General features: G+C 32.8%; 6 protein-coding genes across 12 annotated transcripts in view; 4 read left to right on the top strand and 2 right to left on the bottom strand.

The window, feature by feature from the left end:
* The window catches only part of LOC133316929 (K(+) efflux antiporter 6), a 12,022-nt gene extending 9,083 nt beyond the window's left edge, over positions 1-2,939 (top strand). For 2 of the 6 annotated variants that reach the window (XM_061518726.1, XM_061518725.1), the window contains exons 16-20: positions 400-588; positions 676-753; positions 1,389-1,433; positions 2,099-2,188; positions 2,326-2,939. In XM_061518726.1, coding sequence (XP_061374710.1) covers positions 400-588; positions 676-753; positions 1,389-1,433; positions 2,099-2,188; positions 2,326-2,409 — 486 coding nt within the window. In that variant the 3' untranslated portion in view covers positions 2,410-2,939. Of the gene's footprint in view, positions 1-399; positions 589-675; positions 754-1,388; positions 2,189-2,325 lie in introns of all 6 variants that reach the window. The other 4 variants (XR_009752269.1, XR_009752267.1, XR_009752270.1 and 1 more) reach the window with 4 other exon arrangements.
* A 17,460-nt stretch (positions 2,940-20,399) lies between these two features.
* Positions 20,400-21,213, top strand: LOC133316949 (abscisic acid receptor PYL2). Its single transcript, XM_061518750.1, has one exon. The coding sequence runs from the start codon at positions 20,506-20,508 to the stop codon at positions 21,070-21,072; it is 567 nt and encodes a 188-aa protein (XP_061374734.1). The 5' UTR covers positions 20,400-20,505; the 3' UTR covers positions 21,073-21,213.
* Positions 21,214-28,154: 6,941 nt separating this feature from the next.
* Positions 28,155-31,537, top strand: LOC133316975 (homeobox protein ATH1-like). The gene is made up of 4 exons (XM_061518769.1): positions 28,155-29,307; positions 29,838-30,193; positions 31,154-31,214; positions 31,373-31,537. Exons 1-4 carry the CDS (start codon positions 28,225-28,227, stop codon positions 31,535-31,537), a joined length of 1,665 nt encoding a protein of 554 aa, XP_061374753.1. The 5' UTR covers positions 28,155-28,224.
* Positions 31,538-35,516: 3,979 nt separating this feature from the next.
* On the bottom strand, positions 35,517-39,622 carry LOC133316926 (protein NDL2). Its single transcript, XM_061518721.1, has 11 exons — positions 39,549-39,622; positions 38,260-38,359; positions 37,527-37,624; positions 37,290-37,378; positions 37,037-37,097; positions 36,875-36,961; positions 36,719-36,796; positions 36,580-36,636; positions 36,416-36,471; positions 36,043-36,178; positions 35,517-35,955 (listed from the first exon to the last, which is right to left on the bottom strand). Exons 1-11 carry the CDS (start codon positions 39,612-39,614, stop codon positions 35,734-35,736), a joined length of 1,050 nt encoding a protein of 349 aa, XP_061374705.1. The 5' UTR covers positions 39,615-39,622; the 3' UTR covers positions 35,517-35,733.
* A 5,017-nt stretch (positions 39,623-44,639) lies between these two features.
* On the bottom strand, positions 44,640-45,829 carry LOC133316959 (uncharacterized). The gene is made up of 3 exons (XM_061518758.1): positions 45,534-45,829; positions 45,294-45,445; positions 44,640-45,031 (listed from the first exon to the last, which is right to left on the bottom strand). Exons 1-3 carry the CDS (start codon positions 45,650-45,652, stop codon positions 44,640-44,642), a joined length of 663 nt encoding a protein of 220 aa, XP_061374742.1. The 5' UTR covers positions 45,653-45,829.
* A 23,926-nt stretch (positions 45,830-69,755) lies between these two features.
* The window catches only part of LOC133316973 (serine/threonine protein phosphatase 2A 55 kDa regulatory subunit B beta isoform-like), a 7,774-nt gene continuing 6,735 nt past the window's right edge, over positions 69,756-70,794 (top strand). For both annotated transcript variants that reach the window (XM_061518768.1, XM_061518767.1), the window contains exon 1: positions 69,756-70,191. In XM_061518768.1, coding sequence (XP_061374752.1) covers positions 70,071-70,191 — 121 coding nt within the window. In that variant the 5' untranslated portion in view covers positions 69,756-70,070. The remainder of the gene's footprint in view (positions 70,192-70,794) is intronic.

Below are 70,794 nucleotides of genomic sequence, written 5' to 3'. Positions count from 1 at the left end.
GGTGCAACACGTCGAAACAAATATCAATTGACTGTTGACATGCATTGATGTAACTTTGTGTTCAAATAGATGCATGTAGATTCTAAATATTGGTATTATAAAATACATTAAATTGTATATTTCTATCATCCACCTAGTGATGAGTGAAAATGCAATATATTTGTGCACATTCATTGGTCATTTTGATCTGTATTGTTCGTATGTGGCAACTAATTTTTTCCTCTATTAGCTAAAGATTGTTCAGGGCATATTTGTATACTTTCCTTCTGTACAATCTGGTTCCCATTTGTTATGTACATTGATAAATTTGCTGATTATTTCATGTACCTAGACTCTTAACTTCAATGCTTGTAAGATAAGTTATGGAAGAAATTTGACACTAGTTCACTTTCTTTGCAGATTGAACCTATCCGCAATCTTTTCGCTGCTCTTTTCCTTGCCAGCATTGGAATGCTGATTCATGTTCATTTTCTCTGGAACCATGTTGATATTTTGGTAGCATCTGTAATTTTGGTGATCGTTATAAAAACAATCATAATTGCTTCTGTTGTGAAAGGATTTGGTTACAATAACAAGACTTCAATACTTGTAAGCTTAATTTCATAATTTGAAGGTTATGATGCTGTCTTCTTATCTTTTCAATGGTTGAGGAACCTGAATTCATGCATTATACAGGTTGGAATGTCACTGGCACAAATAGGAGAATTTGCATTTGTTCTTCTCAGTCGTGCTTCTAATCTTCATCTAGTTGAGGTTAGTGACAAAATGGATTTATGTAATGTTGGTAATTAAGTATTCAATAATTGCTTAAAGGTTTCTAAAGGAAACCATGCAGAATTTTCTTATTGTATCAAAATGACATTGATATTGCTATATCTGTTCAAAATTGGTGATAGGGCTAGAAGTTAGTGAAGCCAACTCGTTAGCTTGGTTCATTAACAAGTCAATGAGTTGAAAATTTTGGCAAATGTGCCAAGCTTGATCTTTAACATTTTTGACTCATTAGCTTGGGAGCTGTCTCCATATATAAAATATATGGACACTTTGAAATAGTAATATTAATACTTCAATTTAATATATATTAGCATTTAATTTTTTTTTTGGTTTGAAATACTGAAAATATCAACAACAAAAATTACAAATGCGAACCTATTCTATTGAGCCTAAAATATTCAATTAAAACAAGACTGATATTGGCTCATTAAGCTCGAGTAGCATGTGAGCTTTAGGTGAATCAAGAAAATTGGCTCAACTTCTTATTGAGCCAAGCTTTAGTTATGTGTATCTCAGCTCAGCTCGACCTACTTGGTGATATAGCTTGAAAGTTGAAACTTAAATTTGAAATTATTATCAACCATTATGGAATTTAACATTTGATTTAATTTCAGGGTAAACTATATCTGCTGCTTCTTGGGACCACGGCTCTTAGTCTGGTATGAAATGATTTTCATTTGTTTGAATTAACAGTTATTAGGTTCCATAACCGACCCATGTTTTTCTAGCTTTCTTTTGTCTTTGATCTAATGGATGTTCAAGAACCGAATCTATGCAAACTTCATTCTGAATGGAAGTTCTTACTTTTCCTTCATTATGTATTTTTAGCACATTAGGATTTCTACGATTCTCTATCTTGTGCATTTCTATCTTCTTGCTGAAAGATAAGTTGGTGGACAAAGAACCAGTTTCTGTAATAATTTTTTGTTGTCTCATACTTGCATATGACTGTGCAGGCAACGGATATGTAAAATGCTGAAGGTTATTCAAGTTGCATGGATACTATTGGGGGTTATGGATCTTGAAATGCAGTAAACTTGCTCACACACAAATTTAGCTGATAACCTTAAAGTGCAAAGAAATGGCTGGAGGCCAATTATAACTTATTATAATGTTTCATCTTTCAAAATGAATGCTCTTTTATCCCAAAAAATAAATAAATAAATAAAAATGAGTGTTAGCAAACTCTGATGTGGGGCTAACTTCTCTAAACTGTACTAGGTTACTTCATCTACAAGTTCACCAAACATCTAACTGTAAACAACTATTATTATGAAGTAGTAATAAATGATCCCGTTAATAATATCTTAGCTCATTTCTGCAGGTGACAACTCCTTTACTTTTCAAGCTAATTCCTGCTGTAGTGCATCTTGGTGTGCTATTGAGGTGGTTCTCTCCTGACAGTATAGTGGAGGTAATCGCCTGTCATAAAGTTAATTTTCTGTGAATTGTTTGAATTCTGTATGTCTGAAAGTCAGTGTATGCATATGTGATTTCATTTTCCTTAATCTTTTGTTATTGATTCTCAAGATCTTTGTTGTCTGAACGTAGATTGGATATAAGGTGGATAACCTCCGCTCAGACAGTGGTAAGCAGCGGATAATTTTGATGGACCAAGAATCTCACGATTCTTAATCACTTCTCTGGACAAAGGGAATTCCATTTTTGCACGACGTTAGTTTTGACAGGGTTTTCCAAGGTCTTGTTGAAAAGAATTTGATCTAACTGCAATTTTTCTTGAATCAGCCAAACGTATTCCGTGATGGATACTTGCTTACCGAACTGACCAAATACTAACCAAGGCAACTAATCCGAACCCCATAAATGGAAAGAACGGGGAAAGAGGAAGGACAAAATACTGAAAGAAAACTGACAAGAAGACGTACAGATGAAGTTATGTTGAAGATATTCATTCCACAACTCCACTTGACATTCATTTTTTTTCTTCTTTTTGGCTGGGGATGCTCATAAATGTATGATATGGTTTCTACTATGTAATCTGAATTGCCATTGTCCTTATTTTGGCAAGCTTAGTTTGACTGTATCAAACGTTTCCTTTCTAGCATCTGCGCCATCAGTTGTGTGGCTGGGCTTTGTATATCTAAGGCAATTTGCATTTGTGCTTTTGGACAGAGCAACTGATACGTATGTGTGTATAAATTATAATGATATCTCACGTATTTACGTTTCTAAAGGTCTTGGAAGAACGCTGAGTAAACTGCTACCTTAATGTTTACTCTCTACACCATTTTGTGCATCTGCCAACAACCACGAAAATTTTCTGTCTAATCCCTCTCATTTAATCAACCCCCCACCCTTTCCCTCTCGGAACTTTCCATAAAACGAGTAAAAATTTGCAAGTTGAATTCTTCGTTCAAAGCAAGCCATATACAGAAAAGTGAAATCGAAGATTGTATTCTTTGCTGAAGATATGAGTAAGATTATATCTTTTATAAAATGAATGGTGTAGATTAACTTCAACGTGAATAAACAGTTGAACACCCTGTTAGGAATTTGTGGTTGAGCCATTATAAAATGACTGGTTAAAATGACTATGGACAGGTGCTGGATACGAGTGCCTCAAGTTATTAGACTCTGGAGAGCACGGTGCCTGTGCATTGTGCCATGAACAGTAATTCGTACATATTTACATAATTTTTATTATTTAATCATATATGATTTTATCTTATTTATAATATTTATATTTTCCTAGCGGAATTCAGAATATGAATAATGACAGAAATTTATTAGTTTTGTTTATTTTAGAGTAAAAGACTGTAAATATATATTTATTTAAAGGATTTTTTTATTAAAAAAAATTTAATATAGCGACAAAATAATGACATTAACCGATATCATGTTCATGCAGTGACGTGAATAGCATTATTCTGACGACGGGTGTTGTGTTGTTTACGCTTGAATCAGCCCATCACAGGAAATTTGTACTTGTACTTCTTCTTCTTTCCCGTCAAACTCAAAGTATCAAATTACCATCAAGTTTATGCGTGGTCTATTTTTAATATTTTTGTGTAAATTTTTTTGAGAAATACTACTCTCATTTTACATGAGATAATTATTTCGTTTTCTCTCACTTCAAAAATCACACCCGTTCTTTTTTCTTTTTAATGGTGAGCTCCACTTAAACTCTCTTTATAACATGAGAGAACTATTTCCATGTAACATAAGAGTAATATTCTCCAAAAACTTTTACCTTTATTGAAAGCATTACTGATGATTATGATATCTCATCATTTGGCAGTTGAAAGTGTGATGATATGTCCCTCCGGGAGGGAGTGCCTCTCTAGAAGAAAAAAAAAAAAAGTTTCCTGAAGTTGTGTTGTGCTTAACCTTTTCCCTCGCCACACAAAACATTATTTTCCCTCAAGCTTTCACTGTATTGTTCTTTTTGTCGTATGTGATTACAAAAGTCTCGTGCCCGAATTCATGTATTGTTGATATATCCTAATGCAGATACTAAAGCTGACGCTGACGTGGATGCCAAAGCTAATGTGGAGTAAAGAAGCTCAGCTGTTAGATTTGTTGTTATAATTTGTAACTACTTTTGGCGCTCAAAGTTTGTTAGTAGTTAGAATTTGTTATTCTTTCCTTCAGCTTTCCACTGTCATATATAAGGTGGAAATGCTTTGATGTAAACTCAGATTTTGCAATACAATGAATTTCAAGAAAACTAAGATGGTATCAGAGCTCTAATGCTCTGGGCCATCTACCACGTTCCGCAATATTCTCTAGTTTCTTGTTCATCTTCCTTCTTCTTCTTCGATCAATTTCTTCCTTTTGATTTTGCTGTCAACCATGGCAGAACAGAACCAGAACCAGTTATCATCAGATCCATACTATCTTCATCCCAATGAATCACCATCTTTGATTCTTGTTTCTCCATTGATGAATGGAAAGAACTACCATGCCTGGTCAAGAGCCATGAAAGTGGCATTGATCTCGAAAAACAAACTCGTGTTCGTTAATGGCACGATTACTGCTCCTGCAGAAGACGCTGCGATCTTTCCTGCCTGGGAAAGGTGCAACACAATGGTTCTCTCCTGGCTCCACAAGTCCATTGCTGAGTCCGTTGTGCAATCCATCCTCTGGATTGATAAAGCATATGATGTATGGAACGATCTGAGGGATCGTTTTTCCCAATCTGACACCTTTCGTATTGCAGACTTGCAAGAAGATCTTTTCCACACTAACCAAGGTGATAAATCAGTCTCTGACTATTTTACAATTCTGAAAGGACTTTGGGATGAATTTGGTAACCTCAGGCCATTTCCACCATGCACATGTGGAACTTTGGCTCAAACACGAGAACACAGGGAAACAGATCAAGTCATAAGGTTTTTAAGAGGTCTCAATGAAAATTTTGCACAAGTCCGTTCACAAATTATGCTTATGTCTCCACTTCCAAGCATAAACAGAGCATTTTCTCTCGTTCAACAACAAGAGAGGCAATTGCGAGCAGATACACAAGAGACAAAGGTTTTTGCTAGCTCATCAGAAGGTCCACGTGGTCATGCTTTTTCATATAGAGGAAGAGGAGGGAGATTCACTGGTGGACGAGGCTCCAATACCAGTAACAAATACTGCACCAATTGCAAAAAGACAAATCACACGATAGATACATGCTATTTCAAGCATGGCTTTCCTCAAGGTTACAGATCAAAGAATTTTCAAAGTTCAAGCAATGCCACTCAAACTGACCACAACACAGACACTGTAATTGGAGATCATAATGCAGCAACTCCACAAGTGTCCATTTCACAGGAGAAATATGAAGAATTTATGGCATATATGCAGCACAACAATTCCATTCATTCGACCAATATGGCACATACAGTCCAACTCAATGAGAACCTTCCTATGACAGGTAAATTTTCAATACAATGGCTCTTAGATACAGGAGCCACAGACCACATATCTCATATGCGATCCATGTTTAAATCCATACGCAAGATCACACCAGTTTCTGTTTTCTTGCCTGATGGATCTTCTGTCATTACTTCACATGCTTGTATTGTGGATATCTCATGTATTACAACGGCGATTACAAAGTTTAAGAGAGAAGGAGTCATTCTTGTGATAAAGCATATATGTTATAAGTTTATGCAAAAATTTACAACATTATATATTTAGGAATTGTGTATCAAAAAGACTATTATATATTTAAAATTAAACCTTTCAATCTATTAAGCGGGCATTTTTATCACACAATAACTATAAATAACCAAACCCGAAATAAATTACAATTTCAAAACCAAAGAGCACCGAACCAAAACAAAAAACCCAAAAAACTGAACTGAAGAGAATTATGAAATAAGCTACATCCTTTTTTACATTGATTATCGTTTAAAATTTGTATGAAGATTAAAAAATTATCAAATACATTTTAGTTTTAAGAAAATATAATTACCCATGACTAAATTACCATTTCACTATGTTAATGCTTTCTTTTATTTTATTAGTGGAGATATCAAGTGATAAAAATGAAATTGAAAAAAATATAATATCCTCTTGTTATTTTCAAATAATATTAATTGGACACAAAATTTTAAAATCAGAATTATTTTGAAATGAATGAAATGCATTCTTATAATTCTATATATGTTGCTACATATATTATAATGAAAAGGGGGTTAAAGCACATATCACGCATTATATAATTCAAATTTTCTTTGTAAGATAAAATTTAGTCACTAATGCACCAAGCACTTAGGGCCATTTGCCGAATATGATAGAAAGGATTTTATAGATAAGTTATCGTATCTTATTTTTATCCATTGTTTAATGAGCTAAAAGCATATGAAAAACTTAGCGTTATAAATTCTCCTAAAGGAAGACTTGAGTTTTGCTCACCTCCTTTAAGCTTCAATGGGAACATCAGAGTTATCTCTTCTTCTTTTTTGGAAATTGTTCCAAGAATATATATCTCCTAGCCGATAACCAATGACTAATTCTCTCGAGACGAAAAGATCATGTGATCATAGATATAGCTTTTCCCAACAAAACATTTTCTATACACATGACCAGGAATCGAACCCCTGTCAACGTGCTTACTAACTGTATTGGGCTTTGTTGGTCATTAGAGTAATCTCTAGCACCACCCACCATTGTCATTGAATGCTAGAAAAAAAATTCATTAACTTTTATCCAGTAATAAATCTCTAACGCTATACAAATATTGCATAAAATGTGTTCGGCATGATTAATAATTATTTCTATCCATAAAATAAATTATCTTGAGTTATAATCCAAATTGAATTATTTTGTGTTGCATGTGAATGTGAATTATTATTTTTGTATTAATGTTATTCAAATTGTTTTTCACGTTTTACATACATAAATATGAACAATAAATTTAACTTTATTTTGAATAATTTTATAACTTAATTTATGTATTTTAATATATCATATTTAATATTGTGAATTTTAGAAGAAGAAAAATTAAGTTTAAAATAGGAAATTAATATATATATATATATATATATATATATATATATATATTAGCAAAAAAATGTTCAAAGATCAATTTTTAAAAAATTATATGAAATTATTTTATAATGCTTATTAAATGCGCAGTAAGTAAAAGATAGGATATACATTTATCAGGCTATACTATTTTTGACTCTTTTATTATATTAATATATATGTCCTTACGATATCATGTCCAACAAATAAGTTTTTATATTTTTTAAAATAAAATATTTTTTATTTTAATTTGGTTTGGTAGTCATTCATATTCGAGTTTCACATTTTTTTGTATAATCCCTCAAAATTAAAAGAATTTTGAGAAAACTCGAATCAGAATGAGTATCAAACCAAATTAAAATAAATAACAAAAATGCTATTTTTCAACCGAAAAAATATGTTGAAAATAAAGTTTTCGACGAAATTATCAATGAAAATGAAGTCATCGAATATCTCTTCGTGGATAACAATTTTTTCGATGGAAATAATTTTCGTTGAAAATTTTCAATGGAAAAATTTCCGTGGAAAGTTTCGAAGGAAAACAAATTTAGTCTAAAATTTTCGACAAAAAAAGAATGAAATTCAGTTTAAAAATCTTGTAATAATTTTCAACGAAAAATGAATGAAATTCCGTCAAAAAATCTTGTAATAATTTTTATAGAAACCAAATTCCATCGAAAATTTTCGACGGAAAATAGATGAAATTTCATAGAAAAATCTTGTAATATTTTACAAATATAATATTTATTTATTTTTTTTTATAAGATTTTTGAAGAAATTCATTTTTTGTCAAAATTTTTATAAATATAATTTATTTATTTTTATAAGGTTTTCTACAAAATTCATTTTCCGTCAAAAAATTCATAAATATAATTTTTTTATTTATTTTTTATAACATTTTCCACAGAATTCGTTTTCGGTTATAAAATTTCGACGGAATATTATTTCTGTTGAAAACGTCGATGGAATACGTTTTTCGTCAAAATTTTCATCTTTAATTTTGACTGAAAAATTCTGTCAAAAATTTAAATTTTTCTAATAGTGGTTATTCACTTTCATTTTAATTCTTGTGAGTTATTTTCTTTTATTAAATGCATTTCTTATTTTAATCATTTACATAACATATTTACGCAGGTAAAATCTGCATAAGTTGAATAAAGTAAACCAATCATAATCAATATGTGATTATCGAATATAAAATAATAATGAATTAGCTATTGATTAATTTAACCCACTTAATTTTTATAAAGATGATAAACGTCATATCATAATAATTTATAATTGAGCAAGACTAAAGCCCAAAAACCTTTTTACTTTTTTTTTTTTGAAGTTTCAACATAAATCCTTTCGTTTCGGTCGAGTTTTCGTCCACTATAGTTCGCTTAACCTACCGATTTGAGGTGACGATCTTAATTCCAATCATGACGACAGGTTGAAAAATCATTTTAAGCCATTAAAGTTTTTTCCCCTTCTTTACGAACATAGTCCGAGTTGAATGAATAAAATGATTGAACTTTAGGGGGAAAAACACAAAAAAGAAAAAGTCGCTCACCAAACCCAAACTCCACTCTTTTATATATATATATATATATATATATATATATATATATATATATATATATATATATATATATATATATAAATTGAATTACATGTTAAGTTTTGTAAGAAATTATATCAACATTGATTTATATTCATTCACATGTATGATTTTACATATTTTTTTTATATCTAACGATGGTATCCCTATAGTATTATTCAATCTAAGTAGCATGCAAATTACAAAAAATTATTATATAAATATAATATAAAATTATTGATAGCTCTTCATTTAATAATTTAATTTTTTTGGTCGAAATAATTTTTACATGCTATTAGAGATTTTGTGGCTAATAGTCACGAGTTTGATCTCATTGTCACTTATTCTATTATGAATTTTCATAGCATGTAGAAAAATATGTGTATCGTCATTACTTTAACTCCAATAAATTCTTGTGTGAAAGGACATATTAAAGAAATATAATATAAAATAATTAATAGATCTTTACATAATAATTTATGTATGTGTATCGTCATTACTTTAACTCCAATAAATTCTTGTGTGAAAGGATATATTAAAGAAATATAATATAAAATAATTAATAGATCTTTACATAATAATTTATGCTTTTAGGTTAAAATAATTCTTAAATATATATATATATATATATATATGCGGGTAAGAATTTATGTTATCTTTTGAATAATTCTTATATATATACATATATATATATATATATATATATATATATGTATATATGGGGGTAAGAATTTATGTTATCTTTTGAACATAACAATTAAAAAATTAAAATAAAAAAAGTCAATTGGGCCAGAGTACAATCAATAGGACACACTCCCGAAAGATTCTAGTACATTTGGCGAGTAAGACTCCTTGGAGCATCAAATTCCAATTTTCGAGGCAATTTTGATAAATAAATGATGAAAAAAATGTGTGTTATTTTAAAAGCGGTAAAGTTGTGTTATTTTAAAAAAGATAAAATTGTGTCATTTTAAAAAAGAAAAAGAGATAGATAAAGTTGACAAAAAAAAGTCATTTATATATAGTTGACTTATTATTAAAATTTAAATTTATATATCAGACATGCTCTTTTGTGTAAAAGTCATTTGAGCGTAAAATTTAGACAATGTATAAGTTGACTTATTATTAAAATTTAAATTTTATTTAAAGGAATTATATATAGCCAGATATTATACCAAAAAAAAATTCTTAAAGTTTAAATGGATAGATGAAGGTAAATAAATATTTTTATATTTAACACAATTGTATAGGGACATAATCATTTTATATCCTTATAAATTATACTTTGAGGGATTGATTTCATTTATATTTAACTATTCAAAATTATTTATTACGAAAATCATTAAATACAGTTAAATCAGTGATAATATATATATATATATATATATACATATATATATATATATAATTTTATGAAAAATATTTATCCTTTTAAAGAATATAATTTTCTGTTATTTTAGATTCTAACAGTTGATTTTCGTCAATCAAATCAATGATGATGATTTATTAGATTTTATTATGAATTAATAATTAATTAATAAGTATGACCCAATAAATCTCAACTGTTGATTAACGAAAAATTAACAGTTAAGATTTAAAATGACACAAAGTTATATCCTTTAAAAAGATAAATATTTTTTGTTAGAAAATTATATTTTCTAATAATTATTGTGGGTCACATATTATATTATTAATTATATTGTGCTATTTATATATATTGGGTATATTAAAGTGATCAGTTAAATATTCCCAAATAGATTCCTAAGTGAGTATGGGTTGAATGAGTGGATACCGGTGTTGGGCCAACTAGGTATAATGGGAGCTTATTGGCCCAACAATAAAGATAAAAACAATATATAAGGGTTATGGTCCCCAATACGTCAAACGAACAACCCTAGTTTCTCTTCCCCATCAAGAGAGAGACGGCACACTAAGGAATTCGGTTTTAGGGTGATTTGACTGAGGAAGACTACAAACCCCAAAAGACAAGATCAAAGTTATTCCGCTGCAATGGAGACAGGTATGCCTCCACCTTTATGTTGTTCTTATTTCTTTATGATTTGGTATGATGGATCTTGGCTTGTAGGTACTTTGATCTTGTCTTTTGGGGTTTGTAGTCTTCCTCAGTCAAATCACCCTAAAACCGAATTCCTTAGTGTGCCGTCTCTCTCTTGATGGGGATTGATGGGGAAGAGAAACTAGGGTTGTTCGTTTGACGTATTGGGGACCATAACCCTTATATAGTGTTTTTATCTTTATTGTTGGGCCAATAAGCTCCCATTATACCTAGTTGACCCAACACCGGTATCCACTCATTCAGCCCATACTCACTTAGGAATCTATTTGGGAATATTTAACTGATCACTTTAATATACCTAATATATATAAATAGCACAATATAATTATTAATATAAGATGTGATCCATAATAATTATTAGAAAATATAATTTTCTAACATTTTTTCCAATTTTTTATTATTACACTGAAATAAGTTAGGTTATCGTGTCATGATTTTATTTTTATCGGTGTCTAGAATTCATCCTGGAGTTTAACTACACCAATTAATGTATGTTTTTATAGGGGGTAAATTATTCTACTTTATTTTTTTATTTTTTTTATCTTTGTCTATTATTCTTCAATACTATTAGGTTAGAATGTTAACTATCTTTATTATTTATCTCTTCTATTAAAATTTTGATCCAATGATATTAAAAAGTAATAAACAAAAATAAATTGAAAAAGATAGATGAAATAACCGGTTTCTATAGATTCCTTTTTGGGCAAACCAAGTTTGTATTTTAAGGAGGGCCCGATCAAACAAACTTCTAATAACATGGCGACATGCCTCGAGGCAAGGGAGCCGATCTATATTCACCCACAGAACCAATTACAATCTATTCATTCAAAAAAAACACTTTATCGCATGGAGACTGAAGAATGATAAACAATTCACAAATTTATTATTATTATTATTATTTTTGGTAATCAATTTATTATTTATTTAATCTCGAATCAAGTTTATACTTTATAGTATAATGGCTTTCACGTGGTTCCTTTGGTACCATCATTTGCACGCTTATCTCAGAAGAATTGTTACGTTAACAAGTTTTCGGAGAAATATTACAAATAATTTGTGTGTAGAATATTTGTGAATCAGCTTTGTAGGTTTATTATAGATACTTCAAAATGATTTAATGTAAAAAATAAATAAATTATTATATATATTGTTAATTTTATTTTTTTAATAGATATCAATGAGTATTTGAAATCTTAACTAGTCCAATTAATTCGGTTTGGAATTTGAATATCTCCATCTTCTTCAAGAGTTACAATTTTCAAAAATCAAACCGAGCAAATTAAATCTTAAGTTTATTTGGGATACCACTTAACCAATAATATTTAAATATATAGCGTTAATAATGCACTTGCCCTTAAATTTTCTCTTCGGTCAACTAAAAATTTAATCTTAAGAGTCTAAAAATTGCATGTGAAAGCAATAATAATTAAGGGTGTAAACCAATCCAAATCCCTATGATCGAATTGAAAAATCGATAATCGAATTAATCGAAAATTAAAAACTACAAAATCAAAAACTGAAAAAAAAAACCCGCATATTTTAATTAGATTAGATCGATTTTTGATTTGGTTGGCGAAAAATCGATTCAATCCAAATCGATCCAAATTATATATTTATTATTTTCGAAAGATGGTGACTTGGAATCTTATTATTTTGTGGACTTGAAATCTTTGATGTTATTGATAGCAAACTATCTCGTTTTAGTTTTTTTATTATTTATTAATTTATTTTAACTCTTCATGAGTTTTAAAATTTATTTTAATTCAAAGACTTAAATTTTTCAATGGTTTATAACTTTGAATAACTTTATTTTGATATAGCTAATGACATGTATTATTGAACTTTTAGACTTTTCAAAAAATTAAAATTAATTCAATCCAAATTGAATAAAATTGAATTGGATTGGATAGAATTTTATAAGAAAATCAAAATCAAATGAATGATTAAATGATCAGAGCAAAGGAATTGGATCACATAACTTTTACTTCAAAAGGAATCGAATCTAGGCCGCCAACACTCTAATAATAATTAGTAAGATTAAATAAAATAATGTTTCTCCCCAAAAACAATTCAATTATTTAATTTGAGAAGTGGTAAACCCAAAGGAGGCGATAATAAATAATCCATGTGAAAACATGAATGACAAAACGTGCACCAGCTTGGATTGGAAGCAGCAAGGTTGGCATTTATAACTTCAAGGACTATACGTGTCCCTCTCCCATTTGCTTTACTTAGCTGTGAGGAAATTCCTCCAATACCAAATCGGTAACGTTGAAGCTTTTGCTATCTTAGCACTGGCTAGTTTTGTCTATATCAGGAAAGATATTTTGTTTCCATAGAAATTTAATATATTAAAATAATAAATCATCACATGTTATTGCCCAATATAGAGCTTGGTGTGAAGTGCTTACGTTTAAAAAACTCGTAGAATATGGGAAGAAGTGCACAATTTTATTTTATTTTTATAGAAAAAAGTGATGAAGTGGTTCAGTCGACTTTAGAGCTTGCAGTGTTTAAAAACTCGGCTCGACCATCGACTCAGTCGAGGTCAGGGGTCATGGGGTCACGGGTTCAACCGGGGGTCACGGGGTCACTATGCTGACCCGATTTTATATATTAAAAAAATATAAATATATACATTTTATATGAAAATATTAAAAAACAAACCACCAATCATCAAAGATTCAAAATATACTTGACATAATTCACCAATTACAACCACAAGTCAATATTACACAACCTAATTAAAGTATCAAGATACCAAAATACAAAACTTATATTCTAATGGGGTCACTACGCTGACCCGGTTCTGCCTCTTTTGAGAAGGTCCATGACAAAGGAAAATTTAAAAGAAGTAAGAATGAGTTTTTTCTTTCCATTGACGACCGTAAGGATTTCACTTGAATGGGTAAAATTCTTACCTTTTCTAGAAGATTCACGGCAGCGAGGTGAAGATTGAAGACGTCTAGGACACTGGGAGAGAAGAGAACGATTAGATTTAGGTTTGTAAGCATTTTTATTTTATTTAATTTTAATAAAATGATGTTGTTTCAAGGAATTTTTTTAAAAAAAAAAACATGCAGTGACTCCCTTTGGCCCCTTTGATCCGGGAGTCACTGAAACCCGACCGGGTTTTGGGAGTCGGAGGGGTCGATAAGCATATAGGGTCCAACTTGTGACTCCAACCCTCAGAGAAGAGGGGTCAGGGTTGACCCGGGTCAACCCGGGGGCAGGGTGGAATTTTAAAACACTGCTATAGAGGAGAAGAGACAAACACAAAAACACCAGTCCAATGAGCCTCTTGCTCACGAAGGAGGGTCTGTCAGTGTCCGCTTTAAAGAGGAAACCATCATATATCATATAGCTAGCTTTTCTTGGATTTCTGAGCACTCCCTCTTATCTTCTCAAGACAACCCCAACATGGACAAGACTCAACTTGTTTATTAAACACAATCAATCAAAAAGTTAAAATATAAGAATAAATATCATTTTTTGTCTTCAATAAATTTTATGATACCTGCTTTATGTGGTTTCTAAAAAATTTAAAATGGATTCATTTTAGTCCTTTTTAGGGACTAATATGGACCTTTTTTGAATTTATGAGAAATCACGATTTCAACTAAATGAGTCCATTTTGAATTTTTTAGAGACCACGAATAACCTTTTTATTTGTTAGGGACTAAAGCGGACATCGTGAAATTTGTTGAGGACCAAAAAGAATATTTACTCTAAAATATATATTGAAAAACAACAAAAACTTAATTAAAAAAGTTATTTAATGTTATCTTAAATTTTTATTGATTTTATTATATAAGTTCTTTGATGTAAGTGGAAATAGTGATTTACTTTTTATTCAAACAAATTTGTTCTTTCACACACACACACACACACATATATATATAGAGTAAATACCATTTTTAGTCCTCAATAAATTTTACGATGCCCACTTTAGTACCTAGCAAATAAAAAGGCTATTCGTAGTCCTTAAAAAATTCAAAGCGAACCCATTTTAGTCCTTTTGGGGAATTAATATGGGTCTTTTTTGAATGTGTGAGAGACCATAATTTCACCTAAATTGGTCCATTTTGAATTTCTTATGATCTATGAATAGCATTTTTATTTGCTAGGGACTAAAGCAGGCATTGTGAAATTTGCTGAGGACAAAAAATGATATTTACTAATATATATATATATATATATATATATATATATATACACGATTAAAATTAGAATTTTAATATTTACTGTATAAATTCATGTGACTAATAAATTAAATATATTGGATGCAATTAAGTTAACAATTAAGATTAAGAGTTTTACATAAATCATCTTATATTTTGTTTTAACATGATCATATCGTATGTAAGATCTAAATCTTCATTCACAAATTAACAATGGTGACAATTTTTAATATCTCATTTTGGTAATTCTTTTATTAAAATTATGACACTCGATCTATGAATAAATATTTGACATTGATCATTCTGATAAGCTCATGGTTTATCATGTTTTAAAGACTAAAATCAATCTCATATCTAGTCAAAAACATAAAAACTTAGAGTTATTTGACTAAAAAACATGGAGTTTGAATTATTGACTTATGTGAATGATTTTTTCTTGTTTTGTAGGAAAATTGAGTCGAATTGGAGCATTTGAGCAAATGTTAAGCTTGAAGGACTTAAAGCGATAAATGAGCAGCAGATATTTGGTAAAAATATCCCTAAAGCTGTCTTTCGGCCAATTTTTTGTATCCAATATGATGGATTTGGATCTCATATTTTTCATATAAGTTGTAAATCTCTCTTTTATCTTTTCAACGAGACCAAGATCATATCAATTGGACGAGTATAGCTCTAGTTATGGTCAAAATACAAAACCACATTTTGTTGTCAAAATAGCACATTTAAGTGCTATTAACGCGCTCCAACTCGTTTAACACCCAGTTGCGACCCAATTAAGACTCATTACATGGTTTTCATCTATAACAATGATCCTTCCTACACCTATTTAAGATATTCTTCATGAGTCTTTGACATAACTTGATACCGGAGGCGTAGTTTTCATTGGAGGAGTGAGTCTTTCATGCTTTTGAGCTATGTAGCACCGATACGACACGACACGACACGACACTCCGACACGTTAATCCTAAAAAATTATGAGTTTCGACACATTGGGACACGTTTTAATATTAAATAATATTTTTAATTTATATAGTGTATATTTCATTTAATATTTAATAATTTAACAAAAAAATAAAACTAAATTAATAATACCCATCAACACGTTATAAAGATGGAAGTTTTAATAAAAAAAAAATAAGAACTGAGATGAGAGAGATATAATATCAGATAGAGAGATCAAATCATATGAGAGAGAGAGATCAGAGAGAAGGAGATATAACAAGAGCGTGATAGAAATTGACAACAATGATGCTGAGATGATCTCTTATCTACTTAAAGGAAAAAAAAGACAAAAAAAATAAAATTGATATGATCAGGTGGAAGCTTTATTAATATATTTTAATTTTTTTAAAAAATAATTTTATTTTAAAAAAATTACGAAAATGTCATTTGACCGTGTCGGACACGGTCAAATTCGCGTGTCGAAAAAAGTCGACCGCGTGTCCGACACCGTGTCGGAGCGTGTCGAACACGACTCTCCCTGTTTTTACAAGTGTCCATGCTTCCTTGCTTTTGAGAGCCGGAGACGGGCTGGAGTCGGGATTATGCTAGAAACCTTGAAGATTCACCACTTCATCATATCAATAGAGTTTGGGGAAGCTTTCTTGTTTTCTTGATTTCATCAAGTTAGGCTAGATTTTTTCTTTAGTTATGGCTAGATGAAACCCAATTAAATCTTTATGTTTCCGAATTAATCTTTAATGTAATTTTTCCATTTTATATTGAATGAATGTGTCTTTGCTAAATGCCTTCTATGAGTTATCCTTGTAGATTGAATTAGGATTCATATATGACAATAAGGATGTTCGTATATGAATTTGGTTTGAGTCATTGATCATTAATTTGTATAACTATAGGAATAGACATATGAATTGTGTCATTTTTTATGATTCTTGATATTAACGCTTAATTCCTTTTGAGAAACACCAAGGAATTATGATTCTCTTAAGGGGGAGTAAAGGGTTAGAATGCTAAAGGATTGAGTTTTAATTAATTTAGGAGAATTGATAGGCAATATAAAAAGGACGATTAATTAAGGTTTTAATTCAGAACATAAAAGGAGAATTGGGAGAAGTCGAATCCCTAACTACGTTTCTTAATTGACAAGTAATCCAAATTTTACCATCTTACTTTGTTATTTAGTTTGGTTTTCATACCATATTTGTGATCAGATTTCATTCAACTCTCTTGATTGATTGTCCAATTTAAGCATAAATAGCGAATTAGTGATTGAAATTCGAATCCCCATGAGAACGATCCCATACTCAGTATGCTTTGTTACTTTTAGAATCAATGCACTGATAGACACTGTTGTAAAACCCGGCCCGACCCGGAACCCGGCGAACCGGTCATCAGACTGATTCGGGTCAAGTATTGGACTGGTCATGTATCGATCCAGTCAAACTCGATCAAAACTCAGTCAAAATCGATGACCCGGTGACCTGGTCGGGTCATGTATTTAAAAATCAAAAAATCAAAAAATCAAAACTGTTTCATTTTCTCAAAAAAAATGTATAACTCATTTAAAAAAAAAAAATTGTAATTTTATTTGCTAGTATACTTTTATACAATGACCTCAAATTTTAGTTTCCAATACTGAAACAATTTGGAATAATAAATTAGAGAATGTGACATATGTCATTTTAATGTAGTTGAATTTGAGAAATATAAGTTCAACGTTATTGAGAGGTATGTTTATGGGGATACTTAGTTACAATTTAAATTGACATAGTAATAATGTGCATTTTTATTTATTTATGCTTCATGTTTTTGAGCTTATTTAGCGAACCTTGTTTGATTCATTTTAGATACGGAGAATATAATTGAATTTATATGTTCATATTTATATATATTTTTACATATCTATATATATCCGGGTCAACCGATATGGCCAGTGACCAATGTTGTCAAACTCGAGTTTCTACGTAGAAATGGAAATGAGAGGTAGAAATGTAAAACGTGAAAACGACACGAAACGTAAAGTTTCTACTTTCTACCACTTAAGATCAAGATACAAAATTATATATATGCAAGTAAAAAAAATATCACATAATGAACATGTGTGTTGAGTCACTTATCTATCTAAAAAGGAAAATTATTTTTCATAACCAGTGATAATTAACAAGTAATGGATAACCAATATGTTCTAACTGCTTTATACACTCTGCAGATTTTGGATCATTTCTTATCCACTTATTTCAATACACACAATGATCCAAAAACACAAAACGATTCTTATAGCATAACTTATAATAGAATTGCAGCTCTATAAGACATAATTATAAGAAATATATATCCAAACAAAAAGATATTAAGATATTGTGAATATGATTTGGGGAAAATGAAAAATAGTTTTTTTTTTAAAAAAAATTTGTTAATCTTTTTTTTTATTAAACTTTTAAGTTTTAAGTAAAAACATAAGTTTTTATCGTTTTTACGCGTCGTTTCTATCAGTTTTTACCGAGGACCGTTTTTACTTGAGTTTTAACACGGATCACTCTAGTAAAAATGTAAAACACTAGTTTTTAACAACAATATCAATGACCCTCTGATCCGATCAGTGATCCAATATTCCAATCAAATCGATGCCGGATTCAGATTTAATAACACTGTTGTAGAAGTCGCAATACTCGCAGCAAATTCCATGTCGAGCAATGCTTTCCAAACTCCTGCCTATAGATTAGGAAAATATTAATATTTTAACTCCACTTGGTCAAATTGATTTGGAACTACAAGGGATTTTACTAATTTTATATTCGTATGTAAATGATAATAATGGGCAAAGCCAATGTACATTGATAGATTCTGTGGCTTAGAAGCAATTTAATTATACTCATTTTACCGCTGCTCACATTTCCACATACAGCTAGCCCCACATCCACATGTAAAAGCTGTGCCCGTGGTGGCCTCTTCCCATTCCTCAAACTTTGTATGGAAGAAAGAACTCTCCCAATAAACATGATGATATGATGATGATAATGGTGATGTAAACACTTGAGAACAATGATAAGCAACCCCTAATGACACACACACCCCTCTGCGGCTCTGTCTCTTTTCCTCTGAACCAAAATAAGGGATAAATAAATGGAAACAGTTTTGTGAAGGGAATGGTGGGTCCACGACAAGTGGGGTATCCTGCAAAGTGAAGTTTTTTTTTTTTTTTTTAGTACAAGCAAAGTGAAGTTTGGATCACGCGGACAAGGGTTTGTTAGAGTTCTCACATGATTCGCGAATCTCAAGCTTGCCCTTTTCAACGATTGCGACTACTCCTACTCCTACTTTTCCACCTTTTTTCCAATCTTACCCTTAACTCACTCTTCCTTTTAAAGTCACTTCTCTTTCCCTTCTCAAAAGCCACCATTTTTTCTTTATATATGCCTCCGCAGCAACCCAAAAAACATTATATTAATAATTATGATAGTATGATAGTGATATACTACTACAAAATTTAAATCTACCACTATTTATCTAGGCAGTTAGCACAAAGGTATGGGCATGCATGCCATGATGTAATCCATATTTTTTACATATCTTATATCTATGATCCAACTTCTACGAAAAGAAATAAAAGATCAATATGACGCACAATTAGGTATAAGGATGTCGTTTTGTATGAATTTTTGAAAAAAGAAAAGAAAAGCAAAAGCACCACCGAATCGGCTTCAAATCACCACAAGACAAAGCTGCCCATACAATTAAACAAAAAAAAAAAAAAAACTGTGTTAAGAGACAACGCCTTTCCTCATATAGCAAAGTTATGGTCCAGCCGTCCAGCCTTCAAATTCTCCCTTACTTAATTAAGAAGCAAATCAAATATATATTATATGGGTTATAATAATTTTACACCTATGTAAATATTCTCAATTTTATTTGTTGATTCTATTTATATTTAATGACTCTAATTTATCAAATATGTGATTAGTTAGATGCGAACAAATTAATGGACAGAACTTGGTATAAGACTTCTTATTATTATAGGATTTGTAAGAATAACATGCACATATTATATATAAGGGAGGATTATATTTATAAACTATACTTTATATTCTCGGAAGTATACTATATTATACTATGTATTTCTGAACATACATAACATAATTTGTAAAAATTTATAATTTTTTTTTTGTAAGTGGATGGTTCCCTTATATATAAACTTTTGATCAAAAAGTATTGTGGTGTTATAAAACTGAATTGTCCAGGGCATATCTGTCCAAAACAAAAATAAAAAAGACAACCCCAGAGATAAATAAGCTTACACATCCTCATGTGTTGTTTTTTCATATGATTGTTTTGTCCACTATTCATCTCTCATCTCCATTTACCAATATCATATGATATTGAACCTCATTCCATTAACCTCCTCTCCTTCAAATTAACACACATATCTAGCTAGTTCCCCAAATACACACACAAGAATGGCCTCAGAAACACACCCTCTGCAGGGTCTTACACCAGAAGAATTCGCTGAGCTCGAGCCTATAATGAACAAATACCACAAGTTCGAACCTTCCCCAAACACGTGCACTTCCATTATAACATACCGAATCGATGCTCCAGCGAGCACGGTGTGGCCCTTCGTTCGAAGCTTCGAGAATCCTCACAAGTATAAGCACTTCATAAAGGGTTGCAACATGAGAGGGGACGGAGGCGTTGGAAGCATAAGAGAGGTGAGCGTGGTTTCAGGGCTTCCAGCATCAACAAGCACCGAGAGGCTCGAGATTTTGGATGATGACAAGCATATTCTGAGCTTTAGGGTTGTTGGCGGCGAGCACCGCCTCCAAAACTATCGTTCTGTTACATCGGTGAATGAGTTTAACAAAGACGGTAAGGTGTATACTATTGTGTTGGAGTCTTATATCGTTGATATACCAGAAGGGAATACTCAAGAGGACACAAAGATGTTTGTTGACACTGTCGTAAAGCTTAACCTTCAGAAACTTGGGGTCGTGGCTATGGCTACATTAATGCATGGACAACAATAATAATGAATGAATGTTTTTGAAGCTGGGGTTAATTGTAGTTGATATCTGTTATTCAGACTTTGAGTTTGAGTTCATTGCTGGTGGTTAACGCATGCTTCTTTCAATTTTCATTGTTTCCTTCCTTCTAATTAATATATTCTTCATCATGAAAAAAAATAATATTTTTATTTTCTTATTAGTAGCGTTTGGTTATTAGATAGTTGAAATTTAATTAGAATATGTTTAAATAATTAGAGGGCAAGCTTTAGAACAGCGATCAGAATATTCGAATTAATGTCACATATTTATTATGTCTATAAAATATCTTTTTATAAAAATATTATGCAATCGTAACCCTATTCTGGCAAGTCGGGAGCCTTGAATACCCGGGATTTGTATATGTTCAAATAATTAGTTCTATATACCAATAATAATAATTATAATAAGTTCAACCAATTATATGGTGGTCATACCCTTCGTGTTAATTTATTCAATAGCTAGGAGGGGATGTAGAAGATTGGTTGGAATCTAACACCAATATATATATATATATATATATATATATATATATATATATATATATATATATATATATAGATGGGAAAGTATCTAACACCAATATTTGAATACAGATTTCAAGCTTTCTTAATGTGAAATGAGTTTAAAATATTTAGATTTGGCATTTTCGTCTTTGGAAAGTAATCGACTGAGTCTGAGACGAAAAATAAGAAGAAGAAGAAGAATAGTGTTATTCATATTCAAGTTGAGACATTTGACGTCACTTGTAAATATGAAATGCGATCTGCTTGCATATTATTTAAAGAGGCTTCTAGGTATGCTTTCGTGTACTTTTATTATGAAAATTAAAGTTCAAATAGGCAATTAATGGATGTTCCTGTTTTTTTTTTTTTTATAAAAAAAACTATTTTTTGTCAACCTTATACATATATAGCTATATATATATAATCGTAGTTAGTATTGATTCAAGAGGGAAAAAGGGGAGGATAGTAGTTGAGTTAAACGCCTTTTTGTGAAACTTAAATGTCAAACCCCAAATTCAACGGCAAGGACAACAAAGCGAGAAAATCTCGTGATAACTTGTGGAGTTGTGGCCAAACTTCAGGAACATGTGACTATGGACAAAGAACTACGAGTGCTATTTCCCAATAAAAAAAAAAAGAACTATGAGTGCGAAGGCTCATGTCTCTTTCTCTGAGACTGGGGTGCAGAACACGAGCATTTTGTTCATTTTTTTGCAAGCAAGATTAAAGTTTTTATTTTTTTAAAGTGGCTAGAAATATAAAAGTTAGTTGACAATGATTGGGATATTGTACTTACATATGATGTAATTGTTTTTTTACTTAAAAAGAGATGCAAATATGTAATAGTAACATTGTGTATAAAAATTACCTTATCATTGTACTCACTAGTCGGAGTCTAACGATGAAGTGATTTTAATAGTATAGCTCTTAACTTTATCGTTTGCGAGGAAATTTGTAAGGAAAAGTAGTAGCAAGGATGAAATTAGTGACGAAATTTTTATAGTAATTCTCTCGCTATACATAATTTTTCTAGTAGTGTTATTTTCTGCTTTGGCATATAAGGGTCTGTTTGATTTGTATTCTCAATTTTTTGTTTTTAAAATTATTTTATAGAACAACATTTTGTAGAAAAAAGGAGAAAGAAAACTTATAATTATCATATTGTAATTAATGAGATGTTGTTCTCCGTGTTTTTATATGTTTGAGAGTTAAACTCAGGAAAGAGAACAAAAAGAGGTAAGAGTTGTTCTCTATTTTTTGTTTTAAAAATTAAACAACAGAGGTTTTTTAGAATGATTAATACAGAAAACTCATACCAAAAACAAATTTTTTAATTTTTTTTGTTTTTAAAATTACAAATCTGTTTTTGTATAACAGAAATCAAATAAACCTTAACTTTCTGACTCTGTTTTTGAAACTAGACAAAAAATTTAGTGCCACATTTATTCAAATTTTTTTCACATTGTCTTTAAATATTTTTTTGAAGTGAGTCAGTCCCTAATATTTCTATAAGTTTCAATTTTTTGAGTTAGTTATGAGACTAATTTCGAGTCGGAACATAGTTACAGTTATAGCTTATCGCTCCTCTCCAAATATATATTTGGTGAGAATCGAACTAGGTTCTCTTTCCACTCTAATCAGGCTGTGTTGTCAACTGAGAGCCTATCATCTATGAGAGAGGTTTAAAGTCTTAATCTTAAATCCGCACTGAATAAGATTGCTTCCATTGAAGATATTTATCAAAAACAAAAAAAATCTTTTTTCTTTATTATTTAAGAGGTCTTGAATCCTTCAGAAGAGGGAAAGTTTATAACAGAAACATAACAGACAAACCTATGACATTAAGCACGTTACAATAAAATATGAACAACAATAAATTAAGCACTTACTTTGCACAATTCGCTTTCATGACATGTATAACTTGATTATAATTTGTTAATTTGATTCGTCTTGTTTAAACAAGTTTTTATTGAACTTAAGGGAGAAGTTATAGCTACTACCTTTTTTTCTTACTATTTATTACTACTAAATCGTAACCGTTGATTTCCGTCAATCTAACGATTATAATTTATTGAAAATTAATAATTAATTAATAAATATAACTCAATAAATTATAACCGTTAGATTGACAAAAATCAACGATTATGATTTAATAATAATAAGTAAAAGAGATATTAAGTGTAACATTTTACTAAAGTTAAAACAAATCATTACTACCAGACGCAAGCAAAGTTAAGGTTTGTAGTCGGGGTCGAAATAGTTTGAACAATGCCAGAAAATGGACTTTAACTGTCCATTGGGCTATTGTTCCTCGTGTCCCATCAGCATTGGACGTGTGCAGATATGTGTCTTTATGTTAATGTAAAATATGACACAAAATATGTAAAATCTTCGGTTGGGAGATTAGTCTTGTCCTTTCTCCGGTTGCGAAGCTTAGTGTACCCACTGTTACAATGAGGGGCTAGCCCAAACGGGCCGTACCCCGAGGGCATGGTGCCCGGAGAAGGTTGAATGGGGATACCTCCTGGCAATGTACCAAAAAAAAAAAAAAATGACACAAAAGATAAAAGCTTGCTTTCTGAGGCTATGTTAAGCTTGATTAAGGCTTAATAATGGGTACAACTATCAAATTATGGTAGCTCAGTTAGTATTAGAAAATTGAACAAGTGAGAATAAGATTATGTGTTCGATCCTCTCTAATACCATTTTTGAGAAGTCACAAAATGATTAATCAATTGAAATATTTTCAAAATAAAATAAAATAATGGGTACAACTATAGCCTAACACCAACATAACATTTATTTGGCTTTGTCGTTTATGAGGAACGGACACTAGTCAGACACACTGGTCCAGTTCATGCCCTATCATCTAAAAGGTTTATGTACTTAAAAAAAAAGTTTTAAAACGGCCCATATATGGGAGGCGAGTCTTGTATCTGTTACTGAACCCAAAAGAGAGAGGGAGAGGGAAAACAAAAACCAAACCTCCCACTATTCTGCTACAAAATTTATGAAATACTATACTAATGAGTAGTTTAGAAGATAAACCTTTTTTTCTTTTTGTACAATTTCTAGAAATATGATGGGAAAGTACTTTTTCGAGAATATTGTCAAAAAATTATTTGATAGGTTAAGATATTATTGAAATTTTATCCAAAAAATAATGTAAAATTTTCACATGAGATTCCAAGAATATCACCAAATGGGTGGTATTTTTGGATGACATTTAGGAAGAAAAATTATACACAAAATAAATTTTCAGAAATCTTATATCAAACATGGATAAATAAAATTATCACTATCACTTTTTTTGAAATCTCAAAAAATTCCTCTTATCAAATACCCCCTTATTCTATTATAAATTCTTCTACTATAACTTTTATATTTCTTTAGTTACTGTTTCTTTTCTTTTTTCTTTTTTGAATATGTTACTGTTTCTTTCAGTGATGCTTGAATGATAGCAGTTTTACGACGGTAGTTGTCACTAGGGTGTAAATGGACTAGACCGGCTTACAGGGGCTTATGGCCTAGCCTATATTAGGTCAGATTTGGTCTATTATAAATAGTAAAATAGAACAAACCTAAATTTTTAAAAATACCTATTTCGAAAATAGGTCATAAACTTTTTGTACATGTCTGACCTATAAGCCTACAGGCAAGCCTATATCATATTATTTATTTAAATTATAATAAATAAAATTTTATTTTAATAATTTTGAATAATAAAATAATATTATTTTAGTTATTCTTTTAATTGTTGAATGTTTAATAGGCTTAAACAGGCTAACATGCCTATGCTTTTATTTTTTAAATATAAATCAGGTCAGACTTGTAATTTGGGGCCTACACAGGCTAATAGGCCAGGTCATACCCAATATTTTTTACACAAGCTTGACCTATTTAAGGCAAAGCCTAGCCTAGCCCAGCCCAGCTCATTTACACCCTAGTTGTCACGGAGATATGATATAAAATAATGGAATTCTCTATGCAACTTAAAATTTTAAGTGAGATAATTATTTAACATTTATCATTCCCCAAATTATGAGATCATAAATTCGATTTTTCTAGTCTTCTTTTTCAGTGAAATTAAGCTAGTATAAGAATATAAAAAAATACAATATTCATGCTTTAAGCTCATATTTTTTGTATGTGAGATATGTGTTAAAATAATATAATATAAAATCATTAAATAACTTAATACATATATATATATATATATATATATATATATATATATATATGGGATTTACATTTCATTTAACATGACAAGAAAAAGTTTTTTCATAAAAAAAAATTACGGCACGCAAAACGAATCTCTATAACATAACACAATAACTTTTTCTACCATATAACTTTTATAAAATCCTATATATATATATATATATATATCCTTTAAAAACACACTTCAATCATGGTAGAGGGAGATTTTTTTCTGTACATCCATCGAATGTATCTAAGTGGATTTTTTTTTTTCAAAAAGAAAAAAATTCTTATTTGATCCATATCTCTTTAAATATTTTCCATTGAATCTCAAATTTTTACTCTTTTTAAACAGAGGAATGATGAATTAATGCACAAAAAAGCACTACATTATAGAGATGAAGAGGATAGAATATCTCTATTCTTTTTATTTAGATTTTGGTTAAATAAAAATTAAAAGATTTAATGCTGACAAATCAAAATTATGAATCTATGGATCTATGGTCCATGACCCACAAATCAAAATCCCAGAATATATGCAAATAAGGACGAGCTACCCTATTAGTGACACTATTTCCACTTTCCACATTGAATATAAGAGGTGGTGCTTTCTAGTTATCATAATTATCCGCTATGGCTCATAGCTATATAGCCTATAGGAATGGCCATGCAAACACACTTGTCGTCATTTTTTGCTTTGCTTACATCACCATCTAACTCTTTCTCTTCTCTCTGTCTGGCTACCCACAAGAAAGGACACAAGCTAGAAGCCTATATAAAGGCTATGACACTGTTTCTATTTATCTCTCTTTCCCCCACATCCATTTGCCTTGTGGCTTTAGTTGTTACATTCTGAAGGAAAACCTCGACGCTTGTTTACTCCATTTACTACTATTGTTTCTATTCACATTAGCATCTTGTTTTCAAAATAGCTAAAAAAGCAAAGGCCTTTTCTCTGAAAATGTTTCTGAGGCCACCTGTCATGAACAGAAGTTTGAACACAGAGAATCCAGATATTTTGATTATGGTGATTGCAGTGAAGCAGATGATAAGATAATAGGCAGTGTGGAGGACAAAAGAGATCAGGGAGAGATGGGCCCAGTAAAGCCTGCAACAGAAATGAGTGGCACTGTACCAAAGACTGTTGTGTTTTATGGAATAATGATAGTTCAGTTGATAACTGAACAGATGAAAGTGAAAATATGTATTCGATCATTTTCGGTATCGTCTTTAAGAGAAATTTAAAGTCTTAATTTCGAGATCGATCACGAATTAAATTAATCGTAAAATGATAAATTGATTAAAATATTAAAAAAAAGAAAAGAAAAAAAAGACTATTATGTTTCCCTCTCTCTTTCTCTTTCTCTCTCTCTCTCTCTCTATCCTTTCATGTTACTCATATGTGGCTCCTTTTTCATTCATCTCAAAAACTCACGCATAGGTGCATGGTTAGCTTAGCTCCTTTTTTAAAATTCTTTTTTACTTTGGCCTTTACTCTCTTCCTTGCTTTTGGTTTTCTTGAGGTGACTGTTTTTTTATTTACAAGACCAGATAAGAAAGATAATGAAATATTTTGAGCTTTTTGTGTGTGTTTTTAGGAGTTAAGAGAGGAAGGATATTCAATGAATCTTGATGGGATCTGTGAAAATGAAAATGGTTTTACAGTTTGGGATACTTGAATTAAAATAATGCTTCTGTTCATGCAAACGGAATCAAGTACAAGCTTTTGGTATTAGCCTTGTTTGGCATGCTTTGCTCAATAGGGGAATGATTGGCTTCTGGTTTGCTTCTTTATTCTTGTTTTCTAACAAATTAATAGCCCATTTCTCTTTAGTCTTTACCATTGTGCTTCTGCTTTTTGTTGTAATCTTTAGGGTCAAATTTGATGATCCTCTAACCATAACTTAAAACTGGCAATGCTTATTTTTAATGTTCCTTTCTGTTTTTCTAGGTTCTTGGAATGCAACTAAAGTTCCATATAGTGGCTCTGCTTGCTTTTGTGGGTGATGACTGGTAGATAACTCATGCTTATTAAGAGAAGGTTGGTTCACTTGGTTTGCTAACAAGTATGCTTTTGATTTTCCCCTTCTCTTGAAATCGTTTGTGTCATTTAGTTTATATCAAATAACTAGTTAAAAAGCAATCTTTTTATTATTTGTCACCTTTCATCTTTCAATATGTTGTTAATCATCTATGATTTTTCTCTCTGCCTTGTTCCAATTTTATTTTATTTTCTTGTATGTAGCATGGATCTGTCTTGGTATGTTTATTAGAGCAAGATAATTCTTCAAGAAATGGGATAACTAGATTCTATTGGCCCAGATTAGCATGAATTTGAACAGAGTGATCATGCCATTCTTGAATTAGTGCTGTTCTAAAAGACCATTGAAGTACCAAGAGCCTCTAGTTACATTTACTACTTGTTAAGTCGATGGAGAATGATATGTACAATGTTCCACTGGACATGGCTGGCAGAAATTCTTCTGCCATGGAAGAAACTACACAGCATCTCACACCAAAGCCACTCATTTATTACTATTCATTTGACCTCAACAACCAAAACCACATCATAAATGGAATTCCAATTCTTGCTGGAGAGCAAGTTGAACCTACAAGTAATGTCCATGTAGATGGTCACTTCAGAAATCCTACTAGTATTGCTGATTCTAATTCCTTTTTTACATCACTAGGAAAGATTATTGTGGGAGATGCCTCAAATCCCATTGACAATTGTGACTTTCAAGAACATTTATCTGGAGGAAAGCCAATTACTTCTGCTTCACTTGCTGCTAGAATTGGTCTTCAAGAAAATTTAGAGAGTTCAACAACTTTGTCTCCTTCTATCTGTTCATTGGAGACATTGGGACCATATGTCTTCAATAATTGGCAAGATACTTCAAACCCTTTGTCTGCAACTTTGGGTGATCGCGGCTACGATGAAGTACCGGGTAATGGTAAGTGGAATGTCAACAAGTTTCTTAAAGCTCCAGAGGTTGATGGGACTGGGTTGTTGGCTTATTCATCCATAGTAAACCAGGATCCAAATGGATGGACATCATCAAATGTTACAAACTTGGCCAATCTTGCTTACAATTCTTCTAATTGTAGTAATGAGCTATCACTAAGTCTTGCAACATCTCCAACCCATAGCATGAATGGAACAAGGTCAGGCTTGGAGCAAGCCTCATGCAGCAGTATGGAACTGTCTATGAATTTGGGTCCTAATAAGCATGTCCAGTTTTCACCAGCAATCTTGGGATCGAAATATCTTGCTGGAATGCAAGAGATACTTACTCAAATTGCAACATATTCATTTGAAAATCTAGAAGAGATAAATTATTCAGCTGATGGTGTTAGGCAAGGAGGAGATAAATCAACTTCAGCTTTCATACCCAAGAGAAGGATAGCAATAAATCACAATGAAAATTCTATGTTTGAAGCACATTTAGAATCTCCATTGCAAAGACATGCAGCTGAATCAAACAAATCCCAACTGCTTATGCTTCTACAGCTGGTACAATGCTATCTTATACAATTATTTGGTATTAGTAGAATCAGTTATGGTCATATGGTCGAATTAGACATGTAAACATGTTTAATGTAAGTAACTATTTCAACCTAAAAGTTTAAGCTAATACATTAATGGTTTTAACTTTTATATCATATTTCTCTAACACCTCCTCACACCAGAGTCCATTGGGATTGAAGGATGGACAATACATAAGCCTCACCCACCTATGCTAAAAAGCTCTATAATATTTCATTATTATTTTTTTTTTAATAGAATGGGGGGTGATAAAGATCAAACTTTCGATCACTTGTCACTAAGGCTATGATACTATGTAAAAAATTAAGCTTGAACTATTAGGTGAGGTTACATTAACGTTTTTATATTCACTTTTCCAAATTAAAATTTATGCATGGGAAAATCGCCTATACTGATTCAGAACAACAGCTTCTAAAACAAATTTGAGAAGTTGAACAGTCATATATGAAAGTTTTCATCAATCCTAACATAATGACAGTAATCTTCTTTTTATTCAGGTGGACAATCGATATAGTCAGTGTTTGGATGAGATTCATACTGTTGTATCCGCATTCCATGCTGCTACTGAGCTGGACCCACACATGCATGCACATTTTGCTCTTCAAACAATCTCTCTCCTATACAAGGACTTGCAAGAGAGGATTAGCTATCATATTCTTGCAATGGGATCGAATTTGAACAGCTCATGCTCAGAAGAGGAGAAGGAATGGTCTGTTGAAACTTCATTCATTCAAAAGCAATGGACTCTCCAACAGTTGAAAAAAAAAGATCAGTTATGGAGGCCCCAAAGGGGCTTGCCTGAAAGATCTGTCTCAGTTTTACGTGCTTGGATGTTTCAGAATTTCCTCCACCCGTGAGTTTCTGTACTCTAAAAGATATAATATTAAACATAGCTACCATCTTTCTTCTTTGGGTTATAATAATCAAAACATACATATTTAGTGAATTTAAAAGTTGTGCATGGACCCGAGAGTTGTTAGTCTAGTGGTGACCCAATTAGATCTCAGGATTTGACCTGTCTAAAAGGTAGTGGATTTGATTCCTGAGAGTCACAACTCCTGATAAGGGTGAAGGGACTCAAATTTGAAACCGGATTAGTCGGGCATGTTTGGGCTTCAGACACAGGTTGATATCTAAAACAAAAGTTGTGCATGGAGCTACCCTCAAATGCAATTAGTGGTGAGGGGTGTGGTTAGTTTGCATAAGGTCATAGATTCAAATCTCAGTGCCACCATTGTATCCAAAAAAATGAATTTAAATATTTTGCATGGACCCAAGAGTTGTTAGTTTAGTGGTGACCCAATTAGATCCCAGGATTTGACCTGCCTAAAAGGTAGTGGATTTGATTCCTGAGAGTCACAACTCCTGATAAGGGTGAAGAGACTCAAATTTGAAACCGGATTAGTCGGGCATGTTTGGGCTTCAGACACAGGTTGATAACTAAAACAAAAGTTGTGCATGGAGCTACCCTCATATGCAACTAGCGGTGAGGGGTGTGGTTAGTTTGCGTAAGGTCATAGATTCAAATCTCGGTGTCACCATTGTATCCAAAAAAATGAATTTAAATATTGTGCATGGACCCAAGAGTTGTTGGTCCAATGACGACCCAATTAGACCCCAGTATTTCCAAAGGGGTAGTGGGTTTGATACCTAAGAGTCATAACTCTTGGTAAGGGTAGAGAGGTTCAAACCGAAACCAGATTAGTCAGGCCAGTTAGGGGTTTTGGACACGTGTTGGTATCTGAAACAAAAGGTTGTGCATGGAGCTACCCTCAAATACATATGTTATTTAATATGTTTTTATGAATGTCAGGTATCCTAAAGATGCAGAGAAGCATTTACTTGCAGTTAAAAGTGGGTTGACGAGAAGCCAGGTACTTATTGCTCTTGTTACATACATCTTTGATCCTTGCCAATTGTTTTGGGGGAACAATCTTCTATGAAAAATGTAACCCTTTATAGACAAATAGACAGAAAACATGTTATTTTTGTTTGGTTACGCTTTGAGCTGAATTTATGGTTTGATGACCAGGTATCTAACTGGTTTATTAATGCACGTGTTCGGCTATGGAAACCTATGATTGAGGAAATGTACGCCGAAATTAATAGAAGAAAAGCTCTTCGAAATGAAGAAGGAATCGAGAGCAGTCAGAGAAGCAGGATAAGAATGAACAATCAAATGTTTAATATCAATTGAAGGTGAAGAAAATCTCATAACAATATGATGGAGCATTATTACTAATAATATTATTATTGTTTTTTGGATTAAGTAAGAAGCACGACGCAACTGAGACCAAAATTGTGCATAATGCTCTGCATAGTTGGGTATTATACTATTATGTGAAAAGAAACAGTTCTGAAAAATATGCTTTCGTATGAATGTTGAAGACCAAGAATTGCAGTTTACAACATAGAATGTTAGTAAATAACACAGAATTTATTTGATGTCCAGAATGCATATTTTGTTTCAGCTTGATTATAAATTCTTTGCTATGTTTATAGCACTTAGATTATAGAAATTGAAGCCAAGAGAAATGATACAAAACCTTTTTAGGGACTGCTTCATCAAGTGGAGTAAACAGAATTTTCAATTAAAATTGTAGTCTAGAGTAATAAACGAGATTATTTTATGCTGCTAAATAATTTTTATTCTAAATTTTTGCTTATTCAATCTTAAAAGATTTGTCATTCAGAAACGCTAAATTCCTAATACAATTATGAATGAGTTTCTTCACAAATGTACGGAGGATTTCATGCTGAAGAGAGTTAGTGTGCTAAATGCAAAATAGAAAGTCATATTAATGTCTGAGAAATTTTGTCCTTGAAAATAGTTTATTGATAATGCCATTAGTCTTGTAAGACGAACAAGTAAAAATTTCTCATTTAGTCTTACTTTTTAACCTAAAAGATAAGGGATTTATAATTATATAACTATAATGATGCAGGAAAATGGAAATATCATGTTATAGAAACACCAAATGTGGGGCTCATAGGTTTTTTTTTTTTTTTTAAATAATAATAATAAAGTTTGATAGGTTTGCTAGAAACATCTATTCGTTCCTGTAACATGATACTTCTAAATCTCGTAAAATAAATGCGGAGGGGCATCCTTAATATAATAAGTGAGGAAATGCCTTATATCATCACTATTTACATCATAACTCGTGAAATTTATGCCATCACAATATTTCTTTTTTCTTTCTCTGGCTCCCTTTTCTTGCAAACTATAATGGTCTACATTTCTCAAATGATTTGTGCATACTTAAAAGTAGGTTACGATTTTAAGGGTTTAATCTCTTTATGTTATAGGAGATAATTTTATATCTCTTTATGTTATAAGAGATAATTTTATCTCTTACACATACATAAAAATATGTGAGGTTCATATTTTCTTTTTCTTTCTTTTCTCTTCACATGAGTTCCACATATTTTTATATGTGAATAGAAAATAATTATATCTCCTACAACATGAGAAACATCACATCCTTTGTTTAAATAGGTTAAAATTTGTTTTTTAAAATGTGCATGAGCATGAATAATTATTTGTTTTTTGGCTTCTTAGAGCCTTTTTCGTTGACTGTTTTTTGTGCAGTATGGCCTCTTCTCAAAGGAGTTCCTATACAAAGTTTTATGATGTTGCATCTTCTAAACCTAAGAAAGATGATCGGTGGTGTTCTTATTGTAAAAGAACAGGTCATATCAAGGATTTATGTTTTCGCCTCCATGGAAAGCAAACTGTCTTTGAAAAGAGGGCAAGGATGCGTGGTCAAGCGCATTTTACTTCCTTTGGAATAACTCCTGCACCTAATGAGACCCAACCTGCATTTCGTCAAGATGAGTTAGAACGGCTCCGAACCATCCTTGATTATCTGAGTAAGCCATCTGATACTAGTGCTTTGGCTTTGACTGGTATGAGCCCCAAAACTCATTCTTTCCTTTCTTCATGTAATGATTTTAAACATTCCTGGGTTGTTGATTCTGGTGCTACTGATCATATGGCTTGTTGTGCTGACTCCTTTGCTTCTTATCATCCTACCATTGGAACTCATACTATAGCCATAGCTGATGGCTCACATACATCAGTTGCGGGTTCTGGTGACATAAACTTACAGCAGTCCTTACATCTTAAAGATGCTCTTCATGTTCCTAAACTCTCCACGAATCTTCTTTCTATTCATAAAATTACAAAAAATCTGAATTGTACTGTAACCTTCTTCCCTACCCATTGTGTTTTTCAGGATCTCGCCACGGGAAAGACGATTGGTAGTGCTAAAGAGCAAGGTGGGCTGTACTATCTGGTGTCACAATCTCCCGCAAATAAAGTAACATATCACATCTTGATGTCTCATGGTCAATCAACTGCTGATTCTTTGATTTGGCTTCATCATAAGCGTTTGGGACATCCTCCATTTGGTTTGAATCTGAATCTTCAGTGTCTACTCCTTCACCTGAGTCAGTGTCTCTTCCTCTTGTTCCTGTTCCCAATGTGTCTATGTCTGATCCTCCTGTGACTGATACACAGCCCACATTGCCTCAACAGCAACCTCAATCGTCTGAACCACTGGTAAGTCCTGAATCTCATATTTCTGATCATGATACTTCTGATGACTTACCCATTACTACTGATTCTGATGATTTACCCATTGCTCTTAGAAAAGGAAAAAGATCATGTCCCAAGAAATCTTGTTCCTCTTGTACTCAATACCCTATCTCCCATTTTGTTTCCTTTGCTAATCTGTCTGTGCAGCACAAAAGCTTTGTTTCAGCACTAGACTCTATTGCAATCCCAAAATCAGTACATGAAGACTTGAAAGATGGGAATTGGGCTCAAGCCATGCAAGAGGAGATGAATGCATTGGAGAAAAATAAAACATGGGAGGTTATTGATAGACCTACTGGAAAGAAAGCAGTAGGGTGCATATGAGTTTATGCCCTGAAATATAATTCTGATGGAACTCTTGAGAGATACAAAGCTCGATTAGTTGCCAAAGGTTACTCTCAAACCTATGGCATTGATTATGAAGAAACATTTGCTCCAGTTGCAAAGATGAATACGGTGAGAGTTTTGTTATCCCTTGCTGCCCATTACAATTGGGATATAAACCAATTTGATGTGAAGAATGCTTTCCTCAATGGTGAGTTAGAAGAAGAAGTCTACATGGAAATTCTGCCTGGTTTTGATTCTGTGAAGGGAGAAAATAAAGTTTGTAAATTAACAAAGGCCTTGTATGGATTGAAGCAGTCACCTCGTGCCTGGTTTGGAAAGTTTACTAAGGTTATGATAACCTTAGGATATAAACAAAGTCAAGGAGATCACACTCTTTTTTTCAAGCACTCCCAAAATGGGAAGCATACTGTGCTCCTTGTATATGTTGATGATATTATTATCACAGGTGATGATTTTGTGGAGAGACAGATTCTGCAAACACGGCTTGCCTCTGAGTTTGAAGTCAAAGACCTTGGGAAACTGAGATATTTCCTAGGGATAAAAGTAGCTCATTCGAGCAAAGGAATCTTTATCAGCCAGAGGAAATATGTTCTTGATCTTCTCAAAGAAGCAGGAAAGCTCGGGTGTAAACCCTCTAATACTCCTATTGAGCAGAATCACAAGATGTGCTATGAAGAGGAGAGTCCTCCAGTTGATAAAGGACAATATCAACGGCTAGTTGGGAAATTGATATATTTGGCCCATACTAGACCAGACTTAGCTTATATTGTTAGTGTTGTCAGTCAGTTTATGCACGATCCAAAGGAGAAACATATGCAGGCAGTAGAGAGAATTCTTCAGTATCTGAAAGGTACTCCTGGTAAAGGGTTGTTATTCCGACGTGATGGCAATCTATCTTTAGAAGTCTACACAGATGCTGGATCCGTGACTGACCGTCGTTCTACCACTGGTTATTGCATGTTTCTTTGTGGTAACTTGGTGACATGGAGAAGTAAGAAACAAGATGTGATCGCCAGATCAAGTGCAGAAGCTGAATTTCGAGCTATGACTCAAGGCATTTGTGAGACAACATAAAAATACTTAAAAACAGGGAATTGTGACCAATTGCACACTTGCACAGTAATGACTTTATGGCCACATGTTTGTTTTACAATTGAAACCAGAACTTCCATTATATTTTTTATTTTATTTTTAAATACAAAAACGACAATTCCGAAGCTTCACCGTTCAGGCTTCAGACTCGTTAATTACAATCTATGATTACAAATGAAAGAATGACTATATGTTGATTTCTACTAAACTCTTCTCGTTTCTTCCTCTGTTGATTTCGTATTTCCTTATCTCCCTATCTACAATTTGGCACCCCCTCACTCATCAGAATTATGAACTCGTTCCATAAACAGATCAGAAAAGGCAGCATATTGCCAAGCTTTATTCACCTTCTTCTAGATTTCCACAGAAATTCGTGTCTTTATTGGTTTCAATTTCAAACCCATACTCTCTGGTGAATAAAGCTCATGAGAAATGCAAGATGGAGTCAAGGGACTTCTTGGGCTGACACTCAGCTTGGATGGCCTGTACAAGCCATATCCCATGAGAAAGTACTCCATTGGTATTGACATAGCATGAGGCTGCTCCTCTGTTACCATTGACCCACACGCTTGAACCTGTGGTTCCACCGACAGGTATTAAATCTAAGATCATTTCAATATACACACATTCTTATCACATGGAAATTGAACTATTTTACACACCTCAACCAAGGCACTGAATCTTCTGTCTAATTTTGAAGTGATATGGAGAGCCTCTGAGTGAAATGGAGACATATCCCCAACAAAAATTAATGAACGACATCGTAATTTTCTCAATCCTTCACTTATGTCGGGTCTCCTGCCAGATGCCAATAAAAAGTTAAATGAAAATGAAATATACCCCTAAGTAACAAGTGCATTGCTGTCCCAGAACATATTGAACTAAAGTGTAGGCATATCCATTTTTGCATCAAAACAGGTAAGTTATCACTTATCAGCCATCAGTGCGAGTATATATAATTAATTTCTGAGTGAAATATACCCACTGCCCTCATAAAGAAAAATGAAAATCACTATTTTGGTAGTGGAATCGTACTCATTAATAGCTTCAAGGAACCGCCACACATTCAAACTCTGCCTCTCATCCAATGACTGTCACAAAATATTAGAACTCAGAAAAGTAGTGTTTAAGGTTCAAAAAATCAGATACCAGTTATAACCCAGTACGTATATGAAAACAAAAAAGGTATATTGACTAACCCTTCGGCATGCTTTAACTATGTCTGACTCTGGTAATTGAGTACCACCACGAATTTCCTATCACCACAAATAAAATTTAATGACTCAGCCTACCATGCTGTAAGTAGAACAAGGAATGCTTTCCGAAGCATAAGTATACCTTGCTAAAGTACCGTTTGAGCAATATTTCCTTTACCACCCCACACATGCCATAAAAGTAGAGTAAATTTGACATGACCTGCAAATATGGCAAAATCTTAAGAAAAAATCGAGATTTATTTTGACAAGGCACGATCATTTAGGCATAAAAGAATACCTTGTTGTACAACCATTCAGTCCAAGAAGGTTCTTTACATAGAGGAGAAACAAGTATCAAACCAAGAACACGTTGTCCATACTTCATCTGTTGTCAAGTGTTAGAAAGACCTGTAAGTATCTTAACGCCATTTAAGAAGGGGAGGCCAATATGAAAACTTACAGCAAATAAGGTAAGAATGTAAGCCCCAGCAGTTACTCCCATACACATGACTGCATTAAGACTGCACAGAAAAAAAGAGCAGCAGGTCGTCACTTTCAATCTGTCAGTTCTAGAAAAAAATTGAAATTATCAACATTGTAAATTTAAACACCAGACTGCCAATATTTATAGCTAAACGGAAATTGCTCTAAAGCAAATTTCTTCAAGTCACTAAATGGAAGGCAATTACTGATTAAAGCTAGAACACACTCACCCGAAAAAGTTAAGAACCTCAGCTATTTGATCAGCTAAGTCATCTACAGAAAGAATTGGGTAATCTGGATTAATTGCAGCAGCTCCCAACTGCAATAGCTCTTGAAGAAAGCACAAGATGATAAGCAACCAGGTAATTATAACATTCAACAATGTAAATATTTATAACAGTGACGAGAATACGAGATATGAATCAAGCAACACCATAGTACTGCTTCAAGACACAAAAGCTACATACCTCATGCCCAGGTGGACTAATGTGATATATGCAGAAATTGTGGAGCAGCAGGGAACATGCCTCGGGACAAAATAATAAGCCCTGAAAGCAGGAGACATCTGATGAAACAACATGCAAGAAAAAAAAAGGTTGGTTAGATTGTCAGTATGCCAACAACAGAAAAAATGTTAAGAAAGTAATCAATGTTTGGAAAAGGTCGCAAAACAATATTTTAATATTTGAATTTCTCTGAATAAAACCATTTGGGAGCGGACCATATTTTTCAAAAAAAGAAATACCTTAATAAGGAACTGAACCATATTTTTAAGGGAAAAACAAAGCAAACGTTTAATTTTCTGATAAAGATTGTAATACATATTTTAATACCAGCAACTACCAGATTTTCAAAACTCTGGCTAAATTGAATCTACTCAAATGTATTTGGACAAAATTTTCACCATAATGGTTAATTAAAATAAATATATAAATGAGGTAATTTACAGACAAATAAGATGCAATGCTTTGACAAAAAGGGCAAACGGCTCCCCAACTTGCGAAAATACGGATGAGGGTCAATTGTACACAGCCTTATCTCTGTATTTTTACAAAGAGGCTATTTCCAAACTCGAACCCATAACCTTCCGGTCACAAAAAGCAACCTTACCGCTACTTCAAAGCTCGCCCTCAATGCTTTGACAAAAAATATGGAAAAATCAAGGGGATATATATAAAACCTAAAACCCATTTAACTCACAATTTAATGCCAAATCAGGATAAGTGATAAGAGCAGGCTTGTCCATGTCTCCATACACAGCAACAGAGATGGAGCCATGATGTGTTCTTATAATATGTTCCTGCAGAGACATGTTTATAGCTTATTTACCAGTAACAGCAGATGAAGTCAACCGGAGCAGACAATAAATTGCTTATGATACACCATCGTCTTTTTGTATTCATAGTAAGAAAAGGGGAGGGAATCAGGTAAGTGAGGAAGCAATAGATGTTTTATGGCTCTTTGGGTTTATGGTTGGCGACAAAGAATGTTTGAAGCTCCTTTGACGCTTCTTCATGAGCGTCAGAAGGAAGCTAAAAAAAATGTTGTTTTGGACGGTCATGGAAATCTAAAACAAACGAGCCGTTAATCATTTAGCGTGTGCAACAAAAACATGGAAATACTTTGGGGTTCATTCACAGCAAAAAGAAATAAAAATCAGGCGCATGCAAATGGATGTCACATGTAAAGAAGCACTTCATAACATAAAGACACAAATCATTGAATGTGGCAGTGTAAATTGCATGTGAAGAAGTACCTTTTTTATTAAAAAAATATATATATATTTCAATCTAGCCAAAATATTACCATTGATAAAAAGTAGCAACAGAAAAGTCTAAAAACACAATTCTATTTCTTCAATCCATCCAAAGCATGATAACATAAACACTAATATCTTTACTGGCATTTAGAAACTCTAATTAATATCCAAAAGTGAACTAGTAACTAAATCAATTATCTGCCATCTTTGATGAAGTAACCGTTTAACTCGCAAGTTCACGTTTTGTTCTGTTTTTTTTTTTAGTTCAGGGCAGGTACAAGATTAAGTCTTTAAATCCCTTTCAAAAATGATACCGGAAGAATCGAATACATGCTCTCATTCTCACTCACATGCTCAACTCTCATTCGTAGCGACAACTATTGTTAAGTTTGACATTATTTTGACATCAAGCTTCATTATATGATATCAGTGGTGCATGCAGTTCCCCTAACTACATATTCCAACTTCATGATCAAACAAACGCCGAGAACCAAAAAACGACACGAGAAATGTCGTTTTTGCTAGGGAAGAAACAGATGAGTTAAAACTTAAAATGGCAATTGAAAACCATCCTTAGTTAACAAACAATTGAACAAAAACGGTGAAATAATATATAAACAAGCGAGGCACATGGTTACATGATAAAGAATAAAAAAGGAATGAAAATGTGAAAGCGAATTCATAGGAAGAAGGATGGTTGAAAAAGAGAATAGAATGCAGTAAAGTATACCTTGGCTGAAGGATAGATGGCTTCCATATCCACCGAAACTGAATCGGTTGAAGATGAATCAGCCATTTGAAATTTCAATTGCATTTGCATTTGCACTTGCACTTGGGGGATTCCTTTATATGCGAACAATCGCGCTGTGTTTCTGAGTTGTTTTTCGTAATGAACTCGACCGAGTCACCGACGCTTCAATCCCGTGGTACTCTTCGTTGGGGCCTCACGAGCGGTCCGCATCAACCGTTGGAACTTGAGACTCTGGTTCAATTAACCACACTTGGGTAGACCGACATTTTTTTCTTTTTATTTTCTTTTTCTTGTCTCTTAAAATATTAAAAAAAATTAATTACTCAAACAAACAAAAAATAGATTTAATATATGTAATAAGATATTTTACCTATATTTTTTCTTACTTACCTTACCTATTTATCTGCAATACAATTGTTTCAAAATTTTATTTTTTTTTCTTTTGAGATTATCATCAAATATTATTAAAGATAAATAGGTAAGATAGGCAAAAAAAAAATATAGGTAAAATAATTATATATATATATATATATATAAACTTGTTTTTTCCTATAAAACACAATTTTGGAACTTTGTAAATGCATTATTTATTTTTATTTCAATTTTTTTGGTAAAACAGTATTAATTGCTCAACTTGATAATAAAATTGATCTTTCATTATTTAAAGTCAAATTATAAATTTTCAGTTTTTAGTATTTATCCTTTGGATAAAGAGTTTCTCTAAAAATAATATCTCTAAAGATATCCACAGTAACAAAAAATATATTTTACTCCAACATGGATAATTTTACCTATAATTTAAGCAATTAAGTGTAAGATTGATAAAAAAAATTAATTTATTAAAATTAGTTCTACCACAGTGCTCCCATGATGAGGGACCCACATGTTTTCAAATTTTAATTGAATCAGGCCCTCAACAATACAAATAAATAAGATTTTGATTTCATTAACTAGTAATTCACCCCAAAAAATGGAACTATTCTGGACCCTTGCTCTTCCATACCAAAAGTATTATAATTAATACTTGCCTTTCAACCATACTTCTATTTCAGAATAATTCAACTGACAGTGAAAGATAGTGCTCTTATGTGTTATAATATAAGGAATATCGTTATCATTTCTTGTAGCTAATGCATCTTAAAAAATTGAGTTATGTCCCTCAATTTGGAAAACATATTTATTAATATATAAATCTGAAATACAGGAAAATAAAATCACATCATATATAATCCTCAAGTGTAGCTAAACTGGCAACTAAGTAAGGGATTCAACTCAAATAAATTCTTGGAAAATCTTTAAGGGCCAGAGAATTCGTCTCTCTCCTCCACTAAAATTATTTCATCTTGTCAAAAAAATGTAGAATTCATTTTAATTTTTTTTGCAAGTATATTCTTCTTCAATGACCTCAAATTTCAGCTTATAATATTGAAGCAAGTTGCGGAATAATAAATTAAGAGAATGTGACATATGTCATTTTTAATGTAGTTGAATTTGAAAAATATGAGTTCAGTGTCATTGAGAGGTATGTTTATGGGAATTCTGAGTTGCAATTTAAATTGACATAGTAATAGCATGCATTTTTATTTATTTATGCTTCTTATTTTTGAGCTTATTTAATGAACCTTATTTAATTCATTTTAAATATAGAGAATATAATTGAATTTATAAGTTTATATATATATATTTATATTTATATATCTATATATACGGGTCAACCGGTTCGGCCAGTGACCCAATAATCCAGTATCTCAACCAGATCAATATCTAGATCGAGTTTAATAACACTGCTCGAAACCATTGATTGGAGTTGCTTGAATGGAGATATTTATGTAACTCGAAAGTCAAAACCATTGGTTAAATTAAAATAACACCTTACCTATTAATGTGTGTATGGTGATATATATATATATATATATATATATATTAATAACTGCATATAAGTTATTTGTTTTTATTTTTAAAATGATGTTATTTTGATGTTGAAAAATTTAAAAATTATAATAATAAAAATTATTATAATTTTAAAATAAATTAAAATTACATAAATACATTAATTTCTGTCTCAAAATAATTTCATTTCAGACTCGATATAAATAATTTATCTATTTCATCGCAAAAAAATGAATCCTAAACATTAAGTAGGGTAAAACTAATCTTATGCTATACAAAAGACTGTATCTTATGTTGTAAAACAAAATCAAGGTGGATCTCAACTTGATTTTATTTCACAACAACATAAGATACACTCTTTTATGTAAGATAAAGATTAATTTTACACAGTTAAGTATTAAAAAAATACAAAGTGTTAAAAAAAAAAAGGTACAAAGTCATCGCTCAACAACCATTCAATCCTGTAGTTTGAGACGTGTTAGGCTTTACAAAGTTGGGCTCCACTACACGATGCGTTGTCCAAATATATCACTTTCAACTGAAATTGGCATCCCTTGTCCCCGCGCAATTTTGCATTGCCATTTCACTTTATGTAACAGCTAAACAATACTATTCTTGCCAGAAAAAACAAAAATATTTAAATCAACTTCTGATTTGACAAAATGGTACTGGTACTGCTAGTGATAGCTGTCTTTTTTTCTTTTTTTCTTTCAAGACCAAGACAGATTCCCCACGCGAGAAGAATATATTTTGTAATACATTGTTAATTGGGAATGTTAACTTTGTTTTCCTTTGAAACAGATCCTCCCGTATTAAATATCTTGAGAGAATTTTAACCATTAATACACAAATTAATAATAATAATTTTATAAAAGAATAAAAATTTTAAAATTATTTTAGATTATTTTATCTAATATTCTCTGAAATGATATAATTTTAAGATTGAAAAATTAAAAAATTAGAATACCAAAAATTATTATAATTCTATAATAATTTAAATTACAAACACATCGATTACCAAAAAAAAAATTACAAACACATCATAATTTTTACACTAAAATAAATGTCGTTTTGGTAAATATTAGATAAATTTTTCTAGAGTAATTTAAAAAAACAAACCCATTAGATAATTTTATAATTATCTATTTTAATATATTTTTGTTATCTCTTATTACTATTAATTCACCATTATATTATTAGCATCCTCTCGTATGACAATTATATTAAATTAGACATGATAGAATGTACTCCATTTTCATTTGCTAACCGGTCCTGTTATATAGGACTACATCTTAACAAAAAGGTATAAACTTCTCAATAGACTCCTGATCAAATAAGTTAAGATTCTCTAATAATGTATAGTGCAGTGATTATTAACGTCATTTACTTGCAGGTACTTGTTAAAGAACTATAATAAACCAGCTTACGGGAAAAAAAAAAAAAAGAACTATAATAAACCATCATGCATATGCTTCCATTGGGAAGAACAAAATACGAATGCAATAAATTAAAAAAAAAAAAAAAGTAAAATCAATGTTGAACATAACTCCATAAGTAAGATCTGACTGAATAAAAGAGCATGTAATGTATCTTCTGAAAAAACAGAGCATGGCAATTTACCTAATTTGCTTCGAAGTTGAAAGGTTAGGGGATATTAAGCAAGTAGCAGAAAATGTGGTTTAAATTTAATATCTATGTCAAATTATGGTAGCTCAATTGACGTATGAGAACTAAACAGATGGAGAATAAGAACATATATTCAATCCTCTCTAATACCATATTTGAAAAAGATTTAAAACCTTAATTCAAAATTCGCCTCGAACAAAATTATCTCCCTTGAAAAATATTTTGAATCCAAAAAATTAACATCTATAAATCTATGCTGTGCTTGGATGACCAATTAAAGGGGGTTTTTTATTGTTGGGGGGAGCATTTTGTTACGGATAGCTCGTATGCTTAAAAGGCCTGATAAAGGGCAGACATTTGACAGCTATACAAGAAGACAATTGGACCCCTGAAGAAAGAAGTCTAGATCGTTTCAAACCCTAAAGTAAACTCTATAAATAAAAGGTAAAAACCACACGTATGGACTGATCTCTCTTAATATTTTGCTATCACTATGCACACACAACCCCATTGGCCCTTATAGTTGTATACAGATAGTACAGTGATTCGCTATCCCAAGGTATCTAATTCATAAATACTTAGAACACAAAATCTCATATTGATCTACTAACTATAGACTAGACATCTCTATCAGACTGTCACGTAAACAGAACACATTTGAATAATAATATTATTAAGGGTTTAGTGTGTGTCATTTAAAAGGACACATCTTGTCTAGATGTGTCCTTTTAGTGACTTACACAGAGTATGACCGGTCATACTCTGTGTAAGTCACTAAAAGTTGTTTTTTTTTCACTTTACACGTCAGCGATGTGATTGAGGAGAGAAAAAAAAAACAACTTTTATGACATACTTTGTGTAAATCATCTAAAAGGACACAACTTGTGTCCTTTTAAATGATAGTTCTTTTTCCCTATTATTAATATATATTTCATCTTATTTTATTATACTTAATTATATATATACTTTCAATTTTCAGTCTTCTATTATTTACTTACCAGCCAAACAGATTTTTAATTGTATTTAATGGTAATATAAATTTTTAATTGATTTTTTGACATCATTATTTCTTTAAAAAAATTCAGCTACAAACAAAAGTTAATTATTTTAATAAATTTAATACTAATTCATTAGAGTGTTGTTTGTGCCCTCATCAAAAATTTCATCCTTCTATCATGCATAACCACAGAAATCAGGGGGGAAATAAAGGCAGAGTATTAGTATTACTGGCTTCAAGACATTCGACCAAGTCCTATGCCTAACGATTACAGGTTAGGTGATTTGAAGCTTAAAAGAACATTACAGATGCCAACTAAAATGAAATTGAGAACCCGGGTTGTAGGGATTTCCATATATTTATAATTTATGGTCTCTATGCCACAGAAGACATTGGGTTTAGTGTTTACCAAAAGCAAAGTGATGAAAATGGATCGTCATAAAAATTGCTAGCCCAGCATCTCCATACTGGTTCATCAAACCATATATCATTTTGCTCTATTACTTTCAAAGCTTCGTGAAACCAAATTATCAACTGTGCTCCCACTATCCAAAGCATCATTGTTGCCTGAATATAAATGAGTTTTCCCTCAATGATTTCTCATGAATCTGACATCTCATAAACTTTACCTGCGTTTTATTATCATCCTCAATCACTTCTTTTCGTTTTTTTGTCCCGTCAGAGCTGGTTGTGCTTACTCTATCATCAGCAGCCAAACTTACGGTGTCCACGGTATCAAGCATCTCTATATCACCATCATCTTTATCTGCCTCGGTCCCTCCATGTAAAGAATTTAAAAAGAGATTCTTCTCCATATTGTTAAAGACATGTTTGATCACTGGAAGCGTGCACTCAGTTCTCGAAGGGAAGAAGTTAGCTTTTGCAAGATGCTTGACAGTTTCACCACTAAATACTGTCAATCCTTGTTCCTCAACAACTAGAAGCCACTCTGAATATGAATCAAAAATTATTAGATACGCGGGGCAATTAAAAGAAAAGAGAATATGCAAAATGGGCCCGCTTTTCTCAGTTGACAAAAATCTGAATTTAATCACCAATGGCACTGATACAATTTGAAATTGGGTGCAGCCATATTCAAGATTCAACTATAAAGCTTGCTGAACTTTTCGAAAATATAACAGCCTCTTCATGGTACAAAGAGAAGTGAAAAAAATAACAAAAATTTGCAAGAGGTAACGGGAGGAACTCACTTATAAGAGCTATGGGTGTGGAAACATTTGGTCTGCTGATCTTTCTGCTTACGGCACTTTGACTAGTAACCCAGTTGATCAAATGAACGGGTATGCAGGATCTACAGAAGGCATTTACATAAGACATAACTTTCCCCTGATCACCTTTTTCCCTGTGATCAACCAGATTATGAGACTTATCAGCTGAAACATTCTAGAAACCCCTTCATCCATCACAGCTACGATAGTCTTTTCTCATACCTAGCAAATTGTATAGCCAACTCAGCAACAAACAACCAAGTTACAGCAAAATCTTTCAATTTGTTGGCATGTAGTGAACCTCCTGCTTGAGGATTAATGAATGAATACTCTATCATCATCACAGAATTGTACAGGACTTCTTTTAAAAGAACTTCACTTTCAGAACCCTATAGTAAAACAAGCAGTTAGTTGTTGAACGTAACAGTAAAAATAGAAACGAGAAATACATCATACACTTCTTGAAGGTAAACTAAAGAGCTTAAATTACCAAAAGAAGAAGGCTGCCCAGCATTGGAATCAATGTCCGTGAAGATTATTGTAATTAATAATAAATGCAGCTAACCAAGTAGTAATCCTTTTCAAAGACAATATACTGAAAATTGCAACTAAGGAACTCTTCATGAAAAATTGGTGAACTAAATCATCTTATTGAAAAGGTTAGTATATGTAAGTTTTAAAATTCCAAAATCTAAATCATAATTTTCCAACATTTTTCAATAGAATCAATACTTCAACTCTAGGTCTTACCTTCACTATCGTATAAAGAACAAAGCTCGAGTGTTACCTTATTTGAACTTCATATGACACAATCAGTACCCTTTAGATCTTATTGGTAGCTAACATGAGTAACCTCTCTATAGAGGGCAGTGACATCATGACATGACTGGTTAAACCTACGCCATGTGAGCTAAAGAGGGCCTGAAATTATTCTGAAGCAACTCTTTCAAGTTTTGAAATTCTGAAGCCACTCTTTCAAGTTTTGAAACCAAGACATACTTTTGGAGAAAAAAGGTGCTTTGCCGAAAAGCCCTTAATTCCAAATTATGATTAAGGAAAACTAAAGCAAAGAAGACACGGTACTGACCAGTAGGGAGATCACTGGCAAGACTGGCTCCAACATCATCCTGAAAAGGGTATCTGATACGCACCAATAAGCAATCATGAAGTACAAACATGAAAACTGTAATGAGGTCACCCCAGAAAGCACAAGGATTCGACCAAAGTCAATCTGAGAAATAAACAAATATGGATAAAGGAGAGCCTGAACTAAGAAAATTAACAAACATTGGTGGTATCTAGTCATCTAATTAGTTTGGTCCATATAAGGGCATGAGACGACCCTGAATGAAACATTCATGCAACATCAAAACCAATCTGAGTATCAGAAAACCCAATATAAATAAACAAACAAAATTGCATTTCATCAAGATCCAGCTTCCTAAAATGCTGAACAGCCTACACTCCAAACTCCAAAGTAATGAAAGAACACGATCATATCAAGACATTTGCTAAGGAAGGCAGTGGTTAGGAAACACAAATTAAGAATATTTTAAATAAAAAGGTCTCGCTAACAAGCACCTTAAAAAGTACTATTTATATAATAAATACTTCTAAAAATATAAAAATTAATTAATTTTTTTAATTTAAAATATAATAAATACTTCACTTTGTGAAATGTCTTCGATCTTAGAGTCTGGACTACTCAGGGGTTTGCAATTCTTTTATTTAATACTTTTTACTTTTAGTCACATTTTCTTAATCAAACACTCGTTAGTAATATTACAAATTTTAAAAACATTTTATATTTACTTCTTTAAATGATTAAAAACAAATAACAGAAAATATTACATGTAAATGTTCCTTAACCAGTGAAAAATTCTGCAAATTGAAAAAACAAGGTCTTACCCAAAAAGTAAAAATTCCGAAACCCTGTTATGCTCTGAACTGCGGAAGCGTCCAACTTCTTCTCCAGCTCCGCTTTCGTAATCCCCTCAGACTGAAAAATCAAGCACATTTTCAACAAAAGAGCTTCACACATAACAACTCCACCCAAGAAACCAACCTCGCAACAACCCATCTTAATTCCATTCAAAAACTGATCACTCACAAAAGGGAAAAACCCTTTCACGCAATCCCCAACACCGTGATCAACCATCCACACAGGTATCAAATCCAAAAAATCCGCCTCCAGAATCACCATCCCATCACCATCATCATCATCATCACCACAAAAAATGCTGCAATAACTAATAACCCCTTCGACCAAGCTCTCCACCTCGCTCTTCAACTCTCTCTCCTCGCGAAGCGCCAAACGGTACAACTCAAAAACCAAAGGCGCGAGAGCACCGACTCTCTTCATGGAACCGCAACCACCCGAACACGAAACCAGCAATTGGAACAAACCCTTGGCCACCGAAACCCTTCTAGAAGATTCTCCGCCAGCTCCCAACCTGTTTGTGTGAAACTCAAGCGCCGAGTAAAACCACAGAAGCTGCAGGGGAGGATCGGGCATGTTGTGAAGCATTCGGGAAAAGATGGAACTGAAATCGCCGAAATCGGTTACGCCTTTTCGGTATTCGGTTAAGAAACGGTTAATCGACTCTTGCAGCATTGGCTGGTAAGAAGGAACGTGTTTCGACGCGCTTTGGTTCATTTTAGGAACCGCGAAACGCAGAAGCTGAAGACACTGGGAATCGCTTTTTGGAAGTTGTTGCTGCGTTTGAGGAGGAAGCACCGGGAATTTGAGTTCAGTTCAGCGAGACAGAGAAACCCTAGGTTTGCGGGGTGTGTTGTGTGAATGGAGCAGAAAAAACGGGAGGGAATATTTGCACTTTAATAACGGGCAACTTTTTTGAATTCGAATCCTTCTTTTTTTAATTTTCTTGAAAGTGTTTACTATATAAATAGTGTAGAGGGTAGACTATAGAGTATTTAAATAATGATTTTTTTTTTAAATTTCTTCAAAATGTTTTTAAAATTGTTATTTTTAACTTCTGATAAAGCTCAAAAGATTTAAGAGCCCCTTTGTTTCATCTTCTAAAAAAAGTAACTTTTACCTCTTCTTTATTTTAGAAGTTAAAGTTATTTATATTTTTATAAAAATATTTAATTTTTGAAAAAAATATTTAACTTTTGACTTCTGCTTTTCTTAAAAGTTAAAATTTTAGCTTCTGAAAAAAGTAAGTTTTTGGCTTTTTTTTGTGACTTCTGCTTTTTTTAAAAGTAGACATCCAAACGAACTAAAAACGAGAAGTGATTTTTTTCTTTAAAAAAAGCAGTTTTTGAAGGAAAAAAAGCTCATCAAAACGGGTCCTAAATCAGATTTATTATTTTAAAAAAATTTAACATATTTTTTGATAAAAAAACTTATTTCTTTCTAAAAAAAACACAATCAAAGTGATTAAATTAAACAAATACTAAAACTTACTAAAAACTCAGTTGATCATTTATTAAAGTTGAAAAGGTATTTTAACTAAGGGTTTGTTCTTTCTAAAGTTACTTTTGATAACTTTGTTTAATGTTAACTGAAACGATGTTATTTTGGGGCGAAAATCATAATATGTTTGTAATTTTGATTTATTTCAATGTTATAAATTATAATAATTTTTATCATTTTAATTTTTAAATTTTTTGACCCTAAAACGACATCTCGTTTCGGTAAATATTAGACAAAATTGTCTAAAGTAACGTTAAATATATTTTTTCCCTTTAATTAATTATATTTTTTCTATTCAATTTTTTTATGATTGATGTCATTTGAATTTATCTTTTCTCATTTTTAGTAAAGAAATAGCTACTCCTATATGCTCTTTGTTAACCCATCAAAATTTATAGGAATTCAATTAAAATAGATTGATTCAAGTGATACATGCTTGATTTTGTTTAGGTAAGATTCTAAGTTTTTATTATCAAAAAAGATTTTGAGTTTAAGCTTTTGTAAATGCAAAAAAAAATTCTTTAGAAGAGTTAGATCCACCATAATATAAATGTTTCCAACTTGAATAGAATTGCTTCCCGTAAAGAATATATGTAGTTTATAAAATATAAAAAAAAAAAAAAAGGAATTTGTAGGAATTCTAAACCCACCTTGCTAACTTTAGATGCAATGTCCAAACTCTCAATGCAAGGGAGGCAACTGGCAATTGAATTTAAGACATGACTAGTGTGAGGATCTTGCGGACCCATAAATAGGTATTGCAATTAATCTTGTTTGGATCTGACCCAAACCATTTAACACAATAACTCTACCCCCACAACCAGCGATTGAATCTCTTACATATGATCGAGCAAACCGAGTAAACCCAAGGAGACCCAATACTAAACCCAAACAAATTTCCCAATTATATCAATCAACTAAAGTCTACAAACAAAATGCAAGTCAGATTTATTACCAAAAAAACAATTGCAAACTAATATCTTCTAATTCATAGGAACACTTGACATAATATAATTCAACGGAAACAGTCTTAATGAAGGATGGCAACTTAATAGGTTCAATCATTTAAGTATGGGACAAATCTATTGTTTTTTTTTTCTTTCCTTTTTTATCAACCACAAGTATCTTTATGGAAGGAAATTTTATTCAGAATGAATTCAAAATTAAAATTTTAAATTCCTTCCAAAAGTAATATTAAAAAAGATCGAACATATATTTTTATTTCCATCTATTATCTCTACCTCTCAACTCTAACAACGAGGAACAATGATCATTTTATCACGTTTCAACAAAAGATTTATCAGACTGCCATGCCAACAGTAAAATTTCATAGAATACCACGCGGCATAATTCGTTATCCTATGTAGCGAATTATGCTTGTTGATGTGACAAGTCACAATTGGTTGGAATAATTCGCTACACACGATAGCGAATTACGTGGTCAAGATTCAGCCTGCACAGTCAGCAACATCACACGTGTCAGGCAGGCAGTAATTTGCTATACTGTGTAGCGAATTATGCAAGATGATGTGACAAAGTTCTGTTGGATGAGTAATTCGCTACACAATGTAACGAATTACTGCTTACTTGACACGTGTCTTGTTTCTAACTGTGCACTCTGACATTTTGACCATGTATTTTGCTACACTATGTAACGAATTATACCGCGTGGTATTTCGAGAATTTTTACTCTTGGTGTGGTGTAACAGTATGATAAATAATTTGATGAAGTGTGATAAAATAGTTACTATTCCAACAACTAACTATCAGATTTTTTGATTATTTTCTCGTAGTCAATGGAGGAACTTTCTAGTGACCAAAAGTGCGTCATACATAATTCCATCTTCACCGACGGAGTAATGGGCCTTGGCTATTGAATATTACAAAAACAGATGCATCAAAAGAAGTGAAGTGAGGCAGCATAAAAAGATAATAAAAAAAGAGTAGGTGAGATGAAGCTGCAAAAAGAGAAGTGGAGATTGGCAGACTCAAACAGCGAGTGACAAGGAAAGAATAATAAAGACAAAGGACACACATCTTGATGAATTTAATCTAATGGCTTCTCTCACCACCGTTCCCATTGAGCGTGACTTCAATATTCAAATCGCCTGATATAAATACATAATTGATTGTGTTCTATTTTTTTTCTTAAAAAATTATTTATAAAATAGTTAGTAAAATATATTTTTTTATTTTAAAAATTAAAACACAACATGCTTTATCAAATTTATTTTTTATTTTTTTCTGAAAATGAAAAAATTATTTTTAAAAATAGTATTCAAATTTCAAACAGCCCTAGTCATTCATATATTTTTTTGTGTCTACTGGTAAATTTTTTATTTACTTATTTCTTTTATTAAGATTTAAGTTTCTAATAAATGTTATTATATTTTTATTGTTAGATTTTCTATTACAAAAAATATTTAAATATTTAAATATCTGTTATGTTTTATTTATTTTTCAGATAATATTTTGAAAAATTAATAATATCCTAATTTAGATCTTTTCATCATATGGCAGACCAAAAAAAATTTGTGAGAAGGGATGAAAAAAATAAAATTCACACTGATTTAAGCAGGGTAATATAATAGCGGGTCATTGGGGTCAATGCGTAATCAAATTTGAAGAAATAAGATTACCAAAAAAAAAAAAAAATTGAAGAAATAAGTTTAAGATAAGGATGAACTTTTAGGGGCGGCCTTTATTTTATTTTTTTTGAGAAGACGATCACCTCCCTAACTCCGCTCTTGCTTCACCACGGATGGGTTACCTTATCGAGTTAATGTTCTAAGATTATGCTTCTATTTAGATTATATATTTCAATGTGGTTATTTATTAAGTTGTATGCTTCTATTTAGATTATATAAGTGCAAATAAAACTTATTTGTGAATTTTATTAGCTTTTAAATTCATGATCAATAAAGATGTTATTGTTTGAATGCTTCTATTTATATTACACAAGTGCAAGATGGGAATTTCGTTAGATATAAATTCATGATCAATAAGAATATTATTATTAATGAACCTTCTTAAAGAGTATATCTTGGCAAAAGAAAATTGATTGTGTGTACAAAATGATACCGGTACATATTAATTTGTGAAAGTCTCTCTGTGATTTGAGGAATAACTTTTAGTTATTTCATGCAATTACATATTTAAAGATAGTTATTGTGTATTATTATTGGAAACTGACTTGGGATAAATTTATTGGAACTGCATTGGTTCAAAAAATTCATTTGCCTACTGGGCATAAAATTTGAAGTCTAGTGTACAAATCTATTTAATGATACACTAGGGAGAAATTTTGAAGCCTAGTGTAGAAAGTTTGAAGTCTAGTGGATAAAATTATTGGGATGCATTGGTTTAACAATTTTATTTTTATTTTTTTGGGTTTTTGTGAATGACAAGTCGATTTCTGAAAGGGAACTTTTGTGGTGATTGTTGATTTAAAATTTTCGTGATGTTGGAAATGTGTATATAATATTTAATGCTTTGATAAAATAAAAAAAATCGAAGTTTCTTTATTCATTTATTTTTTCTTAAAGTATGTTGAATGTATGTGTATTTTGTTGCATGTTATGTCGCTACATATTACTCAAAATGCTTTGTTAAGAAACTTGTGATATGGTTTTATATTGAGAATTTTGTTGTTATATCATTGAAGATTATTGTGATAATATTGATAGTTAATTATAATACTTGTCGTTTAGAAGTGAAGCATTTGATGTTGGATATATCAATAGGGTTTATACAAAAAAGAAAATAAAGCTATATCAATGGTGATAAAGAAGTAATGGTTGAATGCATTAATGTTAACTTTACCTAAGTTAATCCTTTAAGCAAATCTATAAGGCCCCTGGTATTTAAAAAATATGTTGAGAGCATGGACATAATCAATTCTTTTGGTGTATTTGGCCAGAAGCTTTGAAATTTTATAACGTAATGTATATTTATCATGGAACACTTCTAGTGTTTGATTTACATGTATTATTTACTTTTCAGCAATCACTAATGCATTTTTGTTAGTATGTATCTTTATGTGTGTGTATCCATTACATAAAATTTTAAAATTTGGTGTCATCACAACTATTGTGCCTATAGTTGATACCAAAACGGAATTTGAGGCAAGATTGTTAAGAGTGTTAGTGTTAATAGTGTAGAAGTCTCACATTGAGTGTGTCTCTTTGTATTCTTCAATTGGTTTGCTATATAATAGCACCAATGTTGTGTAGTTTAATACAACAAGGATTACTATCATTTCCTCTTGTATCTATGATATTCAACATGGTATCAGAGCCTAACAAGAGGAATCTTAATCCGTTTAACTTAGTTCTATTTTTCATAATTTCAATATGGTTATAGAGAGATATCACCCTCCTTGAGGGATTTCCGTTGCTATTTCTTTTTCGGGTTTTTCTTAGTATGCTCTGTGACTGCAGCTTAGACTGATCTGTCACATCAGAAAAGAATGATCCTTGGGAAGTTGTTGGGCTGACCACCGTTGTCGTTGACCGACCACCGTTGACAGCCGTCTCCAGCGACTTTTCCGGTGACTTTTCCGATGACTTTCCGGCGACTTTTTCGGCGATCCACCACCGTCTCCGATGACTTTTCCGATTCCGCGAAGCTTTGTTTTTCTTTAATCTTCTTTCTTCCCAAGATGGAGTATTTATACTATTCATCATCCATCTTGAGGGGGAGCACTGTCCATGTTGCTGATGGTCATTCCAGCACAATTGTCTTTGTCGATGATAATTCCGGCACAGTTTAGAAGTTCCTCTTGAGGGGGAGCACTGTCCATGTTGCTGATGGTCATTCCAGCACAATTGTCTTTGCCGATGATAATTCCGGCACTGTTTAGACGTTCCTCTTGAGGGGGAGCACCGTCCATGTTGCTGATGGTCATTCCAGCACAATTGTCTTTGCCGATGATAATTCTGGCACAGTTTAGAAGTTCCTCTTGAGGGGGAGCACTGTCCATGTTGCTGATGGTCATTCCAGCACAATTGTCTTTGCCGATGATAATTCTGGCACTGTTTAGAAGTTCCTCTTGAAGGGGAGCACCGTCCATGTTGCTGATGGTCATTCCAGCACAATTGTCTTTGCCGATGATCATTCCGGCATCTTCCATGTTGATGTTCATTTCGACGCCATTTTTAGCACATTGTTGATTTTTGGTTTCTCATTTAGGAGATTTATTTTGATGTTATGTTACTTGGTCTTTCTTGTAATAAGCTTGTAGCATAGTCAAGGGGAAACCACGGCTGCTCACCAATTGTTAAATGAAATGTCTGAGAGGGATCTTGATGCTGATGTCCTAGTCAGCTCAGTTGTCTTTGTCGATGATAATTCCGGCACCATCCATGCTCTGTTGTCCATTCCAGCACTGTCTCTTTATCAGCTCTTCAGACTGATGGTCATTCCAGTTGATTTGTTGTACTTAGTCATTTCATTTCGTTGATGTAGCATTGTTGTTTTTGGTTCCTAATGGGAGTATTATTTATGTATCAAGCTTGTAGCATATGATCTATATGCTACAGCTTGAAGGGGAATGTTAAGAGTGTTAGTGTTAATAGTGTAGAAGTCTCACATTGAGTGTGTCTCTTTGTATTCTTCAATTGGTTTGTTATATAATAGCACCAATGTTGTGTAGTTTAATACAACAAGGATTACTATCATTTCCTCTTGTATCTATGATATTCAACAAAGATGATGGTATTTTGAATTTCGCTGATGTTGGAACATTTTTCATAGAAATTTTGTTACTATGTTGGAGGCAAGGCATGATGATTCTTGATGAATTATACAATTTATTGGGCTTGAAAATTATTTTTCATAGAAATTGTGAGTATTTTACAAGTCAATACCTATCGTTCCTGTATAAAGAGAACTTCACCATAAATTAAGAAGTACGACTTTTGAAGAAGAGGATGAGGACCAAACATAAGTCTGAGGAACAATTTTCACCACATTTTCATACCCACTGATCGAGAGACGGTGGAAGAATTCAAGCCTGAGAGGGAGAAACCTAGAGAAAGAGAAATTATCGGGAGGTTGAAGACAGAGAACAGTCGTACTATAGTAATGCTGAGGCAGAGCTTGTGCGCAAACCTGGATCTAGAGTTTTGATGTAGCATTGTTTTATGGTTTTCAATTCTGTTTGTATGGATTCTTTCTTCTTTCTTTCTTTCCATCATGAGCTAAATATTTCTTAGGTTGGGTGATAGAGCATATATGTTGTAGTGTTGTAATGGATGTCTACACTTTATTTTATTAATTTTTAATTAGTTACTTAATGAGTTTACTTTATTTCATTCATGTGTGCACACCAAGAGTACATATATGATATCGAGGAGGATGAGGCCGAGAGGTTTCCAAATCCAGACTCTTATTAAGTAGTGTGGATTAATTAAACCAAATAATTTAATTAAGTTATGCGCAGAGAGATCATTCACACTACATAGCCATAGATCTTGTTCATCAATGAATTTGGTATTTAATTCTAGTATATGGAGGTTAAGTGTTGAGTTATACATGTAAGGTTTGTGATAATCCCTACGTAAATTAGTGTTCGGTTACTAATTAGAAATTAATAAATTCTTTGCTATAACATTGTTACAATATTGCTGTATCAAAAAATTGATCATAACCTATATTTCAAATCCATCACTTTAATCCATTAGTTTAGCTTGTTGTTTTGCTTAGTTTAGTTAATTAGTTTTCATTTACTTGTCTTTAATTTCATAAAATCAATCATAAAGATAAAAGCTTTTACTTATTATTTTGCTCGAATATCATAATTTATAAATCATCTCCGTGGAAATTATATATGGACTCAAAAATCATATATTACTTGTTGACAACGTGCAATTGTGTTAATTAAGATGTTATCCACACGTGCAATTGCATTAATTAAGATGTTATTCACACATACAAATGCCTGGATACACAGCACCTTTACATGGGACACTCCTTCAGACGATGTGCACCCAATCTATATATATGACCTTTATTGTTGATACCCCATATAGCTTGCAAAAACAAGTTGACCGGATCAATGGCAGACACAAATTGTTGTCATTGTCTGCACTTGCAGACACAAATGTTTGAGAATTTTTTTTCAAAAGGGTGGGTGATTTAGGTCAAGTAAAAAAAAAAGTTTTAGGAAGATTGAAAAGAAAAAAGTAAACATAGGTCTAACCCAACCAACCCCTATAATTAAAAGCTTAAACCCTACCTCATTGCTTTGTCTCTTTTTCTTTTTTTTTAAACATAAACTTTATTAGCTCCAAACCTTAATAGACATCAATGATTTCAGAAATTCAATCTTCATCAAGTGGAGGAGAATCGCACGAGATTTTTCACTTTTTTTGTACAGCAAAAGTGGCCAACTTTGGATCAAATAGACATCGATAAAGGTGGATTTTTGATCAATTAACCCCTACAATTAAGGGTGTAAATAGGTTATGCTTTGACTTAAATAGGCCAGGCCTATGTAAAAAATATTGGGTCTGACCTGACCTGTTAGCCTGCGTAGGCCCCAAATTACAAGTCTAGTCTGACCTATATTTAAAAAATAAAAGCATTGGCCTAAGCCTGTTAGCCTATTTAAGCCTATTAAACATTCAACAATTAAAAGAATAACTAAAATAATATTACTTTATTATTCAAAATTATTAAAATAGTAATTTTATTTATTTATTTTAAAATAAATATTATGATATAGGCCAGCCTGTAGGTTTATAGGCCCTACATGTACAAAAAAAGCCTATGGCCTATTTTCTAAATAGATTTTTTCAAAAGTCTAGGTCTGATCTATTTTACTATTTATAATAGGTCAAGTCTGACTTAATATAGGCTAGCCCGGCCTAGCCCATTTACACCCCTACCTACAATTATCCTATATTTTATAAATGTCTTTTTGAGGTGAAGTTATTTAATAGAGTGATAGATACTTAAGTTCAATAGTTGGATGTTCGATTTGATAATGTCAATACCAAGTTGCTTGAGTGTTTGCGTTGTCTTAATCCTCGTGATTCATTTGCTAATTTTAACAAAGAAAAGTTGATTGAGTTTGCTAGATTTTATCCTTTGGAGTTTAATGAGCTTGCAGATATTCCTTTTCTTTCTTCAAGTCTCGGTAATTTTATTGCTGATGTAAGAGCTGATTCTGATTTTGTCAATTTGAAAAGAATTTCTGACCTTACTTTGAATATGGTTGAGAAGGGAAAGGATATTGTTTATCCATTGATCTATTTGTTGATAAAGTTGGCACTCGTTCTAGTGGTAGTAACTGCTAGTGTTGAGTGAGTTTTTTCTACAATGACTTTTGTTAAGGATAAGTTGCGCAATTGGATAAGTGATGATTGGTTTAACGCATGTATGTGAACTTATGTTGAATATGCTATATTTGATAAGATTGATGATGAAGATATAATGCAATATTTTCAAGGAATGAAGAATCAAAGAATGCTTTTGTGATTGTTCTATTGTAACAGCTTAGTTGACTCTTAATTACTATTTTTTATGTTAAGTTAAAGTTTTCTTTTATTTTCTTATTTATATTTTTTTGTTTTTTAATACATTTAAAATTTTCTTTAAAAAAAATCTTTGAAGACACTGCCCCCGAACCCCCCACTCTGAGTGTGCAGACATAAAACAAATTGTCTGTGTCCACCACTGGACCAAATGCATCCTTTCTCACACCTTCATATTTGTCTCTATGTTCCCTCGACTTCATGAACTATTCCTACAACAATGGTAGTGACTATATTAGCAAACTAAATGTCATAATAAAGTAAATAATAACATTGTACAAATCTATAGGGAAGAACTTTCATATACTCACATCTACGTTCATCTTCTTCAAGAGTCTGTTTGGCACCTCTCTTTTTTAAGCTAAAAGCTACTTCTTCTTTTTTAAATAATGAGCTAAAAGCTACTTTTAAGCTAAAGTTAAAAAAAAAACAAAGCTTTACAAATAAAGCTAAAATTTGTTTGATGATTATATAAAAATTTTACCTTAAAATTACCTAGTAGTTGTTCATTTCAAAAAAAGTTGTTCATTTAAAAAAAACTAATACAACTTAAAAAAGTTTCTTATAGGAACTTTTGGTTTTGACTTTTTTCTTCATTAAAAAAATCTCTTTTTATTACAAGAGTTTTTGTAAAAATTTGTTTAACCTAACTTCTGATTATAAGAAAAAAAAAAGCTAAAAAAAATCTCTCAAACAAGCACTAAATATGTGTGTCATTTTGTTAACCTCCCAAGCCATTGAACTTGGATTGTGTAACACCCCGTTACCGGACCGGTGTGTTATCATCAAATATGATATTAAGCGCAGTTACAATCACAACAATTATTTGAATTTACGGAAAAACTTTTTCTTTTTAATAACGTTTGCACTTTTAAATAATCGTATCGAAAAATATACTAACTGTGATCACAACTCAAAAATTATAGCGGAAATACGAATACATTAGCTTAATACCATACAACTTGCGTTTGAAGGTGGCTAAGTGGTTCCCATAAACCAACAAAGCTAAAAACTCATTCTATCCATGTTTAACACTAAATGCCTTTGCCTTTTCATTTACTCTAAAACTTTTATACCTCTCAATTGCTTCTCATTCTTTAATATGTTATATATTTCTTCGTTAGCTACGTGTGGGTTCAAACCACGCTCAATTTGGAGATCTGTAGCCCAAGTTATGAATTTTCTAAGAAAATAAATGCTGAAATCCCCAGAACTACCACGCTCATAGCGTCAGTCTCATGCTCACAGCGTGAAAACGCCCCAGGAGACAGAGAGGTTGGTGCCCATAGAGTCAGATTGGCGACCATAGCGTCAATGCTACGGCCTCCCCCTGATGGTTGGCGCTAATAGCATCAACTTGACGCTAATAGCGCCGCAGTTCTGGAGCAAGCACCAAAACAGGGCAATTTGACCTATTTTTGTATTTTGCTCATAACTTGAGTTATATTAATCCAATTTACACAATCTTGGTCTGATTGGAAAGCTAAAGAAATATCTATAACTTCCAAGAAGGCCAAGGGGTCCAATTAAATCATCTGTGAGACGAAAATTGGGCAGCACTCTGGTTGTATTTTCAACATTTCCCAATTCTTCAATTATATACCTAATTCATTTTGATGTCAATATACACTTGACTAATTCCCCGCTCAACCAATCCATAAATTCATAAACCATTCCATCAATTGAAACTTCCATAAAACATCATGTACAACAATTGTTTCTTAAGCGTAGTACAAGTGGCAATTATCATGATTTCCAATATCATAGCCATTTTAACATCCAATGATCTAGTTACAACATTAGATTCTAAATGCCTCAAAATACAACAAGTGTGGCAATGGACAAGTCCCATGCTCACCAAAATACCAATATAAACAAGAGACATAATGTACATCAATACAAAGACTTAGAATCTAATCATGAACACCACAAAAGCATGAAAATCTCAACATGCAATATGTTCATGATCTAAGTCCAAAATGCTAATGTCATACTATGTGCATCAAATAAACTCCTCCAAAATGTCATGCTCATCATGATCCAACTCCTCCATGCTCGCTATAGCCTGATGTCCCCAAAAGCGGGGTGAGATATATAAATATATCTCAATAAACCAAGGGTACTAGAGGATCACTCCACCCCATGGCTCACTCAAAGTGCAACAATTAACATCATGTAAAAATGCATAACATACAAAATCACAAACAACTGGGGACAAATCCAAGAACCTCCACATCAGGATTCCGTTCAAGGACCCCATCGTATAACTCCCGAAATCTTCCTGGTGCCTCTCCCATGGATGAGACGACCCCATGACAAAACCCTACCGGAACTCCTCATGAGCCCTATCCAGCGGAAGTCCCACGTTTGGATCATCTTGGTACCGCTCCCAGAGTCGGCCCCACGGCAAATCCCGACCGGAATCCCCAAAGGATATCTCCAGCGGAAGTCCAAACCAACACACATCTACTGGCCAGAGATCAAACAATTCACACACAACATGCTCCAAGCATGTCACACAATCAAGCAATAATGCATGAACATACATATTCACACAATGTCCAAAGGCACAAAATCCAACCACAACCTTCCACTAGGTGTGGTGGAGCACACAAGGGATTAAAACCCCAGTTTCAAAGGTTTACCTCAACTCCGAAGCCAATGCTCCACAACGTAAGCTCCAAGCTTAATCCGCTTCTATAACGTCCGTGTGAGTAACCTATAATGATCAAACAACATGATCATCAACACAATTTCAGGGCATCATTCAAATTTCCTAAGTTATGAACATATTTTCACCAATAATTTTTATTGCATTTATAGCTCAATTACATCATTCTAAGACATAATCATCTAATACACATTTTCCATTTGAGCTCTCTAACAACACAAATCATCCAATTTCACTCTAGGGCACAATTCATAAATCTCATGAATCAATCAATGGAAAGTGTTAAAACTTACTCAATAGGTCGGTCTAGGGTTCCTCCACATCATACTAAACCATTGGAGCATCCAACAACTCCATGAACACAAATCTACACAAAAGGGACGCGTCCTTTAGGGGAGTTTTTCTCAAAATATATGGAGATTCATGGCTTAAGACTACTACTAATGTGTTTGGATGGTGATTTACAACAAGTTTGATGACAAACTTTACTTGATTCGGTGAGATATAGAGGGAGTTACAAGAAAAGGGAATTTCCAAGCTTTTTGGCTATGGAGGGAAGGGGTGTCGCGGGAGAGAAGAAGAGAATGGAGAGAGAGTGTGTCATGTAATTGTGACTTTTAAGTCACTTAAACTATAGGTGGGTCCCACATCCGATTTAACTTTAATCAATCACTAATTTCAACCACAAATCCATAACTTACGTATTTTTCTCGTTTATGTCATATTTTTTTTCCTAAAAATACTGACAATATTTTCACGCTTATCGGTACAATTATACCGCAGAATTTTTTACACTGGTAAAATCACTATTCATCAAATTTTTCAAAATTTGCCTATCCACTTGATTTTTCGTCCTGAATCCATTTCCGACATTATTTTTGTCATTTGAAACCTTCTACTAAATTTTTCATGCCTAGATATACGTGTTTGGTAAATTACCATTTTGCCCCTTTCCTTTCAAATATTTTGGCCTTAATTTCAGAATTTTCACTAATTCTACCCTTTTAATCAACATTATCACATATAAATACATATTTAAGATACGAGGTGTTATAGATTGTCGTCCCCAAAGTTGAAATGCATGGCCCAAATAATGGTGCACGCATGGGCAAAACAAACTTGAAGATGGAAGAGAACATAAACCACACCATCAACATATAGGAAGAATAAAGATACTTAAAGGTAGAATCTGAAACAATACAAAATATTGACCTTTTGCAATGAAAATCCAAGTTGTACCCTGCGCTAAAAGGAAAGCAAGCGATAATGCTTAGATCTTAAATGATCATCAGATTATATTAATTTGTTGATATCTATCTTTTTTCTTTTTCAATGTAGAGCATATGCATAGCAAAGTTTAAAGTTATCATATTTCATAACTGTGTAGAGTTTCACAAAATTATAAGAATTTTGAGCTTGTCCCCAACTTTTAGGATGAGTCAATGTTCTTAGTGAAAAAGTTAACCTTTCATATAATGAATTGTTAAATGTTTTATATATGTTCAATACCGACCTAATTAATTAATTAATCAAGCATTTGCGAAGAAGCACGTGATAAAGGGACTGCCCTTAGAGAAATGTCAACACACTCAAGGTAACACATAGAAAAAAGCACATAATATAATGCAGAAACAACACTACCTATAAAGTCCATCATACGGACATAAATTAAACAAAAATCAAATGATCAAAATTCCCAGACAAGGACTCAGTGTCAAAACTCTAATTACTTGTCAAGACAAAAACTCAACATCAAAGCAAAATTACTTACCATACAATGACCTAAATTAATTACTTGCCCTTTCAAGTTTTGACTCATATATCTCTGAAATGCAAAATGAAACATATGATAAAGTCAAATATTTAGGAGAGGAATATAAATTACATGTGGAGCATACTGACCTACAGCAGATGAGTTTTTTTTTAAAAAAAACCCAATTTTATTTTTTAAAGCCTAAATCCCTAATACCAATCATGTGACAAGAATATGAGCATAAAGAAATATTTACTTAGTTGGAAAATCAATTTAACACCTCAATTCAAAGGATAGCAAACTGAAATGATCTCGTATCCGAGCGCACGTTATAATTGATTTGTATTGACACCAAAACGATTAACAATCATTCCCTGATAGAATGTTCAAAGATAGGTTGATGATGAGGGTATATGGGAGTTTAAGGGAGTAAGCAATGGAGAAGGAGTCCAGCAGCGATAACAAATATAAGTTACATGGAAGTCCAGCAACAAAGGTCCGGGGAAGTATCAACTCGAAACATTAAATGTACCCATACATTTTTACTAATTATTTTATATCTTCGATGCATTTGAAATATTAAACTTCTCCGACTAGCTTGAAGTACGTCAATTCCACACATGGCCTTGGGCCATCAGAATATCTAACCCAACTCAACCAACAATTTTTTTGAAGGATTGTTTATTTACGAACTAAAGTCTGTCTCTTTTTTCGTCAGAAATCATAATAATAGAACAATGCGTTTAATTATTAAATTATAAGGATAATAACTTCTCCTATAACAAGAGAAGATAAATCTCTCCTGCACACCCATCAAAATCCCGTGTCAATCTTCTTCTTCTTCTTCTTTTTTAAAAATTGGTGGGCCCCACAAGGATTGTCTCTATCACATGAGACACCATTTATTCTGTTGCAAGTGAAGTGTTTCCCCTACATTATATCGACACAATTACGGATGGAAAATATCTCCGACGAAATATTCCATCAATGATGCAATCAGTAATCATTTAAGATTGAATCAGTTAGTGTTTCCATAAAAAAATTGACAGACCATATTCTGTTAATAAATTATGTACATATATTGACTTTGCTAGTGGGGGACGGTGTCAATGAACATCTGGCATAATAAATACCATTAAATATTTTATGTAAGTTGGTTAAAATACTTATTTGGCCAACCTTATATGATTTTGCATTATTAATATTTTTTTATTTAAGACATAAGTTTATATTTACTAAAAGGGTTTATTGTTTCTTCTGCAACAGGAGATGAAGTTACCTCTAACAACCCCAAATCTACGTTGTTCTGAGGTTTGGGTAAATTAATGAAGGGTGTTTTTCTAAAATTCATATAACTAAGAAACAAATAAAATTTCTAAAATATCCTTCATTAATTATCTTAATCCCCAAGACGACGTAATTTTGGAGTTGCTTGAGATAACTTTATTTCCTGTAGCAGGAAAAATACTTTTTCTTTATTAAAAATATGAGTGGATCATCCCATTATATACTTTCACATTTATTTTAGGAAAAAATATTTTTCCTGCAATAGAGGATAAAGTTATCTTCCCCAAATAACATATTTTGGGATTGCAAAAGGTGAGATAAACTCAATAAGTTGCAACCATCCATCCAACGTACATCAAACACATGTGCAACTCAAGGCATTCAAGCGTACATATACATATGCAGCAAGTCAGCAATTGCAGATCAACGTATAGTTGTGGGGACTGTACTCCACCAATGGTATACAACTTAAAGCCATGTGGACCATTCTCCATCAATGGTAATCGACCTTACGGTCAAGTAAAGCCATGAGGGTGCGCTTACCTCAATGGTAATTGATTATATCTCTTAACACGTAAAGCCAAGAGGGGTGATTTTCCTCAATTAATGGTAGTCTTTTAACATAAAGCCATGAGGGGTTATCTCCTCAATGGTAGTTCCTGATCCACCACAACATACACACACGTACACAAATACACAAGGTCACGCAATAGCATTAAATACAATCAAATGAGAGGTCGTATTCTGTGAACCTTCCAGAGAAATATTGTCAATGTGGAAAGTTTAAGGCTTTCAAGTACCCATGTAGTCATGCCTATGCAGCGACATTAAGTGTTCGGCGGAATCCGTTTGGATATGTGGACGATGTGTTCTTGACAGAGAATTTGGTTCATGCATACTCACTTCCGTGGCAGCCAATTGGTAATGAGGCTGCTATTCCACCTTCGGTAAGTCTAGTTATCATACCCGACCGATCTATGTTGCGTGCAAAAGGCCGTCCAAAGTCAACTAGGATACGTAACGAGATGGATGAAGTTGAAGCCAGTCAAAGTCGAATTAAGTGTGGTCTTTGTAAGCTACTTGGGCATAATCGCCTTTCTTGTCCTAATCGTTTACCTAATCAGTGATGCATAGAAACGTTTGTAATCAAAATGATAGTCACTTTTTACGTGGCTTTATTATGTTATGTTATCCCAGTCAAATGTTTCATTAATCTAGTATAGTTGGAAAATAAATAACATGCAAGATAAACTATGTCCAAAAATAAATAACAATCTGTGATACGCATGCAGTCCATGAAATATACATGAATAAAAGTGTCAAACATATATCACTGCCAAAACATGTGATGTCCTAGTACATAACAAACTACGATGGTGGAGGCCATTGCATGTCCCGTGCCTGACGAGGAGGCAAAAATCTGCGTCTAGGAGCTACATGTGGCCCAATGTCGGGATCGGCTGGGCCTGGAACGACATCTCGTACTGCCTCTGGTGCGGACTCTAGCTCATGCTGTGATGCTGGCTCAGGTGCTGGTCCTGTACCAGATGTTGTAACTGGCTATATAAGAGATGACGTAGACGCATGGTAAGCAGGTGGAGTGGCATCTGTAGGCTGAAATGGTTCCCAATCTGGTGTCAAATCTGGCTCCCAATACATATTCTCCATCAGGTCGTCAACATCTCCATGTGACCACGGCTGGTAATCCTGAGTGCTAGTCTCAGCCTGTGTGGTTGGCCCGTAACCAGGTGCGCTGTGGACTGGACTACCCTGATACACTGGCTGACTCTGGGAGTCCATGGGTGGACCATGCGTACCTGTCTGCGAAGGGAAAAATGGCACATCCTGATGCTGAAGAGGACCGTAATAAATGAGTTGAGAATCAAATGTCTGCCCCATCAGGGGCTGAAGTATCCAGACATATCTATGTGTGGCCTAGGGGCATGTATAGGCTCCGGAAGTGGTGCCACTGGCTCTCGACGGCGTCCAAGCCCTCGTCCCTCCTGTCTATGTGAAGGAATATCAAGAGATATCTGAGGCTCATCCTGTGTCTGGGCCGGGGGAGCTTGTGATCCTGGCTCCTCCACCCTGGACGACTCTCTGAATACAAAAATTAAGCGTCCAATCTCCTCATGAACCCATTCTAAACCGAAGGACTCAAAATGCTCAGGAGTAGTCGCGAAGTATAGCATCTCCAGACCATCAATCTACTATAAAAATAAATAATTGCAAGTAAATGTTGAAATTTAACAAGACAGTGTCAATAAATGCAAAAAATAAGCAAGTAGGATCCTGTAGAAAACATACACTACGTCCAATCTTCGCCGCCCTCCTAGATACATAATGCTTGCCTCGTAGCCGATACCAATCCATATACTTGTGGTTTGGTGACATCAGCCTTGCCAATGGGGGAGACAGCTGACCTATGTGTTCAACCCTTATCTGCCATCTATGTATAAATGGTCTGAGCTTAACTTGCCAGTTATCAGGCCATGTACCTCAAAGCGTGTGATCATGAACCCCTTTGAGCTTTCTAGGCCTCAAAGGGATCGGCTGGTCCAAACCAAACTGTCTCAAGCATCTATCTAGTTGGCACTGCTCAACCGTATGAAAACATATGATCGGTGTCCTAGCCAACCAAAGATATCGCCCATCTGCAGGTATGTCCAAGAAATGATAGTCTTCGTACGGCTGCCAAACAACCGACAAAAAATATGATGAATTTCCATAACGTATTAATTTGGCAGCAAGAGAAAATAATAATCATAATTTCTCCAAAAAAATATAACATACCTCGTCCCTAGTCAACGTGTCTAGAGTCCCCTGATATAGAAGCTGATGTTGTGGTTTAAAGCGGGCTAAACCATTAAACCTGTTAGGCAAGATGAAAATATGCAAGATTATTAATAATTTGTTACAGATAAATTACAGTATCATTCTTAAACAAATGACACATACCGGTGCCCGAAGTGCCACTCTGGGTGAGTAGGCTGAGGAAGAGAAGGAGCAATAGGAGGAAATCTGGTCCACGCCCATATCTGGAGCAGTATATGACATCCACCCATGTCTGATCTGCGCGGGTCAAGAAGCTCGCATAATTGTCTAAACAAATGTGCGAGAACAGCAGATCCCCAACTGTATTGTCCAATGTCATCAAAACCTCCTGCAAGCAACGCAATGTAGCGACATCCGACGACGCTACCTCCAGATTTGTCACATAGAAGCCATGATCCCAACATACGCGCAATGTGTGCCTTAGTAAAAAATATAACCTGTTGTGGGTCCGCAGAAGCTGCAGCCCAATGCGCATAATGTCTGTCTAAATACGCGAGCTTAACATCCCCGTACGACTGTTCTAAAATGAGCGGGGCGTGACCAAGCACCTCTCCGCATAGGATTCGCCAGTTGGTGGATGTAGCACCCGTAACCACTTTCCCATCAGTCGGCAATCCCAATATAGCCGCAACATCCTGCAACGCAATGGTCATCTCGCCCTGCGTCATGTGGAACGTATGTGTCTCTGGTCTCCACCTCTCCACCAGAGCACTGATCAGCATGGGATCAATCTGAAATAATAGCAGACATTTATTATCAAAATAAACTTGCTTAAGCATACACTTAGTTTATAACATTTATTATTAAATTAAAACTCACATGACCGGTACTTTCTTATATGCGTACCTGAATATGCCGCATGCGGGCGACATATAGGAAGCCAGCCTGCTGCAGGTAGTCTGCCACGACACCAAGAATAGCATCAAGAGATGGACCCCCCTTGACAACACTGTGTCGAGTCTTGCACTTGCGACACTTCTCCTCGTTCCACACAACCTGTGAAACGTGTGTGCGCTGCGTGCGCCTCCTAAGTACGTCCCACCTGTATGGTCCTGGAAGCACATGGGTCCTGGGATCTGAAGGCTCGGCCTGAGTCTCAGTATCGGATGTAGACCGAGTTGACTCCGACGATGACGAGTCAGCCATAATAGTGTACTATACACAATAATAAATTAATTGGTTTCATTAATATATTCAAAAGTCATTACATTAATTACATGTGTTACAAAAATTAACTAATTACATGTGTTACAAAAAATATTAATTTACATGTGTAAAAAAAATTTAATTACTTGTGTAACAAAAAATATTAAATTACATTTGTTACAAAAAAATGGCAATTTACATGTGTTAACAAAAATATTAAATTACATTACCTACGAAAAAGATTCAGTTAAATGTGTACAATATTCCTATGTCACTAATATATTTCACAATCACTATTGTATTTCACAATCACTATTGTATTTCTAAGTTACTATTATATTCCTAGGGTTTAAGACACTACTTTAACATATTCCTAGATCACTATAATAACAATTATATGCGCAACACCTTAAATTACTATTATAACATGTATCATCTTATAAATAACAATTTGATAAAATAAATATGAAGACTTACTTGTTCGACAGGGCTTTGCGCGCAAAATGCTCCACAAATAATCTAGAGAGAAGGCAGAGCAACTTTAGAGAGAAGTTAGAGAGAAGGTGTGAGATGGAAAAGTGGAAATTTTGGGGGTTTTATAGGAAATTCACGCCTGGATTGGGCGTGAATTGTCACGCCTCCTTTGGGCGTGAATGACTGCAATAGATTCGAAATTAGTTTCCATACTGCAACCTATTCGTAATTAATTATTAAAAGTGTAATATTTAAATTTTTTTGCCCCGAACTAAAAAATCGATAATCAAAAATTAAAAAATCAAAAGCCGAAAATAAACCCCGCATATTTTAATTGGATTGGATCGATTTTCGGTTGGTTGGTGAAAACCAATCCAATGTGTTATGTATTTATTGTTTTTGAAAGATGGTGACTACTGACTTGTAATTTTGTTGTTTTGTAAACTTGGATCTTGAATGCTATTGATAGCAAACTATCTCCTTTTTTTTTTCTGTTATCTGTTATTCTATTTTCTTTTCACTCTTCATGAGTTTGAAGACTTATTTTAATTTGAAGACTTGAATTTTGCAGTAGTTTATAATTTTGTATGGCTTTATTTTGATATAACTAGTGATTTGTATGGCTAAAATTTTAGGCTTTTCGAAAAATTAAAAACAGATCCAATCCAAACCGAATAAAATTGGATTAGATTGGATGAAATTCAAAAAATAATTTCAAACTGAATAGATGGTTAAATGATCAAAATAAAGGGATTAGACCGTATAATTTTTGCTTCAAAATCGATCTAATTCAGACCGCGAACATCCTTACTATGAGTGTATAACATAAGATATTTTTCTTATATAACATGTGACTTATATTTCGCTAAAAAAATTATCTTTAACATGATTTAATTTTGGGTTTTAGTAATCTCATGTTGTAGGAGAGTGTTATCTTCTACCATAGACACAATTATGGATGTGGCCCACTCACTTATAAAAAATAAAAAATTATAAATTAAACTACACGGAAATCAATGGGTGTGTAAGAAAAAAATGTTATCTTATGTTGCATAAGAATAATATTTCCCTTTAATTTTCGTTAAAATGTAGTTAGTTTATGCCCAAACCACTGCAGAAGATAACGTTTTTTTTAGTTAAAAAGTTTGTATCCTCTTCGTAATCTCTAGAGTTTGTTCTTTCCCTTTTGGATTTTGCTTTAGCTGAAGTATCTTTCTGATTAACAAAGAAAAACAGGGTTACAAGACAGAATAAAGAATCGTAATCTTCATCGTGATATACACCAATCTTCAACTCAACCACATAAATAGATTAAAGGTTTAAAAGTGAGAAAACCATGGGGAAAATTAAAGAGCGAAAAAAGCCAAAGAATACACGTCGCAGTCCTCATGTATGCATCACCTCGTTTTCTTTTAGTTATAAGACAAAATAAATATTCCGAAATAGGAGTAAAAAATATTTGTTCTTTTAAATTAAAATAATATTAGTTACTTTCTTCTCGTATCTTTTTTTCTTACTTGAAAAGACACAATTTTGTTATCAAAAAAAAAAAAAAGACACAATTTTATGTCATTAAAAGTACAAATACTAAACCCGAAATAGAAAATATAAAATAAAAGAAAAAGAACAATTGGACTGAAAAATGGATATTGTTTAATTTGTTTCATACTTCAAAATATAGTTATAGAATTTGGGTTAGAGTCCTAAAGTTCGATAATGATCCAACAGTTTGATCTGAAAAGCTTAATCAGGTAATTTTTGTTTTCAAAATACAAAATTGTTAAGTTTTCAAATTAATCAGATAATTGGATTAGCCCTCCTTTTTTTGAATCCAATTCCAGAAACTCAGGTAATCGAATCTGTTCTGATTTTACACTTATGCTCCACAGTTTTTTTTTTTTATTTTTTTAAGTATTTTTCATATTACAAGAGATAATTTTATTTTTTACATATATATATGGAGTCTATATTTTTTTTTCTCTTATTTTTATATGGCCTCACATAACCATTTTTATGTGAGTGAGAGATAAACTTATCTCCAATAATATAAGGAAAAATATTTCTCCGATCACTTATAAAGTTATCTCCGGTGAGCTCAAAACGACATCGTTTTGAATAAAAAAATTATAATGATAAAGACTAATATAACCTTGCAATATATTAGAATGATGAAGAAATATTTTACCCATAATATAATATAAAAAATATTAATCTCATATTATCATTAATAAACATAAATTTCGTATAAAGAAATCTTATAATAGTAATATTCCGAGGGCAAATCAACACACTGGAAAGTGTAAACAACAAATAGCAACGCCTACGACGAATTTCTTTCTCCGTCATTTTCATTATTCACAGGGAAGAAGAAGAAGAAGAAGAAAGAGGAGATAAAACCAAAAAAGAAAAAAGAAAAAAAAGGGGAGAGAGAGAGAGAGAGAAGGAAAATTGAAGATTGAATCTCATCGATATCACTTATGTTGAACAGGGATGAGTAACAGAAATTGTAGTGTGGGTTGAAATGGACGACGACGTTTCATCCTGCGTGTGAAGTGGTTGGCATACTCTTGGATCGGTTGGTTTCGCATTGATTTCCGATTTTCTGAAACAAACGAAAATGAACGGAGGTAGTGGCGGCGTCGGAATCGGACCGCCGGCGCCGGCGGTGCCACAGCCGCTCGAGTGGAATTTCTCCCAAGTGTTCGGTGAAAGGACGGCCGGCGAAGAAGTTCAGGAAGGTATGCTATTCCCCCTATTGCTACCCCTATTCTGATCACAATTCATACGCTGTTTGTTTTTTCCATTGCGAACTCGTATCGTGTAACTATGCATATACCGTTCTATACGCCGTTTCAGCACTTTCAGCTTTATATTTTGTTGTTTTTTCTAGAGATTGGACTTGAGACTTTGGAGCTTAAATTGTTTTGTTTAACAGTTACTTTGTTAGGTTCGTTAATTCATGCTGAAATTGGCTAATTCTCTCTCTTAAATTGGGTCTTCAGTTTTATAGGATAGGGTGATTGCTTATTCATTTGTAGGAGCTTGAGTTAGGTTTATTTGGTTGCGGGTTGGACTCGTTCCATCGTGATGATTCTGTGCTCTTGTGTGCTGGGTACCATTCATCGAGTGGAAAAAGATACTGGTGGGTGGGTGACTTTGTATGTGGGTGGGTTTCAAAGCACTTGCATATATTGCTTTTGCTTAGGCATAAACTGAACGGACTTTGAAATATTTCAACTGTGTTGTTTTTATTATTGTGTTTTGCAAAAAGAGTAATTCCCAATCTCCGATAACACATAGTTACTGTGTTTCTTTCTAAAATGGTAGGAGTTATTGAAAAT

This window comes from Gastrolobium bilobum, unplaced genomic scaffold (genome assembly GCF_033153095.1).
Source record: "Gastrolobium bilobum isolate Gb01-03AN ecotype WA unplaced genomic scaffold, APGP_CSIRO_Gbil_v1 utg15090, whole genome shotgun sequence".
NCBI classification, from domain to species: Eukaryota; Viridiplantae; Streptophyta; class Magnoliopsida; order Fabales; family Fabaceae; genus Gastrolobium; species Gastrolobium bilobum.
This window is presented reverse-complemented; position numbering and strand designations above follow the sequence as displayed.

Coding starts and splice junctions, on each gene's coding strand:
- LOC133316949 (XM_061518750.1), top strand. CDS start 20,506: ATGGCCTCAGAAACACACCCTCTGCAGGGTCTTACACCAGAAGAATTC.
- LOC133316975 (XM_061518769.1), top strand. CDS start 28,225: ATGGAGAATGATATGTACAATGTTCCACTGGACATGGCTGGCAGAAAT. Junction 29,308..29,837: donor TGCTTATGCTTCTACAGCTG/GTACAATGCTAT, acceptor CTTTTTATTCAG/GTGGACAATCGATATAGTCA. Junction 30,194..31,153: donor TTTCAGAATTTCCTCCACCC/GTGAGTTTCTGT, acceptor TATGAATGTCAG/GTATCCTAAAGATGCAGAGA.
- LOC133316926 (XM_061518721.1), bottom strand. CDS start 39,614: ATGGCTGATTCATCTTCAACCGATTCAGTTTCGGTGGATATGGAAGCC. Junction 37,379..37,526: donor TTAGTCCACCTGGGCATGAG/GTATGTAGCTTT, acceptor GAGCTATTGCAG/TTGGGAGCTGCTGCAATTAA. Junction 37,098..37,289: donor GAGGTTCTTAACTTTTTCGG/GTGAGTGTGTTC, acceptor TTTTCTGTGCAG/TCTTAATGCAGTCATGTGTA.
- LOC133316959 (XM_061518758.1), bottom strand. CDS start 45,652: ATGATGATAGAGTATTCATTCATTAATCCTCAAGCAGGAGGTTCACTA. Junction 45,446..45,533: donor TTGGCTATACAATTTGCTAG/GTATGAGAAAAG, acceptor GGTTGATCACAG/GGAAAAAGGTGATCAGGGGA. Junction 45,032..45,293: donor CACACCCATAGCTCTTATAA/GTGAGTTCCTCC, acceptor ATTCATATTCAG/AGTGGCTTCTAGTTGTTGAG.